The following is a 72,089-nucleotide window of genomic DNA, read 5'->3' as shown; positions in this document are numbered from 1 at the left end:
TTTAAAGACAACTATTAATGTCTGGTTGCTAATTCAAATATGACACCTTTGTTGGGGGGGCATCAAATACTAACAGTTTTTTGTTATTTGTAGAGAATAAGGACCTGAGAAACTCTGTTTAGCTCATTAATTTGTACCTTCGGATGTGACTAATTTCAGTGTCTTGCCAGCCATGAACTTCAGTGCACATCACTGGTGTGAAAAAAAATAAATAAATCCAAACCAGCGAGATGACATTCTTTCTAAAGCCATCAACTGATATGCCCCTGAGAAAGCGGAAGGTGTGAAAGCACCCAACCACTCACTTAATAAACTCCTGCAGCACCGAGTTTCTCAGGTTCATTCGCAGATGTCATTCCTCCTCCTTTGCGCTTGTGACATACGTTAATATTTCTGAAGCTTCCAGCGCTCGGCCCACCCACCCTCCTGCTCTCGCCTTCTGTTCCGACGCTTCCATCTTGCGAGGGGGAACAACTCCACATGAACGCTCTGCTCCTTTATCTGTCAGCTCTTTTTCTTTCTTGTTCTCCCTTCTCATCGTGCATTCTGTGCTTTGCTCCCGCTTGTCACGTCAGTACACTGGAGGTGAATGGCAGCTGGAGTGAGCTCGAAAGTATGCCGCTCATTTGATGATACCGAGAGAGGCCAGTGGGAGTTTTCGCACCATGGCGACTGTCTACTTTTTTTATTATCACGACTTAGGGAGTAAAGTGAATGATGCGATAATATTTCTCGCAATGGGTACCCATGTTTTGGGATATCTGAATTGGCCATTTACTGTGACATGATCCTTTTTGCTACTTATTTTAGGCTTTCAGTAAAATTGAATTATTATTAATAATTATTAATATAATATAATATTTAATAATATAATATATTAATAATCAGTTCACCGTATTTTCCAGGCTATAAGGCGCACCTCAATATAACCCGCAGCAACTCTTTTCTGAAAAAAAAAAAATATATATTTATATACAAGCCACACCAGGCTATAAGTTTTCTATGTTGAAAAAAAAATGTACAGAACGATTTTGGACTGTGAATGCTCATGAAGGTACATAAACAGATTAAAACAGTGCCTTTTAACCCGGCAACAACTTTGCTAATTAAAACAGAACAGACCCAAGAGAAAAAAAAAATCAAGATTTATTTATCATATTTTCTAAGCTATAGAGCGCCCCTACTGGTGAAAGAAAAATCCACAGAAAAACCGTACCGTTGTATTAGCCGCATGGTTCAAAATCTAGGAAAAAGGTAGCGGCTTTTGTCCGGAAAATACGGTATATGACTCCATCGCTGTAATTTATACAATGGAACCTATTTTTCCCCTCTTCACCATCTCATTTCACTTAATCATCTTTTTGTTTATGTTCGATTTTATTTATTATTCTACAACTGAACTCCCCATCACATCTTTCCCCCAAAGATGTCGAATCAATAAACGGCCGCATGCTTCTACTGTCCACCTTGTGCGTGCAAAATGTGGCTGTGAGGATCAGCCAGTCGCTTACAAACATCTGTTAACATGCTGATAATTTCCAGCGAACCTCGGAATAATATCGCTTGGCCAACATGTCTTCTCGTCTCACCACTCGACCGCACGTGCTCACGCCTGATTACTGTAAACTGTATGGGAGAATATCGGAAACAGCAATCTTACTAATCTGCAACCGGCAGAGGCTCGATGGATCGTGAGCTCCCGCTGAAAAAGGCTGAGCCTACACTAAGCAACTCCCCAACGCAAAACTCACAGAATCTTGTTATTATTTCAATGAGAAATGTTGAGAGAATTCATGCATTAGCTTTTTTTTTTCTTTTTTTTTTTTTTAGACGGAGGCCACAGCAACAAGAATAATATAAACCTTAAAACATAGTTTCGAAAAAAGATGTCTTTGCAGCCACAGTACAATATCGCTATCCCAGCGTGAGAGCGCCCTAACCGTAATCTTCTGATGCTACACAACAGCAAAAGGGCTTCCAGCTGAGCTCAAAGTGGCAGGTCACAGAATCACTTTGCTATTCTTTGCAAACGGAACAATGGCTGAAAAATTGTGAGCTGAGCCAAACGGTATTGCTTGGTGGAATTTGACCTGCAGCGACAAAAAAGATTTTCTTTTCTTTTGCAAAATCGAGGCATTTGGAGATGAAATTATATAAAGTTTTTTTCTTTTTTAATAACTCAGTTAAGTCAGTTGACGCGTCGGTTCAATTTTGGAAGTAGAGGGCAACGCATGCAACAGTAGCATGGTTGACAAGCCACTATTCCAGTGTAGGGGGAAAAAAAAGAAATATTTGACACATTCACATAATTAATTAGGATATTTTAGAGAGGAGAATGAGCCGGACAAACAAGACCCACCTGAGTCATGCTTCACAGACAAGAGCTATTAAATATACTCATGAGAATTTAGTTTGGATAAAATACAACTCTGCCGGACATTTCCTTCCCAAACCTCGTGGTCACTTTTGGTCTTGCTAAATCTGCGGAGGCAGACACATTTTCACACTTGAGCAACTTAAAAGGGGATATCTTGATTGACAATTCAAACAAAAACATTTGTCTTTCTTGCCAAGTCAGCAATGTCCAGCAATGGGATGACATCCAAGTTTGTCAAACAGCACTGCTGATCATGAAACAGAAACTCGGCGGTGAAGTTCGTCATCTGAGAGCCCAAGGCAAACCCACTCACGGAGTCCTCCTGATCTGTGTATTTCACTGACAAGGTCTTATGAAATATGTTGGAATTATCTGACAGTTGAAAGGGGAAGTCAACCCAAAGAAATTTTTAGCAATAACATGTTCTATGCGCCTTCACTAGTCTAGCGTTTGTGGAAGATGAGTTCAAAGGAAAATAAATCGTTCTTAGCCATCTCAGGGGGCGGCCATTTTTTCCACTTTCGTCCACTAAAAATGACATCACAGTTTCACAGGGCTCAGCTAACGATCACCTGTTTCCTGAAGCCGAGCCATGATCGGTTGTTACATGTGCCAGGAGCAACTGTGATGTAATTTTCAGTCGACAGAAGTAACAAAATGGCTGCCCCCTAAAAAAAAAAAAAAAAAAAAAAAAAAAAATGGCTGCCCCCTGACATTGCTAAAAACTTTTCTTTTTTTTTTTTTTGCTATTTATCCACAAACGCGATATTCACCAGAATGCTGTGTTTCGACTACTGAAGGCACATATTAGAAGAATTATATTGTGTTGAGTTCCGCTTTAAAGGAAGTAATAAGTCTCAAATCTCTTCTGGCAGGCTGTTCCAGCGGCGCGGGCCATAATGGCTGATTGCAGCCTCCGTAAGTTTTTGTTCTGGCTCCGGGAATTAAAAGACCTTTGGCCACGTGGGCCAATATTATAAGAGCATTCCAGTTAGATATGATGACCCAAGCCCGTTAAGATATTTAAAAATGATTAAAAGAACTTTAAAATTGATCCTGAAACACACAGGAGCCAATGCAGTGATATTAAAATAGGTGTGATGAGCTTCCGAGTTCTGGAATAAGAAGCAGTCAACGCTGGCGCTGTGGCAATGAGAAGGAATCCCCGTCTTTGTCCATTTTTAAAACCCGTTTGAAGACGCGTTTTTATTCTTTAGCTTCCGTCTCAACACGAGACTGGCGCTATTCTGCTGTTCTTCTGATATCTATTGTTTATGTGTTTTAATTTGTGTTCTCATTTCCCGCTGATTTCTATTACACCAGATGGAAAGCGCTCCAGCTGTTTGTGAAATGCGCGATATAAATTAAGTTGTATTGTATTGCATAAAATAGAAATTATTCAACAACAACGGCAGTGAAAGGAGTAAATTAAAACAGACATGATGACCGGTGACAGTCTCATGTTCGGTCAAAAAAAAAAAAGAATAAAAATGCATTCTTAACATATTTAAAAGTTCTTTCGATAAGACAACAGGTGAGCCGGGTCAACAGGCTGAAATTTAGAAAGGCCACTGTGACCGAACACCATCGTTTCTTTCATGGCGTTGAAATGTAAGAAATTCAGTGACATCCCGGCTTTGATTTCCTCTCTTTGTTCCATCGCTTGTATTAAAGCAAACTAATAACAGCTCGCGGGACATATTTGTCTGAGAAGCCACGGCAGCGAACGTACGCAGACATACTTGCCTCCTCTTAGCCTGCAGGAAGCAGAGCTGTGACGTCGCGTCGTTGAAAAGCAAGTCGGGATCGATATTGGCTGCCCATGGCAGAATCTTCTCGCAAAGGATTCTTGTCTCTGAAAAAAATCGATCGTGGCCAAATGCAACGCGTATGGATCTCTCAATAAAAAAACTTTCATGTGCCTAAACCAGTTTAGCCATCATGAAAAACGAACGGAAAGATGGCGGCATAACTCGTATGGCTCAATAGCAACCATAGGATGAGCCCGTCAACGACCTGGTACCACATGCGTTCCTACATCCTATTGAGGGACATGCGAGCATACGGCAAATACAAAACTCGACGGAAATGTGACAACCATATATTGATCCAACTTTACGATATTGCTCCGTTTCCTCGCAAAAAGCTCGAAATGGGCTGTCGGCGGTACCCTTCAAGCGGGGAACGCTGCTGTCCCTGTCAGTCATTCGCGACACACACTGAGAGACAGAGTATTAGGGCACATTAAAGAAGATTAGCGTAAGCAATCAAGTAATGGTTGCCATGGCAACGCCAATCCGTAACTGTTAGTAAGTGGAGCCCAGTGGCTAGCCCACGGTAAGATTTCACAAAAGGAATAAGCGAAATATTTTCTGCCTTTTCTTTGCTTGAATCTAAAAATTGCTTAGCAACTAAAAATCTACCACAAAATTGGCCTTAATAGTGGAGCGTTCCAAATGTTTAACATAGTCTAGTCCTTTTCTTCTACTTCAGCAGACAGAGTCTTGCCCAATTCCAGGAACCAGACCGAAAAGGCGAGCTAGCACAGAGTGCCTTCACACTCGAGGTTTAAGAACAAATCCAACAAAGCTACATCCGTCGCTGTCCAAAAGATTTGTAGCACTGCTTAGCGCCTTCAGCATTCGCTTTATTAGAATCACGTGTCAACGTTGTAATGCTTACATGTCGGCAGTTAGAGAACGTGTAAAGATGCTCTAAAAGTCCATTTCATTGTACCGTCAGGAACGGGATTTTTGCAGAGATAAAAAAAATCCTTCAGTTTCCCGGGTGACTGATGTTGGACGAGATGGAAGCCAAGGCACTTAAGTTCCTTCATAGCACTCATCACACTTTGATCTACACTTGCATGGATCTAATAGGTTTCGCAAAGTGTTGCCGATCCACCGCGTGCACCCTCCAGTCATAAAGGGTTGCTCTAATGGCGGAAAAAGATGGATAGAATGTTTGACTTAATGCAAATGTAAAGCTTCACCGGCAGACAGAGCACCTTCGGCTTGTTGAACTTCTTAAGTGATGATCCTCCCTCTCAAAAAAAAATAATAAATAATTCATAAAATAAACACGAAGCAATGGATTTAGTGACTTGGAAAATGACAGGGCTAAATTTGCCAAGTTCTTCATCCGTATAGACCGCAGGTCTCAAACTCAACTTATGTGGCCCAAAAAGGGCAAATCATGTGCGGCAACTTTCATTTTCTAGCACATTTGTTTCACTTTTAACATCATTGAGATATGAGCTTTGTGTATTTATTTGTTACTAATCCTTCAAAATAAAGCTTAACAAATAAAACATTGAGTCATTGATGAAATGCCTTATTAGACCTCATGGTGACGTAACAGCGACCTTGATTTTCGTTTGCAACCTTTCGACTTGCTTTTTCGCAGTTTTAATTGACATTAGCTAGTTGACATCAAGATTAACACGTCATCCCGAATCATATTCAATCGCTAATTTAGGACGCGAACAAAGCGCTAGTTAATTACACAGTCATTGAATGATAAAAATGCCGATCATATAACATCGTGTCAACATATGCCTCTGTATTAGGGCACTGACAAAACCCCACCCCTCCCATCTTCACGCCACCCCAAGTTTCCCGCAAAACTTTCCCAAACACAAGACTGCATATTGCATGCCATGTGAGGCCGATGTTTGTCTCATGTCATTACACGTGTACTACATGCAAATCCTGCCCTTTCATGAGCATGGGAGTTGAGGAGCAAATGCAACAAGACCCGAACTGGCAAGTCGTGACAGAGGTCACCTGCATGCATCTGGGGATGCTTCTGACATTAATTATCCTCCCTGTTATATTAGCCAATTAGCTAAATCCCAAGCGATACCTTATCTTTACTGCCATCTGCTTGCGTGGCATAACAATTGATTAATCAACAAACAAGTCTTCGAAAGAGCAGGCGCTCATTAAAACTCATTTTATAGGACAGGCACGGGACGGCGTGCCAAAAATCTTTTGGGTTAGTCAAACTGACTTGCCTTCACACGCCTTCTGCCCCCATATTTCAGTTCCTCGGGGAGCAGAACTGCACACTGGTGAATCTTTCTGAATTAAGGCCCACAATTATGGAGAGGAGTTTGAAGGGAGTCGGGTGATGGTGAGGATGTGTGTGTGTGTGTGAGTGTGCGTGACGGAGGAGAGTAAAGACTTGAGGGAAATATGAGAGACTTGTGATGCACCTGCATTACAGCAGATTGTGGCCTCCAATAATACAGGATGAAACAGAAGCACAACACCATTAAGAACAAGTTATTACTCTCAGGGGAGTTATTGGCTTTGGGATTTTTTTTTTTATGGGCACTGTGATGGCTGGAAATTGGCAGGAGATCTTGTAGCATTAATGGAATGCTGTTGAGAACAAGTTCCCGTTGGATAGTTTTCACATGCCTATGTAGTAAGCAGGAATATTCATTTGCCAGTATGTTGCTGTGCTTGAACTTGAACATTGTAAAGGTACGGTTCCAAAGAAATTTAGACTTTTCAATTTTTATTTGCCGCAAAATGGCAGCAAATGCACAAACATGTTGGGATGCCACATTGATTTCATTTCTTATCTTATGAGAACAACAGTGAAAGTTTAACGAGTCCAACTACATTCCAGCAACATCTACAAGAACAGTAGCCAAATTCTACTGTGCATCGTCAGAATTATATGTCATAACCTGGTACTCTCGGAAACTCTTGAGAATGCTCAGCGTAGGACTTGGTACTACTACAAGTCTCATGCCAAATTTACGCTCACTCAACAATCAAAAGGAAATGCATACGGCCGCAGAGAGCTCTGTTTGTTTGTATTTTTTAGAAACAAACGTAGCTCATACACATACCGGAATCTGTACAAAAAATGGCGCTAGCAGAATACTAAACACGACTGTGAAGGTAACAAGTACGTTTCAAGGCGGTGGATTGTATGTTTAGTATTTCTTGTTGCGGAGGATGTTCTGGTGGTGTGCAAACATTGTCCCATTCATGTGGAGTTTATGATGATCAAGTGCCTCCGACGCATTTCTATCTTTCCCCTCCTACCATCGGCAACTCTACGAACTCTACCAAGCGATTAGCAAAGAACAGAAATCCCAACCGGACTGATTTGGATTATGACCTGTAAATTTGTCAATGCAGATCTCAATTCTTGTTAAACATTCGTACTTGGACGCTAACTGCATGTCTTCGAACTGGACCGGCTGGAGATGAACACCTCCTTGTGAGTTTCTCAGTGAGAGACTGCGATCATCTTGGGTCGACAACAACACCTCAAACACCATCGCACCGACGGATGCGTTGCGAGACCACCGCCCCCCTCTCTTTACAACTGCTGACCCTTGACGTTTAGCAGCAATCACGTTCTCCAACATGTCCAATAACAGATAAGTCAGCCAGCGCACCGTGTTGGGTAAAGATAAGCATCCTCCTCCTGAGCGTGAGCAAGACCAACAAGATTATTTACTTCAGGAAAGCATACCGCCAACTAGGAAGAGCGATTATCAATAGATTTGATGAAAGATTTTAGTTGCTAACATCTCGCTGCTAGCCAGTACTAGCCACTTGGGATTAATGGCATTTCCATTAATGACGCTTCTGGATGTTCATTCTCGTCCGGCGCTTGGGCGAACGTGAATTCCGTTCTTTCAGCACCGGCCCTGGCGGTCTGAAATGACGCCTTAGAAGTGTGTCTATCGTTGACATACGGTCCATCACATCTTGTCAAAGTATTGTAAACGCACATCCGATGACAAACCCAAGTGAGCAGAGAGCTTTCAAACCTGGCCTAACATTTGACGCCTCCCCTGCAAGAAGTGAGAATTTATTCTCCACTCTGACAAACACGTTTTCAGACCACCAGTGCGCCGTGTTCCATAAATAAAAGACACAACCCCGAAAATGATCACGTGGAAAGACATCGCCGTATCTGCCCACATCCGCTGCCTCAGCGCTTCTAAATTGAAGCTATGTGTTTATTTTACCAAAGACCTGCTGTGGCAAAGCAATTTAAAATACTTAATGATGTGTGTGTGTGTGTGTGTGTTTACAACCCCAACACCCACATGGGTGTGGAAGCTAATTAATTAATTAAATTCAGGCCACAATTACTCAAAACACAAACACACATTGGAATGTTTCCACACTAATATTTTATAATTCTCCAACCGCCTCGTTTATCATTTCGTCATGTTTTAAGATGCCACGGCACACGGACTGAGGACTTCCCCCATGTTTACACATCCTTTGTAAGTTGTTCTCTTGAAATAATGTCACGAAAGCCCATAAGCTCCTCTGGCATCTCTGTATCACTCGCAGACAGCCATCGCTAAAGCTATTCTCACTGAATAAACAAAGTGTCCGCCTCTCCCAACACTCATCCCCTAATTATTCATAAAGAGCTGAATGGGACATTGTTCGTCAAGACTGTGGCTCCCGTGGCCCTTGAGCAATGAGCTGTACACCTAACGGTTGCATGGTAAGACGGTGAAGAATGAAGAAAAAAAAAAAAAACGCTCGAAGGAGCTCACGCTCAGCGAGCCAACTTTCTAACTGGCAATTAAAATACCTATGACCACACAAGTTCAGCTGTCTCCTCACAATTGTGATGCTAATGACGGTTCAAGAAGTAAACTGCGTTCCCACCACCAAGTAGGTGAAGAGGACGTGTTTCGCTTCGTGATGTTTCTATTGTATAGTGTATTGCGTATGGGTCGTAACATTGAGATTTGTATAGATATCATTTTACAAGTATTATTATTATAAATAAAAATATGACGCAATGAGAGTGACTTGAGAGAGTATTAAGACAAGAGAATTACATTAATAAACTCTGTAAATTTTTCCTTTTCACTCTGTGGAACAGTTTTGCTAATCAATTACCGTATTTTCTGGTCTATAAACAGCTATTTTTATCTTCGATTTTGAACATGCGGCTAATACACAGGTGCGACTTTTCTTTGGATTTTTCTTTCACCACTAGGGGCGCTCTATAGTTCAGAAAATACGCTTAATAAATATCGATTTTTTTTTTTTTTCTTGGGTCTGTTCTGTTTAAATTAGCAAAGTTGTTGCCGTGCTGTTCATTTGCAATTGGATAATTTTGTGGAGCATTTTTTTTAAGGTTATTCCATGCGTTTTAATTAAACAGGAAAAATAAGACAATATAACAAATGAACAGTTAGTTTTCCTTATTTTTATGTTAATAATAATCCATTTTAATTTTTCAGATTAACATTATCTATAGCAGCAAACTGTATTTTCGAGATGCAAAACTATATATATTTTGGAACTTAAATAATTTTGCGCTTCATAAAAGCAACGCTTGCTGTTAATGTGTAATAATGAGATATCACGACAACTGCCACTCAAGTCCATTTTCTTCCTCGGTGCTTGAAATTGTCATTGATGAAATAAAATAAACGTAAAAGCGGCAAGAAATGTTTTCATATCTCATTACATTCCTTTCTATATTTCATCATCATTCACCATATTTAGGCGTATCTGCTTCCACGCAATCACTCCTAACCATTGAATTAAGCACAAACGCAAATTGTCCTTTTCCTGATTTTCACAAGATTCCATTGACATTTGCAATGAAGTTGGATTGGAACGTAATGAGGGATGCAGAGCGGCAGACGTGGCTGTGGCTCTCTGCACATCCATTCACAAACCTCGCCGGATAAGCAGCCACTTTCCAGATAAAGCCCCTTGTATCATTCAAATGGTAATAGGCTTTATATGAGCTTAAACCTGCATTTATTATCGTGCAAATTAACCAATTTCCTCATATCTATATGCTGCTCTAAGAGCTGCCATGTTTAGTTGTCTGAACTTAATTAGAATTATTAGAATAGAAGGATAATAGAAGGCAAGTATGGAGGACAAGGGGAGAAAAGAAAAGGGAAAGGTGAAGCTTTTGCGGAAAGTTTCCTCATACTTTCTTTTGAGCACGCAGATTCATGGATGATTTCATTTTTCTCACTGTGTTTCCTTTTCTCAGCCAAATTGGCTGAGATATATATATATTATTTTTGCCCAAGCAGATGTGGAGAGAAAATGTGATCATAGCAAATAACGAACAATTGACATACAGGTGGTGCGCAAAACAATCAATGCAAAACAAATCTGTTGGAGACCCGTGGGGTCTAATACGTTGACGGCAGTGCAGGGCTGATGTATCCTCTCCATGATGAAAGCTGTCAGTGCGTGACTGTGTGTTTGTTTTTTAAATGCGAGCATTTATCGGCATATAGACGCTTGGAGTGTCACCGGAGGATATTGTCCTCCCCCAAGATAAATCTGTAGAACATATCAATACTAATTGACGTTTTCAGAATTCATGTTTGCCTAAATCGCATATTTTTAAGGGAAATTTATGATTTTTTAATTTTTTTTTAATGGATTTTACCATATACATAAGTCAGAGAGTTACATCTTAGTACCATGTTGTGCTGCCCGGGCGCACTGAGCTCGATGCAATGTAATGAACAGCAAGAAGAAGAGCCAGAGAAAGTTGCCAACTTTCACCGTGTTTTCCGGAATATAAGGGGCACCTGTACGTAAGCCACAGCAACTATTTTTTTTTAAAACGCTTCAAGATAGCGACGGGTTACAGGTAGTCTTCAGAGGCGGGCATTCTGTCAGTAATGATGTAAGTTCCGTCGGTGCGTAACTGACAGACGCGAATTTTCCGAAGGAATGACGAGAAACTTTGAAATGTATAAGTGTCGACAGAAGCGGGTCACTGCAATCGAAGTCCGTCACTGACGGACTCCCGCTTCGCTGACGACTGACGGAAACGCGTTGCTTCTCGCGTGTGTTTGCGAGGGGTGACCATACTGGGCTCGCTTCGTTCCCCGACAGAAAACATCGCTAGCTAATCTGATGACGCGTGGTCGTGTAGGCTGAGAAATGTCGTTTCCCTTTCGCCAAGCCTGCTCCTTTTTTACATTCCAATGTATTGATAAAATGCTAAGAGCATATTTCTTTCCCCATGATGCCACGAGGACTTGAGTATGGTTTTATAATTTATCAATAAATTCGTACGTCATACAGACGGCAATGACATTCTCCCATATTACGGAAGCGTAAGATAACGATGACCGAGTGACGGACGAATGATGGCGGAGTGGTGGTTTGATAATGAATGCATGAATCATTTCTACTTCCTCTATATGTCCAATCGAGATCTAAACTTATTTCTCTTCTAATAATCCCCAAAATACAATCTCCTTTTTTTTTTTTTTTTTTAACCACACAGTTCTTTTTTCTTGTCACTGCCTCAAGTACAACCCTTACTCTGCTCTCCCCAGGAGAGATTCTGTCCATCTGTTCCATCGCTGTGACAGAACAGTGACAGTGACCACCGACACCAGCCCAATCAGTCAGACTCTGGCAATTGGGAGCGACAGATTTCTTTCGGACTGGCTTTTTGAGCGGTCCAATTGCTCACTTGCTGAGACCTGGCAAAGATTTTTCAAAAGATCGTTCGTTTAGGCGAAGGCCGTACGAGCCGATACCGAAGAGCACGGGTTTGCACGGTCAGGCCGGGAGTGTTCTTAAAATAACACTAATAAAAATAATGTGAATGCATCAAGCTTGTGCATTACTTTTCACAATAGGTGGCATGAGTCTAACCAATCTGGAGTGTGAAATAGCACAAGTCAATATGAGAATGTTGAAGGCATGGTGGGATTGTGATTATTCTTTTTTTTTTTTTTAATATTCAATGTAATTGCAGACCATAATGCTCGAAGATGCTGGAAAACAGCATGAGAGAGTCAAGGCGACACAAGCCTGCAAGGCCAGACTAAATTTTCGCTGAGCCCTCCGACCCCACCCCATAATTTATTTGATTCGTAATAAGAGTGCAGACGGCAAAAACACCAGCGTTTTGTTTTTAAATGGCGCAATGTCGAGATGAAATCTTTTTTAGTGAAGAGAATTTGCTTGCTGTCCGAACTGAAGTGTGTGTGTGTTTGGGAACCTTGCAGGTTGGTGTGTTCAGGTGGTCGGCAGCTGGATCCAATTTGCTCAATCAGTGCGGTTACTATTTAAGAAGCCCAGACATGCCAAGACATTGCCAGATTGTCTACTCGCGACTTGAAGTCAGCTCGCCTTTTTTTTTTTTTTTTTTTTTTGATCTTCAAGCAACCTATTGGGTATTCAAGTAGATTTTACCTAACCTTTTCTCCAACCTCAGATCACATTCCGACTTCATTGATTCCTTGGACCGTGCACAGCCAGCCGACCGATCCGCTTGAGCTCCACACCAGAGAATGCGCTTACCTCCGAACTTCCAATCTAACAAAATTTCCCTGGACATTTAAATCAACCTTGAGACCACAATCCTTCGTTCTCTTGTCTCTGCATTTGAGTCCTACTCTCGCCCCTCCACGCTCCCTGACACATAATCCATTTTTGTCTCCGAATATTTACTGTAGGTTGGAAATGATGAATGTGCATTTGATATTTGATATCTTTATGAAATGTTTTTTTAGAAAAATGCATGACAGACAAAACTATTTAGAATCATTGGCGTAAAATCATACATAAAAAAGTAAATTGATGGCTCGACTTATTTTTCAAGATTCTGACCGTTTCACCACATTTAACAAAGACATGGTAATTATTTATGAATAAAACACCAATATGCAAAAGAGAGCCATGTCCCCTTGTGTGGGAGGACTCAACGCATTAAAACCACCGGAATACAAGTCCAACCAGTAAGTTCGAAGAAATCCATGGAGAATTTTTAACAATGACTTTCAATTTTTCAAAATCTCATCAATTCAATAATCTTGTCAAATATGTTTTACAGGTGAAATGCTACAGAAAATTCATGGTTTGATTCGATACGTTAGTGCCACGTTCAATATAAATTCTTGATACAAATATAAACGGGTGTCTGAATATGTATATATGTATGTGGGGGTGTGTGTGTGTGTGTATATGTACTCTCACACACACAATAGATTGGCAAATACGTTTATGTGAAATACATGTGAGCGTTGTGTAAAGGTCTCTGGTGCATACAAAACGCCCCGCTGGCAGTTGTAGCACATGCACCTTTTAGTTTCTCACCGAGCCTTTCATTTGCCACGACAATGCAATGTGTGTTCAAAACAACAACAATGCACCCAAGTGACACATAAGTGTGGCGGAAACGGAATGAATCATTATTTCCGGGATTCGTATTACTCGGTATGTAAAGGGATTAAGGGTCTAATTATTCATTGATTATGTCGGTAGCTTGAAAACGTAGTGGGTTTAATCTGCTGAAAAATTTAATTGGATCCTACTTCCTTGGGATAGACTGACACACACTCTCTACCTCCAAGCATGTGCGTGTCCTCAACTAAATCTAAAAGCCATTACATAAGCCACTGGTGACTTGTTAGCATTGAAATGATTCACAAATTTACTGCTGTGCCACCGCTGCGCTGAAATGCTCCGAACTGACGTGACAGTGGAATTCACACTATGAAAGAATACGATCAGGACTGCATATTTTTATGCTCAGTATGCTCGTGATTTTAATTACAGTACAAATCCAAGATGGCGAGTTCTTTTGAAATGCTCAGCGTGGGACAAATTATAAGGTTCCAGATGTGGGGAACTTCATTGTGCCATGCTCAGATCACGAAGGCAAATTGTATTTAGATGTCACATCCGTAATGGTTTATCTTGCTCTCGGAAATTCCCACGGGGCAATAAAATGGTGGTCAGTGCGGCACTTGAGAGTACCGTATTTTTTTTTGGACTATAAGCTGCTACTTTTTTCCTAGATTTTGAACCATGCGTTTTTTTTCTGTCATCTGTACGACCTGGTCCAAAGAGGGCTGCGCAAGGGTGGTTGGGGACCACTGATTTTGAGGATGCAAAAGAGACATCGATAACACTGAATTACAAATAGCATATGTTTATAACGCAGAGGTCGTGGGTTCGATTCCGGCTCCGGCCTTCCTGTGTGGAGTTTGCATGTTCTCCCCGTGTCTGCGTGGGTTTTCTCCGGGTATTCCGGTTTTCTCCCACATTCCAAAAAACATGCATGGCAGGTTAATTGGACACTCTAATTGCCCCTGAGTGTGAGCATGGATGGTTTTTCGTCTATGTGTGCCCTGCTATTGGCCGGCAACCCGTTCAGGGTGTCCCCCGGCTCCAGCACCCCCACCACCTTTGTGAGGACAAGCTGTACAAATAATGGATGGATGGAGGGATATGTTTATAACTACAAAGAGTCACATGCTTTAAACTATTATGCTTTAAACTAAATTCAATCTCATCAAACCAGTGTTTTGGTCACCTCACCTCACCGGAGAAAAAAATACATTTAATTTTAAATGAAAATGGGCAAAAGCATTACAACAAAATGTCTGTCTTTGACACACCACAGTATTTAGAAAATAAAACATTAACAAGGTTTATTCATTTAATTTTTTTCAGGTTTGGCGGGCCAGATCAAAACGTTCAACGGGCCGCATGTGGCCCCCGGGCCGTAGCTTTGCCCACGCCTGACTTTAACAATATCCTTTCTATTTTGAAATTTGTTATAACAGAGGTAAATGACAATAATTAACCATAGTTTATATTTTAGTTCTCATTTTACATTGTTATAGTTGTGTTGTTTTCAACGGACCTCTTCACACCGGCTGAGTCACAAAACCATGAACACCAAAAAGATAGTCCCAATTAGATTCACTTTACTGTGTTTGTTTTGCTCGGACGTGATAGTTTCACCATTGGGAATAATTTGCTCGAGTTTAACGTGCACGTGGCTATTTGCTCGTATATCATGTCTTCATGATTATTTAAGAAAGCGGACATTATTCGTAAAAGCCCCGCAACTGCTTCCAATTGAACTATACGGTTCTCAACACCGTGACGGTGCACCTTACTTAAGAGCCTGTTTCCTTCATCTGCTTCTGTTCTGTCTTTCTTTTGTTTCTTTTATTTATGACCAATACGTTTTCCAGGCCGCTCTGTTGTTTTTCTTTCTCACCTTCCGGCTAATTTGAAATTGTAGCTCCAAACACATAATTGGTTTTCTTCCTACCCCTTTACGAGATTGGCTCTTTCTGCAACCACCTGCCTCCAACAACATACCAAACACGATTTATATTCTTTTATTCTGAATAAACGGCACTGACACACTGAATGAAAATAGGCTCTGCAGATTAGGAAGGAGCGAATATCAGGAAGTACAGTCATTGTGTTTCGGTCGAATTAATTATAGGCGATTTGATTTGACCGTAATGTGCATAGCATGAGTGTACTGTACATTTTAAAATGTACCGTTAAACACGAGTCTGAAATGAGAGATATATATATTCACTTTCCTTCATAGATTTTTTTTCCTTTTGCTAAGGCCCTCCAACGGTCAAGTACGGAGTCTCGACTGCGTGTGACTTCCAGGCGGGTTCCATTTGTGTCTTTCCCATCTTGCATATGGAGCTCTTGAGTGGCATGCCTTTGATTGCAAGATGTCTCTGCCCTCCTGGTAGACGGACGTGCTTCAAAGTCATGATACAGCACAATGGCTCCTTGTTGTCAAGTGATTAGGCAGTCTGTTGTGTTTTCTGAAAGCAATTTCAAATAACAATGCGTGTCAGAGTTGACGAATGAGCAGCATGACTGGCAGGTTTTTTTTATCTTGTAGACCTTTTCAGTGCGATGACAATGTCAGTTTGGTCATTTGGGAAAGATTTAAAAAAAAAAAAAATGTTTTGGAGATTTTTAGAAAATGAATGTCATTGCTTTCCTCATCTTCGGCTGAATATAGGATGGCCATATGCTTAGGAGTTGTGAGTGATACATTCCGCCCGGTACAGTTAATGATGTGTAAATGTCAGCATTAAAAATAAACACGTGGGTTGGCGTCTGTCTCACATGCATAAAGCTTTGCTACCTCCTGCCAAACTCTCTATTCAAACACCCTAGCTGTGACTGAGCCCGTTTTTTTTTTAACATCTCACATCTTGTTCTTGTCATTGGGACAATTGCATTGTTCATAAACTGCATTTGAAAAAAATGTCCCCAAAAAAATTGCCAGAAATCTTCCTTTAAAAAAATAAATAAATATATATATATATATATATATATGTATATATATATAAATAGAAAAAAATATATACATATATATATAGAAATAGAAATATATATATATATAGAAACATATATGCATATATATATATATATATATATATTCTCTAAAGTTGAAAGGTTAATACATTTAGAGTCCATATATCTTGAGGGCAGGAATTGTGAAATCAAAGAAGATGTTCGCGTTGTGAAAGAGAACAAGGTCATTGCTGGGGTGGGGGTTTGGCTATCAAACTGTTTTCTAGGTCAAAAGAAATTAAAGCCTAGGGGCAAAGTCTATTGTCTCACAGAGTGTGGTGGTGGGGGCACACAGACAAGTTTTAGGCCTCTGACCTTGCTTGTCTTCGGATTTTTGGAAGAGGTCAGAAAAGCACATCTAACGGCCTGTTTAATATGTGGAATGGAAATGCGTGTACAAGCCGATGTTGATTTTTTTTTTTCCCTGAAGTCTTGTCTGTTGTATGATCAGCAAATGTGCAAATATATAATCTCAGTTTAGATTGTTTAACGTTAGCATTGAGTGATGTTGAATATTCAAGAATCATGAAGATTCGTCAACTGGTCCAGCTCTTGAATAAATAATTTGGTTTCTGCCTTTCGCCCTAAGTCAGCTGGCGGCGCCAACTCACCTGCGACACTTTTGATACCGTATTTGGTATAGAAAATAAATGGATGGAATTTCTCCATTGCCATTAATTTGATAGTAGCCACATATTTCTACTGGAGGACTGCAGAAATCTTTACTAATAAATAGTCTGTTACACGTAAAAAAAAATAATAAAATAATTGACAAAAAAAATACAGATGGAGTATGAGACGAAAGATCCGAATCGAATTTCAACCTCGAGGTCCTGTCTGCCTCTCCTCCACAATCATGTCTGCCTCCTCTAAAGCGTTCCCTCTGTACATTTGCCTTCTTCATCTCCTTGTTTCACCCGCTCATCGTCACCTCTGCCTCATTTAAAAATTGCTCCTTTCTTCAGGGTAGTGTTAACCTCGACCGTTCAGTCACACAGCCCTAAGGCCATGATTAGACAGCCGGAGAAGGGAAGGGAAAAGAAAGAGGGTGAAAAAAAAAAAAAAAGTCATGGTTGCTGAAAATGTGAATGCAGGCCTCTGCGGTACACAATGGTATGACGCAGCCATCAACTATCCACATTTTCTTTGCCTGTTTACCGAGAAAAAACGCTACTTTCATCTCATTTTCTATGATTATTGTTTTGACTTTGACAATTTATTTACTGAGATATTTTTGCCGAAATTATTAATGCACATAAATCATTTTTAGCCTTCCAGCTTCCATGTACCTGTCGGCTGATTTATTTTATATATATGTATATATATATATATATATATATATATATAAATATATATATTAACATTAAGTTAAAGGCAGAGCCATGATGGAGAATTCAACCTTGCAAACTCACCATAGTAACAGTTCTGTCTTCAAATGTAGAAAATTATTGCAATTTTAGTTTCCCATCACTGTCAAAGTCATTCAAAAAAAAATATAAGTGCTTTGGTCTTTTAAACTATTGCAATCTTTTTACAAAAATGTTCAGTTAAAAGAAAGTCCTTAAGTGCATCACTGACCAAAATACAAGAAAAAAAAAATAGTCATCTGCTCTTTCGGCTCAGCACAGCCCCGCTGACGGTGATCTGAAGCGAATGAGCAATCGAGCCCAGGTGAGCGGGTCCACATTCATTCATAGCCTCGAATGTTTCCCAACCTTTGCACAGATTTCACACCGGAAAAAAAAATAAATCACCACTTAGTAAAATGATTTACAAAAAGTGGATACGCATTTTAGTTCTGCACTTGTGAAGTTGTGCTCGTCAGTCTAGCAATCCACGTTTAAGAGCAATTTTTCCAGTTTGTGTTCACGCAAAAATTTCTTCATGGTGAATTTCTTTGTAATAATTTCTATACTCCTCAACTCCACTAAATTTCAAACAAATTTCTGGCTACTCACAACAGCGAGTTTACAACAAGTGAAGAGTTTTCCTTTGGACGGTATCCTCCGTCTTTGGATTGTCATCTGGAGATCCCGACTTTTCTAATTGAATTTGCATGACTTCAGCTGTCCATTTGCGGACTTTGGCAGCGTATTTTGTATATCGATCAATACTGCATTTGCTTTCACCTTCACGGGATTGTGCTGTAAGAGCGCCAACGTGATCCAATCCAGCTGCTGGAGAATGCCGTGTGAATCAAGGACTGTTTTTAATGACCTTTCTTTGAGGGAAATGTTGACTGAGGCCTTCTGTATTTATTGTGCTCTTTAGTGTCTGAACTATCAACAACACTCACCGAGGTTGGGATGGTGACTGAATCATTGTGATGGCAAAAAAGTAACCTTTAACAGTGTATGAATAAACCGTTGATGCTGTGTTTGGTTGACATTTATATTATTGCCTCGTTGTTTGGGGTCCCACAGAGTCCACTGCTGTGTGCTGAATTAATTCTAATAACTATAAATGTTGTTTGTATTTTTTTTTCTGACCTTATCAAAGGCCTCATGTTTTTGAATTTTTTTTTTTTTTTTTGTCCACTTGCTGAAATGAACAGAGCGGTTAAGGGCACCGTCATAAGGCAGATTTCATCATCAAGTCTTTCGCTTGCTGTAAGAGTCAAAATGCATGAAATGTACCGAATATGCTGAATGAGGTCAAATTTGTCCTCTCAGAGCCTAACAACGCATTTTAGGAATAAATTACAAAATTAACAACACACAATTACCAAACGGATTTAAAGAGTCATCAAAAAAGCAGGTACAGCATTGCCTTGAGAGACTAATTGAAATTATTTCGTGACCATGCTCACAACTCAAAACACTCATATCACAAATCATCGCTCCCCATCACCTTCCAGCTTCCCCCACAAATCAGCAAAAATTACTCCAGAAAAAAAAAATGCATTGGCCTACAATTAATGTCCATCAAAATGAATAATCTGCCACTAGAGATTAGTTGGGTTGTAATATGTTTATGTTTCAATTCCATGACTCTTTTGCTGTGGATCAAAATTTAAATAACCGTTATCAGATTTTATGCTTTAGTCGCAGACTTTGTGTTATGCGCTCTTATATGAATGTGGGAATTAAATTGAACTTCCGTCGATGTGCCCTATTTGATCACTTTTTTTTTTTCACAAAGCAGGAAGTAATGTTCAACTATAGCACATGAGTGTGAACTTAATCTTTCATCAAAACAACAAACCTTGTTAAGTATATCGTTGAGGAAGTCGTCACATTAGGATTAGTAATAATAGACCACCAATCGTAATTCCACAAAGAATCTCTGGTGATGAATGTGGTTTTCCTTTAATCACTGCAAATGGCGATTTTTACCCTTTCAGTCCATTGTCCTGACCTGTGCCCCCTCCTTGCTTAATCCGCTCGATCTGTCCCTTTTGATTCGCATAATCACACCATCTATCATCCCTACTTGTATATCCCCACCTCTGTGATTCGGAGCCTCGCTATTTCGACTACATCTATATTTCCATATATGCCTTCCATTCTCTTTTTTCTGCCATTAGACCTCAATTTCTTCATTCTCTTTCATTTTGCCGGCAAACTCTGCCCCCTTGATCATCTCTTTTCTTCCCCAAATACCAACCCTCATTTGAAACCTTGCATCTCCTTTCCTGACATCAAGCCACTCTGATCATTCCTTGCAGCTTTCGTTCTGCCCCCCCCCCCCGCCTTGCTGGTTCCTGACCTCCTTCCTCCCTACGATCCTCCCTCCAGAGTTAAGACCATCTGTTCCTTCAGGAGAACCAAGTGCTTCCCTGCCCCTTCTTGCTAGCTCGACTTCACGCAGGCATGTGCGCAGACATTCTTTGGTGGCAGGTACTGAAGACAAAATTAACGACAAAAACAGTTGTAGATAATTAACGTCCACGATATATTTATTTACGTGAACACAGTCAACGCAGTTAATTATGTAACAATTAGCAAAGGAGGTGTGGCCATATAAAAAAGTCTACACTCTCGTTCAAGTGGCAGGATTAATGAACCTCGAAACCAGGTGCGGGCAAACTACGGCCCGGGGGCCACACGCGGCCCGATAAACGTTTTAATACAGCCCGCCGAACTTGAAAAAAATTAAATAAACCTTGTTCATGTTATGTTTTCTAAATATTGTGGTTTATTAAAGACATTTATTTTGTTGTAATGCTTGCCTTCACTTTCATTTAAAATGAAATGTAATTTTTTTTCTCCGATGAGGTAAGGTGACCAAAACACTTCATCCGTCTGCTCCTGGTCCGGCCACTCTGTCAAATTTTAGAACCCATTGTGGCCCGCCAATCAAAAAGTCCGCCCACCCCTGCTCTAAACTGTACTTGAAAAACTATTATTTTGGGAGAATTATTCTCAAAGGTACGCTACAGTTCTGAATTGCAGTTAGCCTTTGCGCAAAAGCGTCAGTCTTCTGCTAGAAAGTAAACAAGATTGTTAAGAAAAGCCTACAAGAAAAGATGACATTTATTTGAGCGTAATCATCCGGCAGATACGATGGCAGGCGTGTGCTTATTCCCGTTGAAACGTGACTTTGAGTGTGATTACTTCCTGTTATCTTATGTTATGTTATCTGAGTTGTTTAGTCTTACTTCCCCTCTTGAAAAGATTGCTTTCTAATTTTGATGAAGTTCTCCAAATTAAAGGTCACAATAATTGTGAAAATGAGTTTGGGAATAACTGATGTTGGCCAGATTATTTTTTATCATAAAATCTGGCATTTAAATATGGGAGTAAACTTTTTAGTTCCACTTGTAGTGTTACGGTAATTTCTCAGCAAAATAATTTGTCATTTGTAAAAATGATTATTTGTGCGTGAGTCTATGCATGCGTGTGTGTGTGTTGTGGAAACCAATCCACAGACTCATCCGTCAAAAGAAAACTGGCAGTGTGACAAAATTTTGACATTATGTGTTGGATAATTAATTGTAGCACTCATGGAATTACTGTAGCGTTTCAGATAAGTTCAATCAGTTATGATGGCGACATAAACAAAAATGACATTGCTGATTATGTGATGCACATCACTTTATAGGAGATTATAGTTTGTCTTTTTTATTGTGTTATTTTGTCACTAAGACATTAAAACATCTGGAAGCACCAAGAGAACAAAGCATCCTCATATTGCAGAGCAATGACTGTTTTTTTTTTTTTTAACCAATCAGATTTCAGACTCACAACACTTGGCTTTTGCAAAGGCTTTGAGGGACATTTAAATTTTTCTGTCCCCTGATTGGTTGATTAGAGCTTAAATCATTTACTGCCATTGACGGCTAAAGACGTCAAAGATCTCTTTTTATTTACTCGGCTGGTAGAGAATGAGTTTATGGTCTTGCGAGGGTTGGGTGACAAGGAATGTCGGCCATTATTATGAAAAAAAATATTTTTAAGACAGACTTCAAGAAAAATTGGACACTGTGCGGGAAGGTGGTACAACACCATAGCTGTCTGGTTTGTTTCAACCTGAAATAGGATTTATTCTGTGTGTGTGTAAAGTAGTAATAACAGGTCAAGTCTTGGCCACCTCTCTTTCGGCTGTGCAACATTCATGCAAGAACATCTATCAGTGTAAAATCCATTTGCAAAGGCACACATATCATTTTTGCTTTGTCAGAATAAAATGTTGTGTATTAAAACCAAGAGAAATTACAAGCTTTTGTGCTCATTGTGTACTGCTTTCCCGAATTGACCGGAAGGTTTCATGCTGTTCTGCTGCGATGATGTCACCTTATCAACAATACTCATCGGGCTGCGATGCTTCTCCCTCACTATTCCACCCGCCGCACATTCTTCAGTCCAAAGGCAAACCAAATCAGGATGAAGCAACCTGGACCAATCTGTCTTGTGGAAAACGTGGCTAGAATAATGTTAATTACAACTAGCACCTGTTGTATATTTTTTTTTTCCCCCGCGGGGATATTTGTTCCTCCGCATCTGGCGACTAACACAACATCCTTTGGAGTCGAGCAGACTATTTGAAGAACAACCGTGAACTCAAAACTCAATTCAATTTGATTTCAACGGTCAACACAGAACACACAAGAGGCCAGCGTGTTAATCGTGAAGTCAGTAAAATGAGCCAGGTTGTTATTTGTCAGATTCGATTTTAACGCTCGCACAAAGAGAAGCAATTGTTCACAACAATGATACATTTTAACGTGTATTCTTCACTCAATTTGTGAATTTCAATAAACAGTCCAAATCAATGTCCACGATACAACCAACCACCTTTCTCGGCGCGCCTAAGCCTTCCCTCTCCTTTGAGCAGCAGCTGCGCATATTCGTCCTTAGGGTGAATCCTCTTCTAGCAAGAAGGCCTGCTTTACAAGAATGACCCAATTTATCAGACAGGCTGTTGATGGATCTAAATTAAAATCTGTGTGCCAATCCTATAAAGGCCAGTGGTAATCACATTCATGGAATGGTTTGCGTTCCACTAAGGCAGTGATCCCCAACCTTTTCGACACTACCGACCAGTTTCACGTAAAGACTCAGCATAAATATCACAAATAAAAGCCAATGATTAAATACGTTACGCATCGTGAGGAGAATTCCCTGAATGTAGTTGTCCGAATGAGCGTCTGTTTCACGTTAATGAGTCCGTCTCATTCTCATCTTGGGGGTAATATTTTTTTTACTTTCCGAATACTCCAAAGAGCCGTCTTTTAACGCTGGGGTCCGTCTGTCAAAGCAGGTTAAAAATCGCTTCCGTTCCTCATTTGCAAACCTGTCGTGACATATTACATAAAGCAGGTTCGGTGCCGTGCGAGTAAACGAGCAGTAAACCCATTCCTTAAGTACTACTGCTGATCGCCTCTTAAATGTAATTTGTTTGGTTTTTTTCTTGAAGATCGGAGGCTCTTCTTCTGTCTCATTTCTTTTTTTTAATTGTTGTTTTTTTTTTTTGAGGAAGCTCTCCAAACACGTTTGATTTGAAACAAAATAGGCATTAGCATTTTGACAGAGCCACCTGATTATCTAAAATAAAGTTCCTTCTGACTGATGAATGATTTATTTATTTTTTTTGTACACTCCTAGTGTGCGTCCCAGTCCTAATTGGCATGCGGTCCTATCCCGGCCTGTGATCCGATGCTCAGAAACCCGTCCATCCATCCATCCATTATCTGAGCCGCTTCTTCTCACAGGGGCCACGGAGGTGCTGGAGCCCATCCCAGCTGTCTACGGGCACTAGGTGGTTATCCTCACACTCCTCCCAACGCAGAACAATCAATTTGTTGAAAGGAATGGAAATCGCGCTCAAAATCGGCCTGAGCTTTGTCACATAACTAGCGAACATCTTGGTATATACTCTATACACTTTTTGATAATGCTACTGGAGTTTTTTGTTTTTGATGGGGTTCTTCGGATAGAGACAACAGATGGATTGAAGTATGTTCCCTCCAAATTTTCGGTGACAATCCATAGCTTGAGGACAACATTGAATCAAATTGTGTTTTCAACGTCAGAAGCTTCAATCCCAAAGTGCGTTTCCTCTCGCACTGATGAAGATCCTAACCCATACTGAGTTGAAGTGAAAATTCGGAAGATTTGTTTCAGTACTCAACCAATTCTTTATAATTATTATTCTTTTTGATCCTGTCTCTCATCTACTTTCTTTAGTCTATTCCGCTGCCATCCCTCCGCAAATATAAGCTGCGAGCCCGGCGTTAGAGCCTTAATTATCTGGGTTGTTTGCACAAAGGATACAAGTCCTTATAACGTTATGATTTCCAGCAGAATACAATTAATGCTACTCACACTTTGTGGGATAGTATAGCTTGTAGTGAAATTTCAACAGCAGTCGAAAAAAAAAAAGTCATTGTAGCTGCGCAGACTTAACTGGAGAGCGCTTTCTTAAAAATAAAAAGATTTTACCGTCCATTATATGTGTGTCAAGGCACAATGCATCACTTTTTCAATCAAATATTTTTCTTTCGCTGGGCACAAGTAGTATTTTTAAGAGATCTCCAGATGACCGTTATTTAATAAAGTGAGCTTTCAATGTGAGAAATTGAGAACATTTGTCATATACAGTAGGTGGTGGCTTGATTTCGGCGTCGAGGTGCAAGTTGATATGAGTTCAATCCGTTCAGTATTTTTCTCCAAATACTGTGCCTTAGTCTCGACGTTGAGCTTCTCATATTGTTTAAGTAGCGAACTCACGTTCATCGCAGGGGATACGTTCACGACCCGCCCACAATGAAGACAACTATTGAACTAGAATTATTAAAAAAAACATATATATATATATTTTGTACCACTCTCTTAACTTTAAACACATTTTTACTCGTTAAATGACACTTTTAAAACAGACTTTAAATATATTTGAGCACAATCAGATGAATTTGAAGCATACGATAGCTAAGCTTAGTGCTCGCTGCGCACAATGGACAAGGAGAGCGCCACTGCCAACTACTGGAGTGGAGGTGCAATTACACTATATTGTAAAAAAAAAAAAAAAAAAAGTATGTTCCCCTGGGTCACACCCGCCCCACTATTTGTCTTAATGAGATGGGGTCTGATTGGATGTGACGTTGATGATCTGGAAAGAAATTGGCAGGTTGACGCAAACTATAACGAGTCTGTGTGCACGCGAGTGTCTATACACACGTGTGTACTGCATATATACTCACCGGGGACGTACTGTGAGCAAAATTCGGCCCAGGGATATTTGTGGATAAGCAAAAAAAGGATCAGTCAAAGGTGTGGGGGATTAGAGCTGAGCGTGCTCGACGGTGGCTGGTTATCATCATCGGTCATTTTAGGTCAACATTGGATTATCTTCAGGGAACTTCAGGTGTGCGTTTCCCGCACTGACAGCAAAACGGCCGAATTATATTGTATAATTCACGCTCCACTTTTCAGTTTTTTTCATTTCTAATATTGTAGGAATTTCATTCCACTTCATGATTGTGTGCTACTTGGTGTTGATTCTTCACAAAAAAAAAAAAAATCTGATCTTTACATTTGAAGCTTGAAATGTGGTAAAAATACAAAGGGTCCGAATACTTTACCATGGCATATGACACACTGTAGAAAGACTGGAAGGTTTTGACATTCCACGTAATGTCGTTCCTCAGGTTTCTTAAATATTCTCAATAAATATATTTGCTAGTATAAAAATAAATGGAAAGTGCTGCCTTGGTAAAGCCAACTGCTGAGAATAGAAGTAACGCTCTAGTTCAGATCATACAAGCACTAAACGTTCAGAGTTGGACCCTGCTGTTCTGCAGATGGATTGGGGGCAGAAACCTGCTCTGAGCATGGAGGAGATTGCCTTTGATTCCTCCTGTAGGTTGGTGCTAAGTGCATTTTTTTGGCACAAAACAAACACTTGACTCTGCGATGGCAGATTAATTTAGCAAAATAACCCAGCCAAGTTTTTTTTCACATTTTCTTCACAAATATAAATTGCTATTTAAGTAAATAAGTAGGCAAGCAAATATGCTTAAGTAAGAAAGAAAGTATAATTCAATGTGAATTCCATCTTGTAACACCCTTGGCATAACCCATGGCAAATATGTTGAAGTGTTAAATACAAATTTGCCTTGACTTGTTAGTTTTGTTCATTGTGTGACCACGCTTGAAACTTAATTTACTTGAAAATCAAATAAATATTCCACATGAAATGAATGTAGATGCTAATAATCCAATGCATTTCATAAAGAAAAAAAATCACACTTTGTAGTATAAAAACAACATAAAAGAAAATGTAAAAATCTAAACTAGTATTTTTGGGGAATAAAAGGCACCATGAATAAGAAAAAAACGTTTAAGTTACTCCGGAGAATGAGTGTTTTTTCGAAAAATGTATTTTACAGGCTGGTCGTGTTTGTTTTGCCGCTTCCTGTTTTATTTTGAAAGACTGCCTCTCCTCTCGTTTCAGGTCACTTGCTTTTCCTCCTGCGCCTGTCTGATTGTCAACCCCGCCCTGATTGTTCCCACCTGTTTCCCCTTAGCTAGCGTTTAAATGCTCCTCTTCTTCTTTTGCTCCTTGCCAGTGTGCTTCGTCTCTTTTACGTAAACGCCAGCCCTTTGCTTCTGAAAACCACTTGGCCTATTTTGTGTTTGATAGTTTAGCCTAGATTTTGGTTGTTACAGTTTCTAGTGTTTTTTCCATTTCCTGGTTGGAGTGATTTTGTGTTCCTTATCTTTTCAGTTTTCAGGAGTGATTTATTATTATTTTTTTAAATGTTTTTTAAGTTTTTTTTTCACGCCACAAACATGAGCATAATTTTAAAGGGCAATCTTATGAGTCATAAAATATTTGGGACTTTCACATCGTTTATGGGGGAAGTTACAAAATCTGCCCAATTGTCCTTATGTGTGAAACTGGACCGTTTTAACTGGTCAATAAAAAGTGACTCATTTTTTTTTTCATGTCACGGCAGTCTATCTGGAGCTCACTCCTGAATCAAATTTTGCCTCTCAGTACAAATCAGTTGACAGCTCAAAACTAAAAAAACTCCTACGTTGGGTCACACTACTGTATACGAACATCAATGACAGTTGGGAACATTATTTTGTATAACACCTGGTTGCTAGGTTGCCAGAATCAGCCCATGATATGTTTGCTGTTTTGATGGCCTAACCTGAGTGACTGAGTGTGAAATCACAGCCGCAGAATGAATAAACCTCACTTTAAAAAAGGAAACCACCAGCCCATCTGTCATCACATGAATGTGGCAATGTGAACAATTCCCCTGCTGAGAAAATCCCTTGTTAAGATCTGCCTTCGCTGGTCTAGTTGATTGCCAAAAGTCAGCTACGCCGATGTATGCAAATGTGCTGTTCATACCAGGGTGTTGGCAATTAATTTTACAAAGGGGGCACATGAGAAACTGAGACTGCTGGGTTCGGTTTACGGCAGGGAGTCCCAACGCTAGTCCTTGAGAGCCCCTTTTAGTTATCTCACACCTGATTCAAATGATCGGGATCGTTATCAGGCTTGTCGGACCTTGCTGATGAGCTGAACATTTGACACTCGTAATGAAACAGAGAACGGATGGATGTTTCCTCCCCTCTTAAAAAGTGCTTACAGGACACATTAATGATGGACAAAGTTTTTAAATGATTCATCGTGATTTCATTTTTTTTATGTCTCAAAAATGGGCCATTTGATGAGAGGTGTATAGACTTTTTATATCCACGTTATGTAAAGGCGCTATCTCTAAAAACGATAGCTTGCAAATATTCTGCCAAGTATGAGATGTCCTGGAGAAGGAGAGTGACTGGGAAAAAAAGCAAATTTTTATCTACATCTCCTGTTTTAGCAAATGCATAAACATCTGGGAAAACGGCACAAATAAATGATATTATATTGGTATAATGCAGTGCTTCTCAATTATTTTCTCCTACGGCCCCCCTAGCAACAAAAAAAAGTTGTTCCCCCCCCAAAAAAAATAGTTGCTGCGGTTTATATGCTGGTGCGCCTTATGGTCCGGAAAATACTGCCGCATTTATTTTGCATTCATCGTGCTCATACGACTCTTGAAATATGTTCACCTTCAACTAGGTATTAAAAACAGTGAAGTGGCAGCTGATGAACAGTATACAAACAAATATGGGGAATTTCAAAGGATAACATTATCTGCCCAATAGCAGACTTCTCAGCTGGTATTTCCCTGCAGGCAAAATACACCCGAGGGGTTTTTTCAGCCCTGATAATAAGTATTAACCATAACTTTGAGGGTTCGAGAATCCTCTGTAAAATTAGCTCAAAGATGGGTTGTTAAGCGCAGTACAGTAGATTCAAAAATCAAAATCCAGTAATCTAATCAATGCGTTGCAGTCGATGGCTGAGACGTATTGACATTTAGGAATCCACATTTGGCTTTGTATCAATTCCATTCCCTGAAACAATGAATGTCAAAGCAACCCACATGGCGAGTTTGCATGTCTTAATAACCATGACCTTTCCCATTCGTCAAGTGACGTCAACCCACTTGTTCTTGTGCAGATTCTGGTCATCGAGATTTGCCGAGACGGTCAGAAAACAACGCTTTTTAAATATTAGGGTTACAAATACTGAGCTGAATCGGAGAGGCAACCAAGTGAACGCACAATCTTGCCTTGTAAGGCTCCAAACGCAAGATACAGTAAATAGGCCAATATGGTTGCCGTCGCTATTGTTCATTATCGAGTGGTCCGCTTCCTCGGAAAAGCTGACACAAACATCATCAATCAGTTGCTTCTTTTATTTGACATTATTTAACTCTAATGATCCCCTTCAATGAACTTAACTTTTTTCATTTCATTAAAATGTTTGTGTTGTTTTTTTTTGTTTCCGGAAATGCAAGAATTGGACTAGTCAACCAATTTTGAACCACTTTGGAGATTAGACTCTCCTTGAAAAACAACCATGAAAATGAAGGACGACAGCAATACTTTTTTTTGTTTGGAATCAAACATAAAATTCAAATTGATGACACTGAGTTGTTATTTTCAAAACTGTTAAACTGGGATCATTCTTTTAATTCTCTGCCCAAAAATATCATAAATAATACAAACGTTTTTTATACAAGACAGCAGTCCCTAAAATGCTTTTTTTTTTTCAATTTAGTAGGCTGTATTTATTGTGGTTAGCTTGTTTTATTCCAGAATTTTAAGTGATTGTTTGTATAAATATATTACCGGGTTTAGTGGAATCGACTTTTCAGCGGCCCAGGTGAGTAGACAGTAATTAATTACATATTATAAGGGAAAACATGCACATTTGTTCAGATTTCCAAGATACCTAAAACGTGCAAGTGTAAATTAGAGACTTGTACTCACTTAATCAATGAAATGTTTCAGAGTGAGATTGCAATCAAACATAGTGCCCAAGTATTCATATTCAATTACAGTTTGGATTTTCTGCCCAGAACTGAAACGTCAGGTTCACTGTGTAAATTTGTTTGAACAAAGAGCAGCAAAGTTTTTCAAAGAGTTAAATTGTAAATGGCAGATACTCAGCCAGTTTGTAACTTTTACCCTGACCTTTGCAAGATGTTCAGCAACGTCTTTACCATTCACAAAAATCACTATCATCTGCTTACATAATGACTTCGCAACCTTGGCACACGGATGGTAGATCATTTATACAACGACAGAACTGAATTGGACATGACATTGAACCCTGCGGGATCCCAGGAGATGAGTTATTTGAATGTAGAGTTCCTATGATGTATTTTAACACACTTTAGATCACCTCGTAAGATGTGATTCAAACCAATTAGAAATAGATTTCGGAGAGTTGAATTGATCAGATTTATACTGGAGAATATTCAGATTAACTGTGTCAAGCGCTTTTCAAATCTCTAAAAACTTGTACCAGCACACCCCCTCCAGCTAGTAAAGACTTAAATATTTCAACATAATAAACAGTTGTAGACCCTAAACCCATCCTGCATGGGACGTATAAGCTGGTTGGTTCTGTCTTAATGATCTTCAAGGAGCAAATGTACAAGGTGGATTCACTTCACTTTCAATACGTGTGTTGCGTTCAAGGTGGGGGTCTATGTATATGTACTTTAAATGTTGTCTATGATAATAGTTGTCTGTGGTTGGCGCAAAGAGCGCCATTCGAGACAACTGATTCAGAACAGCAGTGCTGCGCTAATTTATGGAGGAAAGTAAGTGCTGTCAGTAGTGTAATAATAATAACTGCCCCCGCCCATACATTTAATGTGCCCTCCTTAAGTCTGAAGTCTGGGGACGAGTCTTTTGGTAGTTCTTTAAATGCTCAGTGGCTGAGTGGCCAAGGTATCGTAATCTGTTCCGATAAGTGTTGGTAATGCATTCTCTTATGCATCATTTAAAATGCATTTAAATACAGCACTTGAACCACACACTCTGCGCTTGATTGCGACATGATTATTTTTGTCCTTGAGTCCTTATATATATAAAAAAAAAAGCTAAACGTGTAAGAATTCTTTTTAGACAGGAAAAGGCGAGAGTAATCGTTTGACTTAGTTATTACTGATGGTTGTGGGTGTCATGTCTTGAAGAGACATTGATATTTCACCAGTTTGTGTTGGTCAAAGATTTTGAATAAGTTCATATTTCTCCATAAATAAGTGTATTATTGTCGGTTGCTTGGTGCAAGCTGTTAAAACTTCAGATAAAAGTGTGAGAGTAAGAACTCTTCTTTTTGTGTATCGTTTTCGAATTCGTTGACAATTGCGCATCTGTTTCAATAGTGGATCTTTGACGTAGTTCACCTCCGAAGAAAAAGAGAGAAGATACTGTCGTATTTGCAAAAGAGTAGTTTATGACGTGGTAAATGTACTCCAAAACACTTGAGCCCCGGAAGACTTTCGTCTTTGTGAGTGTTTCTAATTTCATAAACATTTATTTTAGGCCAAGTGTGTATGGACTTTATTTTGAACGCAGGTGTATGGAAATGTGTTGTTTCATCAAGCTAACTGCTCGTGTACACACCTGCCGTATATTCATCTACTCTGTTTGTTTCTTCTTGTAGCAGTTACTATATTTCCAAATATAACTTACAAATGTTGTCTGTAAGGACAAGAGAACTTCATAAAAGCAAGAATAGTGCGCTTTGTCTACCGCATTTTCTTCATTAGCTCGCTGGCTGTCTAGCCGCACAAAAGCACGTGTCGTGAGGGGCTATAATATCTGCGTTCATTTGACATAAATGTTAATATTAACTGCACGGGATGGAATGGTAAATCAAAATGCAGCATCCTTATTTGAAAAATCAGGGTCGGGAGTTCAAATTGAATTACAACTAAATGCAAAAATAACAAAAAGAGAAGAAAAAATATTTTTTAAGTTCATTCTTGCATTAAGTGAAAGATGCAAAACACCGCGACACTGCCGGTGTCAAACTAAAAATTAAAAGCAGACATTTTTGTTTTCATCTTTCTTGCTTTTGTTTGTTGCAGAAGTTGTTGTGATGTTCCTTTAACCTTGCCTTACCTTAATCAAATGATTGTCTCTGCTATTTTAAGCAGTATGACCTAAAGGTCACCCCAAAGTGGCTGTTTTTAGAACTCGGGTGGAAATGATTTTTCTGACTTTCAGATTATTTTTGCATTAAATACAACAAATTAAAAACAAAACTAATCTAAAAAAAAAGCATATCTTGTATGCTTATATTCTCAGGAGAACATTGTTACGCTGAAATCAGTACTTTGATTTGTGGATCAATCTGGTCAGCCATCCGTGACTGAGAAAAAAGATTTAATCTCAGAACAATTCAGTGTTTATGGCCAACTACAGAAAAAACAAGGCAGACAATTTTTCCAAAAACCATTTACAGAAGCATTTTGTCAGACTAGCAGAAATTATCATACTGTTTACACGTGTTTAGACGCATACAGTGCATGTGTACAAAGTTAGCGACACATAGACTGACTCCCCAACAAATAAAAAGACAGCTCGTGACAGATGGGGTCATGCGCACGCACCATCCAAACACACTCACGCACACACAAACAGCAGCTCTTCAGCTGATCAGAGACTGTTCCAGTGTCACCGCTCTCCTCTCTGAGGAGCTCACGATGTGTCAGTGACGCCAATTTGTCGACGATGTGCCTGCCACCTCTGTGAGTGCATATTTGTTTGCCATGAGGGAGGGAGTTAAATATTTCATTCCCGTGGGATAATGGAGTGTGGATGCTAATGCTAGCTTCACAAATGTCTGGCAAATGATAGATTGGTCTTCAACTGCATGTGAACTTTATGTTTGAAATTTTGTTGCGATGTGCTGTCGCTTGAAAGCCACTAATTGATGCTGTTGAAGACATTGAAATCTGCAGATGTCATCGAAATGTGTGTGTGCGTGTTTGCGTATGTGCATTATAAAACACACTGGCATGGCTTCAGATCCAGCTGACAGGATGTCATCCAACCAAGGATAGGATGTACATTTTGAAACCTTTTTTTTTTCCACTGTAAGAATCATCTGAGAAAAGTATCATTTTATTATTTTTTTCTTTTACTAAAGTTAATCACTTTAGCATTACCAATAATTAATTTTCATAAAATGTATCATCATAAAATACAGTTAGCATTAGGGCGGGGCAAATATGGGCTAAAAATATATTTTTTATTTTTGTAAAAACTGATTTGTGACTTCCCTGTGAAATTATAGAGCTGTTGAGCTTTTGTTTGTATTTTAAATTGCTTCATACAACCGCAAAACATTGTGCAATTATATTCTACGGTAATATTTATTTGTTTGGATTTATAATCAGGCTTTATCGGGTGTTTTCATTCATGTTTGTCATATTCCTCCAAAATAATAGATCTGACCTACCACTGCCGACAACTAAAGCAATCGGAATGAGAAGAGCAGTTAAAATACATTTCTGGTGAAGATGTCTGACGATTTCATAGAGCGAATATCGAGCATCCGGCAAACTTTTAGCCGCTCGCTTAAAATGTTAACGTTCCCTCGGCTGCTTCCACGGTCGTGTGACTGAATCCCGCTGACTGACTTATCGTGTCCTCTTGCTTTGATCTGTGTGCACGCTGAATTGTTGATTGGGGATTGTACGAAGACTTCTTTGGACTTTCCAGCCAATCACTGGACACGTTTGTCAGGTCTGCATTTGAGGCGGTATTAATACTCGATAAAGTAAAATGTCACATCATGAAAGGAACGTTGACGATAATACCGAGGACCATATATATCGCCCAACCCTAGTTCGCATTAAGAAAAAAAAAAAAAACGATGACAAAGTGAACTTGAAACAAAGACAAATTGACATCTCCCGCAGCAGCAGTTGAAAGATTCTAATTGTAATTGTTCTGCAGTTTGGCCCATGTACACAAAAAAAAAAAATGATGTGATTGATGTTACACTGTTTCCAAACAAAGAAGGCGTATTGCGTTTTATCTCCAAAGCCGTGAGAAATGTGAATTGTACGCAAAGCAACAAAAGAAAAAGAACAGACATGTCGAGCCAATGTTTTGACATCTCCAGGCAGAATGCCACAGCTGAGCTAATGGTAAGTGATAAAATGTAGGTTTATGAGGGATTAGTCGGCCGTGTGTGTGAATTAGACACACGCACACGCAAATGCACATGAAGGCACATGAGATTCCCCAAGTTTAGCGATGCATTAGTGGTGTTTACCACAGCTTTGAATGAAGCTTACCCTCTGCTCCTGTAATGCTCGCCCTCCCCATCACTGTCACCATCTACAAGCATTCAAGCAATGGAAACCGCTTTTGGCGGGGGTTTAGTTAAAGACGGAAATTGGTCAGTCACAGATGTTCAGGGCACAGAGAGTGGGAGTTGATGGAAACGGTCGTGTTGGTTGTTCTAGCGGGGTTACAAGGAGAAGGGGAGGAGGAGGTCACGATAAAGACGCCCTGAAAGGAGGAAACGGATATTTCGGGGGGGGGGTTCAAGAAACTACACTTTGCTCCTTGCCATCATGGCTGTTGTAGTTGGAATAGGAGGGTTTTCAATTAGTGAAAAACAGACAACAGGAAAAAGTCAGGAAATCAAAAATTTCTAGCTGACTCATGAGCATGCGAAAGAAATGTTCAGTGAATTTTACTCCGTCCGATATTGACTTGTGATACAAATACCAAATGATCCGCAACAACCTTGTACGCAGCCACATGATTTGGTCTGGCTTTGCAGATCGCATCTCCAAATGATGATAGAGAGCTCTCTCTCTCTCTCCCTCTCTGTCGTTCTCTCTCTCTTTTTATATATATATATATATATATACATATATATATATATATATATACTGTATTTATGTAAATGTTTTGTCTTAAAAAGATGGCTTTTGGTTGATATAGGACAGAAACACTCTTAGCGCAGAGCTTAGCAAACACTGGAATCTTCTTAAATCTATACTAATCCATTATCCTCTGGGTGCGCTGTTTTCATTGGGAGGGGTGAGCATTTGTGTTTGTGTGTGTGTGTGCGTGTGTGTAGGTAGGGGACAAGTCATAGTGTGTGTCATTGTATCTGAAGTCACATAAATATATACTCCAAGTCGAGAACTTTGAAGGAGAAAACTTGTTAGTTTGCATTTGAAATATATTTTTGTGATGTCATCAGTACGATTTTTCTCCTGTTATTATTCTGCTCTTTTTTTAATGCGATGTGGGGATTAATCCTTACACCATTGAATGTGCCCACACAAATAAGGTGTCAAAAGATACATCTCTGCCGTGCCAAGTGTGATTGCATTTTTTTATTCAAATTCCGTGTTACTATGGCGATGCAATTACCCTCAAATTAAGAATAAATGATCATTGGAAATGAGTGGCCTTCCTTTTTACCAGGCATCATATTTGAGCATGCAGGAGCCGACCGACTTCTGATCTATATCTGGACATTGATTGATTTTTTTTCTCCATGAAACTTTAACTTTCCCTCTTGTCTTGATTGAAGCAGATTTCAATAAGTCTGTCTTGCGATCCTTGGAGTGGATAATGGAACTTCAGCGGAACGTTACCGAAAAAATGAAAAACAGATTGGCGGACTTCCTGTGTGTGGAGTGATAAGTGACAAGAAGTATGATCTGAAGCCATAATAATTTGAACCCAAACCTGCTTAGAATATTGTTAATAATAATGGTTGCTGGTTCACGTAACGCATGAACCGCCCCTTGCCACGAAAAAGGTTTGGGACCACTCCCTTACTTTATTATGCAGTCTCATTCGGATTCTGAATTTAGTAGTTAAGTACGAAGTAGATTCCTTATGAGCTTACTCTAACCGCTCACTCCGGTCAGGACGACATTTTTCCATGTTTCCATACCACTATAACACATCATATGATACATACGACATAATATTAGCACGATTTAAATACAGATAGTGTTGAGTTTCTCAGTTAATTACACTGCCACCAAAAGGATTGTGCTCCTCCTTCGATGTATTTTCGTCAACGAGGTCATGTACCAAACATTCAATCAGTAAATTATTGGAGTACAGTGTTTGGAGTCAATTACTTTCTGTGGGAGCTTGCATGTCGTCCACATTTGCTTACTGGCAAAACCATGTGTGCACAAATGACACTAAAGTGTTTCCAATAACGCCATTGAATATATTCAACTCCTGCAGTGGCGGAATCAGAACTATCGGCTGGGTGGCTTTGTCAACATCATAATTGTCTTTGATTAGTCTATCATTGCTGTAGAGAGTGGAACAGATGCTGCATCATCACTCGTACAATCTTCAGTACACACGCATGCACACATGCAGGAAGGGGATGTAATGGATCATTTGGTTCTTCAGTTGCTCTTTGGATGAAAGAAATATATACATGTATGCGTTTCATTGACTTTTGTTGCGTGTCCATGCATTATGAGCTGCTTTTGGGGTAGCCAGTGCTTCTAAAAAGTTATCACTGAAATACATTTTCTGTTCATTTTTGTTTATGCTATATCCCCCAAATCAGAAGCCACTGGCAACTGTGGTAGGGAGTGCTGAACGCCCCTGGCATTATTGGCTTTGAGCAGTTCTTCTCAAAGAGTGGGGTTGGCCCCCCATGCGCATGTGACAGCAGAGAACAGGCTGGGTTTTTTTCACGTATTTGAAAATCGTGTAATTGCACATTCACTGCAGTAGGTGGCAGAGGTGAGATCCTTGTCAGATGGAATGCAGAGAGCTCACACAGCACCGAGCCGGAAACAATTTTAATCGTTATTTGTTGTTGTAAGTTGATCTATATTTTTTTTCTTTTTCTGTTTATGCTAATAAGAATACAATTACAATCAGAACCACAACACATGATACTATTTATAGTCATGATGGAGGATTGGGGTGGAGGGTAATGACATTTTCTTCTTCCTGGACAGGGCGTCAGAGAAAATAATTGAGAAGCACTGGCTTGTGTGGCGAGAGAAAGTGAGAGAGAGAGAGAGAGAGACGTGAAGGTCATTTTCCCAGTGACACTTAAGGAGTGGGATGACCCACCATAAAACCACATCAATTACAGAACAGCAGTGGACAGAGAAAGTGACGTTGCTCAGCAGTGCCTCGATCCAACATGGCCTCACTTGCAAGTGCAAACAGTGACACAGAGAGGGGAACGGGTTATGCAAATGATCATGGCCTCTAAAAGAGGAGAGTCAATGGCGTTTCCGCTTACTGTCAGGAGCAGAACGTTAACTACACAAACAAGTCACTAGTGCTCTGAACCCAATCTCTTATTCTTCTGTGTTAGTATGTGATTGTAGAACTTTGACCTAGATTAAAACTCTTCAGTGAATTTCATAATTGGAGCTGCGATTTTTAATCCCAACTCCAAATTGGTCTGAATGTTTTTTTTTTTTTCTCCAGATACAATATGTCATTTTAAAGCACATCTTGTCTCCTCTGACCCAAAGAGTTCCTCGTATTCGATTCAGTTCAATGAGTCCGTTTGCTCGTTTTTCCTCTGACTTGAGAGGGAGAGCGACAGGACGGCTGGCTTTAGTGGGTATATTTTCATAGCATTCTGGTGGGAGAAACTTGGCCTTGTTTTCAAAGCCTGCTGCCAGATGGTATGAGCAACTTGTGAGGCAAAGGAGGAGATAAAAGAAAACAAGGTTGACTCCAAAATGCCAAGACCAGATGAGGAGACAACCCAATTCGCATGCACCCTGACACACACAGACGTCCAATTTTGCATCTCCATCACCACTTCAAAAGACCACTTTAGGATTTTTTTTTTTTCCGCAGAAGCCTTGCATGCTATTGTTAGAACGTGAACAAAACCATCTGTCCGTCCCACATGGGTGATCCTACATTTACATGAACAATAAGTAGGTGAAACCCAGACATATTTCTTCTTCCCTTCTTAGTTCGAAAACATACTGTAAGAAATGTATTTTGCACGTCTTTCAACATAATTTCTTTTTTTTTTTTTTATATATCGATTTTTGCCCATGGTGGGACTCGGACCTGTGTCATCCAATGCCAAGGTCCAAGCCCAACCTACTCCAGTCACAATTCGAACCCACAACCTCTTGATTTTATTTTGAACAAATCACTGGTGGATAAAACATCGCTTCGTTTGCAAGCATTGACTTTTTCTGACATTCCGCTGGCACTAAATGTAATTCAATGGAGAGATTTGCACCACAATATGAATGAAAATTACTCTTGAATTAAAAAAATAAATAAATAAATAGGTTGAAGTGATCCAACATACTCACAAAAAGAAAAAAAATAGCTGTTTGGTGACAGGTTTTAGCATATGGCGTAGCCAGACAGCTTAGGCCCTCTTCAGACCAACAAGGGGGTACAAGTCAGGTCAACCAGTCAAGAGTAAAGATTGTACTTAAGTGACCTTCTGAAGAGATGATCCTGACTTCTGTTTACTGCTCAAATCTCAGTAATCACGCTAAGATTTCTGTTTGGTACGAACCCTTACCGTAGATAAAATAAGGACAAGACCTGACATGAACTATTGTTTCCACAAGTGACTTGGATCAGACAAATCGGTTTTAGGGGGAAAATAATCCTACTTTTGGGGACAAGCGTTAATAATTGCACCTCTTTGTGTGTTTTAGTTAATTACATTCTCCCGTAATGTTCCTGAAGGTTAGATCTCACAATATAATTGTTTGCAACTGACATCGCCGTAAATGGCACGGATGGTTCAAAGTCCGAAGATGCTTTCACTCTAGCTTCTCGTTAAATTGTAGAGGAGGGATTTTTTTTTTTTGCACCTGTCCCTGTCAGATAGAATGTGTGTGTTGGACATGATGAGATAATTTTATGTGTCATAATGTCAGCACAACAGATACAATTGCATTGGACAAAAAAGTACATCAGCATCGTACACACGGGACAGCGAGCTGAAATGATCATGTGATCTTATTCCTGTTGAACAGGGGCAAATTCTCAAACAAGTGATGTTATTCAGTAATGGAAGGGAATTAAGTCAAAACATAATTCGAGCTCAGGTTATTCCCAGTAAGGAGGTCTCCCTTGATCAGTCATATTCAAATGATTATTTGAATTTATTTAATGGGAGAAAGATTTATTCGCAGAAAGCATTGTAACCGGTTCGATAAACAGCACCCGGAGAAACGTTCTTACCTCCAGTGCAGTCGAGATATAACCGTTGTTGATCACTATTCATCACCACTACACACTATAAAATGCTCAAGGACTCTCTGCATCATTAATGACTCTGTGTATCTGTGTTGTGTCCTTAATGTTCTTTTTGCTATATTTGATTGTTGCTGTAATATTTCAGTTGCTCAAACTATTACTACGAATGACTTGTATGGTTTTATATACTTTGGCCAATAAAACCGATTCGGATCAATTATTATGGCTAAAAAAAAAAATAGGAAGCAGCGAGAAGGGGTGGAGCCTCTTTCATCATTTATCCTGACCGGTTCAGTCCATTGTCTAAACTGAAGATGGGAATAGGTTTCAGAAACAATTTGGGTCACTTTTATCCAATATTTACGGTCTCTAAAATGGACTAATGAGCCACTACCTCTAAATTGTGGGCTGATCTCTTGGAAAAAAAGAAATGGCACGACAATTGACTCCAAAGTACTGCTGACCCACCAGGCATTTGACCGGCGAACCCGTTTGCCAGTCCAGCCCTTGACCACCAATACGTCTATTGTTTCTCCGGCATAAATTTATATACTATGAATCGAATATCTCTCCATCGTCATGTGCCAAAGAATCTCTTTTTCACCTGCCTCTTATCCTAAATAATTCAGCACAGAAGTGAAACTGTTCATACATGAGAAACAACATCATCGCATGATCTACTACATGTTTTGGACATCGAAATCGCAATCATTTTTGGAATAAAACTTCTGTAAAGTTCTCCAGCTAGGAAACCTGGGAAGAAACACTTTCCTCGAGTCAATACAGCAAAGGGAGATAAGCTACATTTTCAGATTGATTTGGTATTCCTCCTCTGTCTCTCTCCGTGTCTTCCATTCTCACACTCTCTGTACTTGCTAATAAAACCATAGAGTATTTAAATGGATTATACTAATTTCTCTCTCAGGCAACGCTGCACTGAGAGCGTGCGCCTCTGTTTAACATTGCTCTAATTCCACTCACTATTTTTTCAATATAACATTCATCGTAATAATTAAACATTTTGACATCTTATTTCAAGTAATTAATTTGAGCGAAATAAAGCTTACGCTACTGAGCTCTTTGAGAGGCAACAAAACTTCAAATTCATTTGTGTTTCAAATTGTATAGACACAAAAACAGTGGTTAATTGGTTCATGTGTTGGAGAATATTTGAATTTTACATTAATTCTGTGGGTGAAGTGTTCATTCCCTCTGGACAGCTCACTATGCAGAAAGGTTACCAGTCATACTTTCACAACATAAAATCCAGGGATACACGTTGAAAATATTAAAAGCCCACCTGATTCGAGTGTGTCGCCACTCATTTGCATATCAAGTATTTTGGTGGGGGGGGGGCCTAGAAGCAGCGGAATGGCGCGGCAGACGGGGTTCAATTAGTGTTGTGTTGTTCGCAGAGAACTCACTCAAACAAAATTAATCTTTTGAGTGAATGTGCTGAATGTAAGTAATCACTGTGAGCTGAACTGTTGCTTTCTCAATTCGGTCGAGCTCAGCCACGAACATGCGAAACTGGAGGAACTGTTTGGGTGCGGGCAAACCAGTCCCTGGAGGAGAAAAAATGATTGAGGGAGCGCTGCTTAGAGAAGTGCCAAATAAAGGCTCTGCTAAATCGAGTAGAGCCTAAAACTCATTCACTGCCAGCATAGGTAAAATGAATGGATTTTTCGACGTATAAATCCGTCAATGGGAGTGAATGAAATTGAAACCTTTTGCACCTTAGTAGTTCATGTCTTAGGTTCCCCTTGTTAAAGTCAACAAGTACAATTTGGGAAAGTCACTTCCACATCGAAACGTGTTCCGAGAAAGTTTATGAAAAAATATTCGAGAGAAGGAGAGGCAACAGTTTCACATTGGTGCACCAGTCATTGTTGTTGTCGAAACAGTCATGGCCGCCTTTGCTTTTGCAGGAGAGCTGTGGGTTACGATCCCCCACGGAACATCTGAAATCCCTCCAGATGTAATGCGCTGCTGACAAAGCTATGTCTCTGTGAAGCACAAAAGACAAAAGGGAGGAGAAGTCTTGTCCATCTTGTTGGTGAGTGGGTGTGCGTTGGAGTGGAAAATCCCAAGTGTGTTTGTGTCCTTCCCCCATATACAGAATCGCACTAGCATGCCATACTTTGACGGTGCTTCACTTTTTTTTGTACCTGATTGACGCCAGATGCAGAAAAAAAGTGATCAGATTTCAGAGTAGTCTTTTTTTCAACATGTCATCTGTTGTGATTGGTCATGTGTTTGGTGACTGTTCATGATGTGTTCAAGGCAGCTGAAAAAAATGCGTTGCCAGATGCTCAAAAGGAACTGATTTATTTATTTTTATGATTATTATATATTTTTTTAATATTTAAAATTCTGAGTTGTCACCTTGCAATAAAAGTTGCAGGTTGTAAAGTGTTAAGTGTATTTTTTTTTTCTACCGCAAGAATTATATGTGATTGCAATCTAAGCAAATGTTGTGCAGCATGCTGATCTTATGACTGGCCATGTTCCATTTTCAATTGAACTCATTTTCAGGCTGAATTGTTCCAGTTGTTAAAAACCGAATGTCAGTGTTGCATTAACACCAATCAGTTATAAAATAGCCTGAGTATTCTAGCAGAGAAACAAAGTTCGAAATAACTTTTTCTTTAAGGAGCAATTTTGCTAATCAATCACTTCATTTGAGCAGCAAATTATTACATTTAAGTAGCATTTTTTCCCAGTTAATCCCAGGGACTTGAAGCAAGGCTTTTATTAAACAATAAAAATGTGACAAAATAACACGGTGTTTGAATTTTGGGACGCAGATTCCACCCCGCCACCCCCCTTTATTAAATTATGGAACTTTTACTAGCAAGTGAATGAATTATAAAGTGTAATAATTGTTGGAATGGATTTAAGTTTGCTCTGGCATTGGAGGATGACAACTACACAGTTCCTTAAAGGGGAAGTCCACCTCCAAAAATTCTTTGCAATATGTTCTAAGTGCCTTCACTCGTCTAAACGTGGCATTCTGATCAATATTGAATTTGTGGAATATGAGTTAAGCAGAAAAATTCAGCCGTTTTTAGCCATCTCAGGGGGCGGCCATTTTGTCACTTCTGTCAACCTAAAAATGACATCACATTTGCTCCGAGCTCAGCTAACGAGCATTCATGGCTCATCTGTTTTGTGAAGTTGAGCCATGATTGGCCGTTAGCCGAGCCTTGAGCAACCGCGATGTCATTTTCAGTCGACAGCATGTGGCAAAATGGCCGCCCCGTGAGATGGACCAAAACGAGTGGATTTGACTCCTTAAATCATATTCCACGAACGCCATATTAATCAGGAGGTCGTGTTTCAACTAGTTGGGCTGCATAGAACATACTCTTGTAGATTTTGGGGGTGGGTTTGACTTCCCCCTTAAAAATGAAAAATCTGGAAACAGTTGAGTAAATCCGAGTGAAGGGGCACAGACAGCTTAATTTGTGCCATCTGTGGAATGGCAATATCTTTGAAAACCCTTCTCCTAAATTATGCGCAATTTTCCACTCATTTCACATGTCGCCCAAGTTCTTAGCGGATAGCGTTCCAAAGCTGACACATACACGTGAACAGGAATGTATGAAGTACTTTCCTCTTTTTAAGTGTGGCTCTTCATTTATCTCAATGGTTGTTTTTTTGTTTTTTTTTTTGCTTTAATTGAATACGGTTAAAACAGCTTCTAGTTCTCTTATGTCCTTCTTATGTGCCGTCTCACTTGTTCATATTGACTTGTGTGTACGTGTTTGTGTGCATGCTCATGTATGAGAAACGAGTCTTTGCTCTGACTCGCCGTTGCAGGGGGGAGCTTTGTACTGGGGAATCATGACATGGCTGCAGATGTCACAGGGGTTTACGGGTAACTGCGGCTCCCGGGAAGGACAAGCACAAATGCACACATATAAATATACACGTTGCAGACAAGCCAAGACATCAACATTTTTTTTTTTTTAACGGCATAAGGTCTCTGGGGGAGTCAAGGGATTAAATACAACATGCAACCTTGGAGACTTGCCTTTGTATGGATGAGGCATTTTCGCTCTCAGCACTCCTGGCGGGGTTGCTCCCATGTTTTGTCGATAAAACCTAGAATGCTTGATTATGTTTAAAAGGCTTGAAGAATGCGGCTCTAATTCTGAGGTCGAGGTAAAGAATATCATTCTGTCACAATTGTGGCAGCGAGACATGAGAGGAACGAGGAGAAGGGTTGTTAGTTTCATTCCAAGGTTTTTTTTTATTTTTATTTTTTTTTGCATTCATGTATTCATGACAAAGAGGACAAGGCCACACGAAAACACACACACCGTTAATATGAAGAAAATACTCCCTTACTTATGACTAATACATAGAATTGCTTCACAGAACTTCTTTGGCCTTGTCACCTGCTTATGATATACATTATTTATATTAATGTTGTGTAGATATATTTTACTCTAACGTGGGGAAACAAAATAGGGGAAGGACGCTTACTTTGATGAGGATTCTTTAGATATGACTTGAGGCGCTTGTTTTAGCATTATTGCTTCCATTGAGTTCCTTCTCTACTTATGCAATATTTGAATTTGTGGCATGCTACTGACATGCAACAAATGAAGAAGCATCAAGTTAATTTAAGGTGAAAGAAGAAAATGCAATCACTGCGTTCTCTTCAGACCATTTAAAGGAATTGTTTGCTAAAAACTCATTCACTACCAGCCCAGGTGAAATGAATGTATCTTTTGGCGTCTATATCCGTCAATGGCAGTGGATGAATTCATATGAGTTTTTTTTTTTTAATTTGCCTCTAATACATAGTTTCAACGTCAAACTGCCAACTTCTTCAGGAGCTTTTTAACTCTTTGTCAGGTGGTGATACTTCCACATAAGAACAGTTGAACTCATGAACCAAGTATGCGGAAGCATCTTATAAACTTTGAGCGGCTTAAGAAGGCAGGTTCAAATGAACAAAGTAAGATTTTCAATGAAGATAGGCGAGGAAAAACGTCAGTCACATAAGCGTCACTCAGCTCTGTTTACAACACGTAGCGCAAAAGTTACGTGTTGAGTTTGGAGTTCTCCGTCTACTTTAGCCTACCGTGTATTCTTGTCCATCATTGGCCCACAAAAACGAATGTAAAACTTTCCTGAAGTCAGTCGCAGTGGCGGCAGTTACGTCTCATGTTACACAGTGTAGCATGCATCCCGTATATTAGCAGCAAAAAAAAAGCAAAAAATGTCCTTTTCTTAATTAACTTTGACAGTTTGAAACAATTGAAAATGTGTGATGACTAAAGCAACGGGACATTAATTGGAACAGGGAAGGTGCTAACGTGCAGAGTGAGCAGTCAAGTTCTGTTGCGAGTACTTCACTCATTTTGCACATCTGCGAGAAAGATGACAACAGATCACCACAGGAAAACTGCCAAAATCAAACAATTAACAGTGGGGTTTTTTTCAGTGTATCTTTGGATTTTGAGATATTTTCTCTTGCACAAATACAGGTGCGATTTAGGTTTTCAAGGAATAGTTGGACTTAAAAAGTCGGGAATAGGTGAGTTTGCAAATAGTGAATCGCCAATAGGCCGGGCATATAAAAAACTTAAAATATTAAATATTTATCCATGCATCCATTATCTGAACCGTGTATGCCCACGATATATATATATATATATATATATATATATATATATATATATATATATATATATATATAGTTCAGTCTGTTGTAAACTACTGGCCATGAGATCGTGGCCACTCGTGAATTACTGGCCATGAGGAGGATGTCACTATAAATATGCTCACATTTTTCAAAGCCGTATTTTTTTTCCTTCTCCGTTGCAGTGTTACCTGACTTAACGACACTTTAAATTATGTCAAGGATGCAGAGTCGCTTTGATCAGCTGTGGGGCATCTATTATAATTATTATTACATCAGTTTGGCCAGTGCTTTTATTATCAATAATGCAAATGGATGGTCCGGTTACTTGCTTACAAAGCACAGGGACTGAATTTAAAACCCCGGAGCCTGAAAAAAAAGTTGTGTAACAAAGTTCATATTCAGTGTGTCTTTGATCCTGTCAGCAAATCAGTGTCGAAGAGAAGCTGCAAGCTGAGTGCTGGGTTAACGTACAAGCTTGATGTGATACATTATTATTCTTATTATTATGTACATATATACAGTATGTTCCTACAGAATGATATAGAATATTCTCACAAAAAAAAAACCACATTAATTTGAGCGGGTCAAATAGCTCCCATAATTCTGCAATGTCAAACTCAACCTCAGGGTTTTGATTGCAATCACTAGTTTCACCTTTTAGGGTATCACTGTTGAGAATCTGTTAATGGGTAAATGTCTTAAGATTCAAGACGAATCCGACCTCCCTTCACCACCTCGTCTCAGTGTGACAACTGAGTGCACACACAAGACGAGCAGGAAAGAAACAACTCGACGGAGTCTGAGTTGAAGGGAGGTGGAAATAGATTTGGAGAAATACAGACAACACCCATCACTGGATCAACATCTACCCTGCGTAACTTGTGAACAAATCCTCAGTTTTCGGACCAGAAGCTTTCCTTCTGAGAGGGATTATGGCTCCTGTGTCTCACTTTGTATCGTTTTCGGATTGAGAGGTTGAAGGGCATCAGTTAAGATTCCTCTTTCAAGAGGAATGCGTTTGTTAGTGCAACCCTCTACCCATGAAGGATGCTATCAGTGTCTCAGAGGTCGGGGATTACATTATACGGTCTATCTACCGAGTGCGTGAAATATATAGACATAGAGAGAGAGAGACCGTCGATATACAATTCAATATAAATTGTCGACCAAAACATGAATCCGTACGTACTTTTCATACATTTGTTTGTCATGGAAATATTTGCTCGTATAAATCATTCATTGTGGCTGCGCACTTAGTTTGTTTTGTCTTTGTCAATCAAGTTGTTAACACACCGCTGGAGGCAGAGGTCTGTCCTCTCCTTGGTTGTTCCTCCCTTCGGGGGGTCAGGGCATGATTCAGAGACCTGATTCCGTCACCCCAGGTTACCAACTCACAACTTCCGAACCCGAATGTTCCAATGAGAGGGGATGGTGGCTGAGGGCAAAATGTTTTAGGCTTAATGAGTGAGTGCATAAGCCCATGTGTGTGTGTGTGGGGGGGGGGTGTGTGGGGGTGTATCTGAGCGTGTGTATGAGCTATATTTTTTTGCAAAAGTGGAGTACTTGTAAAGTGGGACAAAAATGACTGAGCCCCGATGAGGGACGGCTCCCGTTCTATATTCCGTTGCCGTTTTGCGGACAATATGTCGTCATTTTCGCTTACTTAAGAATTGTATTATCAGGGGTGTATCTGATTCTTTGACTGCTGTCTTGATGATAAAAATAAATATTTCCCATATTTAGTCAAAACATACGCACACCATATAGTGCTAATGTGCAGTTCAACGAGAACGAAGAAAGAAACGGTCGCCTACATTCACACAAGTATGGACGAATATGACCAACGCTACGCTGTCTGGAGCAAAAGAGTCAACAAACATATGAGACAGTATCTCGGTATGCTACGGAGCTGTTGTGCCGTACTGCAAACCGCAAGCGCATATCAACCATAAACAGCTGTTGACATCTATCGAATGTTGCGCTGGTGCATTGTGTGGACTGCATACACCGTCTGCGCTGTCAAATCGTTTTATTTCCGGTGTCCTTGAAGTCGTTCATTTGGATGTGAGTTCTGGGGTCTGTGATGAATACGGAATTATCGTTCTTGATTTCCACTTGTGAGAGAGATATTGAGCTTTTTTTGCTGCTCGGTGCTCCTTCCTGGTGTTAATCTCTTTTTCCAAAATTGGTTTGTGTTCTATTGAGCATGCATATGGACAGGATGTGAGCCGTGGATGAATGGAGCTCTATCTTTGGAAGAGCAGACTCCCAAAATGTTGCCCTCCATCAACTATATTTAGATCTATATTGTATGTAGTAAGCTCTCTATTTTATGATATTTAGCTGTGGTGGTGACAGCGTCTGGCAAGGATAAAACATTTAAAAAAAAGCAAAATTTGGAAAAATAAGGGGTTTGCCAAGAGCAATCTTTTTTTTAATAAAAAAAAAAAGTGAGTGTCCGGCGTGATTTTAAATTGGATCGGCACATCAGTCCTGCCGTTCAATCCGTCTTCTTTCAACCTCGGCTACTCGCTAAGTTGAAGCCCTTTCTTTCTCAGCAGCATTTAGAAACAGTATTCCATGCTTTGTTACATCTAGGATAGATTACTTACTTTACTTTAGAGTCAGCCAATCCTCCATCAAGTGTTTCTAGTTGGTCCAAAATGCTGCTGCTCGTTTTTGTTTTAACTGGAGCTCAGAAGAGGGAGCACAGAACCCCAATCTTGGCTTCTCTTCACTGACTCCCAGTGTTCGTTAGAGTTCTTTTTAAGATACTTTCTGGTATCTACTGTATATGTGTCTATGTTTTGTAATTTGTGTTCTAATTTACTGCTAATTTAAATGACACCAAATGTGTTATGCTTTGAACAGCTCCAGCTGTTGTGAAATGCGCTTTTTAAATAAAATGGTATTGCATTGTATTGTGTCAAACGAAAGTCGATGTTGCTAACATTCATTTAGGGATCTTATTTACAAATTCCAATCTACCTGACGTTTTTTTTTTCTTTTTTCGTGAGACCAGATAAGGAAAAAGCCGATACAGCACATTTTGGCCTTGTCCACATTGTAGTGCATCTATCGCAGAAAAAGATGCTGTTCGCAGCATCTTTTGTGGGACCCGGGAATGAATGCAGACCATCATAAAAGCAGCTTCTGCTTTGAGTACTGTTAACTTTGTTTCCACTCCCAGGCCTGATTAATTAACCACATTTTATTCCTGCAAACGAGTAATGAAAATGTTCTTCAACACTATTCACATTGAGTCCGGGCAGTTATTTTGAGAACTGATTTAATTAAAAATTTATCTTTGGATTTAATATTCCTTGTCGTATCGCTACACGTCTTTTTTTCTAAAGGTTAAGAAGTGAGTAGGAAGTTTTTTTTTTTCTTTTCTATTTTTTTCTTTTATCTTGGCAGTTTCGTGTGAATTGAGGATCTGAGGCCAATTCGCATTGACTAATTATCTTTGACGTGAAAATTGTGACATCTTCCTGACAACCATAAATGTGGCCATGTCTTAAAGTGGAGCAAAAATTACACAAGTCAATTGGTTGTTGTTGCAAACGGACAAGAGTCGGTCGGGGGGAAGGATGTGAGGCCGAATGTGCATTCGAGCACGCACTGTAATAGCTGTCTGCTGGTGTCCGATGAGGTGGCGAGCTCATGTCGACCAGCGGCGTGTCTGGGAAAGGCTGTGCATGCGTGTTGACTGATGGGCCTGTAAAAAGATAAGGCAGCAGAAGATGGGGGCGGGGAGTGGAACATGTATGCCGGCGTGGGCGTGTCATGTTGCGCTGGTGTGTCTGGCAGAGTGCGTATGTCTGATGAGGTGTCTGTGTTGAAAGGTGATAGGGCGGATGGGGTCTCTTGAAAGTCTATTTAGGCCGAGTAATGAAGTGCGCCTGCCGGGGATGAATATGAGGGAAAGGCTCGGAGGCTCAGACTGACAGCGAGGTCGCCTCACTCAACCTTGTATAGTGAAAAGAAGTGAGATAGACACGATGATTCAGCTGCAATGACTTAGTCGGTTATGGAGGCGCCTTAAGATCAGGTCAACCCAGGGTCATTGATTAGAATGTCTGCTACCTCTTTAAGGTCATCTGTATTTGCGTATACAGAATGCTTAGCACCTTTTTAGAGTTGTGACTGGCGTGATTGGTCTGAAGTATGTTCAACTTTTATTCTTCAAAAACTAAAAAAAAAAAAAAAATAGGTGGAAATATGTATTGGCAATGAAAGGCAAGTGGAGTCTTCTGCATTGAAGGTCAGACCTTTCGAGGTTACAAGCTTCACCATACAATTAGTCCATCCATAAAACCACAAAAAACTCTTTACAAAAAATTAAATACATTTTCAACCTTTCTTACTTCTGGAAAATATTCTGAATATCATCAAATGCATACCGCAATGTCACATTCAATATGACCCTCATTAGTCATCTGGTCCACTGAAGTGTCGGAAGCTAATTAAGAATTAATACCGACTTGTGGAGAGTAAACCACTTTTCGGCTTGACCGTTTCATTCGTGAAACCAGGAGGAAAGACTCAGGTTTTGTTCGTTCTTTCATGATTTTGTCACGTTGAGTTGTCTTACTTTGGTTATCGAGTATCACTTCACGTTTCTCTCGTGTCCTTCCTCTCCTGTTAATTACCTATCCGAGCCCATTAGGTTTGCGTTCTCCTTTTCTAATATCCTTGGCCTCTCATCTGTTCTTTGCCGTTTTGTGATCTTGCGTTGTCTTATTAGTTAAATTTTTTTGTTGTGTTGTCACCATTCTGTATTCATCTTGACCAATGTTTTTGGCCTCGCCTTTGTCGAATGTGTTTGCTACTTTGGACTGTTTTCTGGTTTTGAACTATTTTTGGGGGGAATGAAAGGACTTGTTCATTCTTGACTCAGTACTATGCCTTTGGTCCTAGCTTGTCTTTTAAAGTCGTAACCAAAGGTAGTCAATGTTGCTATTGTTCGCGACAAACTCAACTGACCATGTTTCCATGAAATTTTGTGAAGCTCATTTGACCCGCTCACGCCAAGTGCTTCTTGGTAAAAGTTGCATGGATACGCTTTTGTTTTTCATACTCTGAGAATGAAAAAAAAAAACATTTTGCCATAAAATTACCAAAATGTTTCAAATGCAGTACATGCTGAATCTAAAATTGCAGTCAGATATTTTCTTTTCCAAGGACATCAAGTTTTTTTTTTTTTCTCCGCAGCTTCCCAGTTAAGCAAAATTCGACTGATTAGCTGTAGATAGATTTGCTGGCTGACTGCGACTGGACTCATCAACAACATCGTGTACAGTCTCAATTGAAATGTGCTGTGAGAGGTGTGTGCAGCTCCCAGTAGGTTAGTGCTATCAATATGTGTTTAGTTTAAATAAATAAATAAAATAAAATGAAAAAAACTTGACGAGTAAAAAAAAAAAAAAAAGTGAGACACATTTTGGATTTCACACCCAAAATTTAGTGAAAAACATCTGACGGGCCTAATGCTACAAAAATTGTGTTCCACAGTGTTGTATTATTTTATATTTCATATATATCCTTCAAATTAATTTTTATTAATGTTTAGAAATGTAACGTTTAAAAATATGGTAATTATTTAAATCCTAACTATTTATCCATAGTATATTAAATTGAGGGGTGATTCTGCCTCTTTGCTCCTGACAAATGTGGTCAGAGGCGGATGACAGACACGAGTCAAATGTCTGTACTCGTTAATCTCAAAGGTGTTTCATGGGATTTGAAGTCTGGGCTCCGTCCCATTCTTCTTCAGTTCACCCAACCATGCATTTCTAAAAAAAAAAAAAAAAAAATGGAATATAAGAGAGCCTTCCTCACTATTCCCCTCACGTTGAAAGCATAAAATATTCACAAGTGTCTTTGTAAATTGAAATTTACATATTGGACCCGTCAAAAAGATGAAGTGTTGTTTTCTTCTTAAATGTTAAACCAAACTTCTTATACGAAAAGCATTATTCATGCGGAGCATTCAAACGTGTTAACACGGTTTCCCGGTAACGGAATGTAGGCATTTATCTCAAATCAAAAATGGCAACATCGCAATTAACACATCACACGGACTTGAAATATGCTCAATAAAAATCTATACATTATGAATTATTACCATACGTATATTCATTTTTGCGTTTATAGTTACCATAAGCCGTTCACTTTCGGTCTTCAGTCTCATGCATTAGCGTCTGATAGAATGTTTCTGGGTGAGAAGCTAATCCCAAACCCAAAGGCCATTCACTCATGCAGGAAAGCACCGGATCAGTCACATGCGGCCGTCACATGAATCTGCGCCTTCTAAAAGAAGGCAATCTTGTGATGGACACAAACAGATCATCTCTGTTTGCAGTCAGCCAATGGACAGAACCCTCCACCTCTTGCGATGACCTCAAATTCAAGAGCTCTTTCTCCTCTTGTAAACCTCTCACCATGTGAGAATCACATTGGAATGAAGAGATGATGGAATTGGAATGTGAGGGTGGAGGGAGTTGTCGCCAGTGATTTTTTTTGGGAAGACGGGCGAGAGCGGACAGTGATGGGCACCGTAATTTATTTATTTTTTTTTTAAGTCATAGGAAGGTGACATCCTTAAAGTCCATAAAATACATCTGCGATAACTCTGTTTCTCATGAAAATGCAAGCACTAAAAATAACAGCGACAGCAGAGACGGTTTTCTGTGATAAAACCAAGAAAAGAGCAGCTTTCCCAGTGGACTTCTGGCAAATTATTCCCGACAAAACACACATTAGAAAACTTCAATACACGGTTTATTTATTACTTGACCTGTGTGTGTGTGTGTGTGCGTGTGCGTGTGCGTGTGTATGTCTTTGTCAGCATATGATTGTAAAATCTCAGTAGTAATAGCCCCTCCCCCTTCCTGTACATGAGCATATACCGAGTTAAAAATACACAGGCGACCAAGATTTCAGTGACATGGTGAAAATAACAATCAAATAAAAAAGTCAACCAATCCTCGGTTGACGTGAACGTTTTTTTTTTTGTTTTGTTTTTAGCATTCCTCCTTTCCAGTCAGAACAACTCTCCATTTTTTAGCACTTGGAATTCTTGATTGAATTGAATGAGGTGTACAAAACCAATGGTTACACAGTTTTCGGGAAAACAAAACGTTTTGTTTGTATATAGTTTTATATATATATTGTTATATATGTATAGATTTTATATGAATTTAAACGCTTTTTAAAATAGCACAGTAAACACGTTTCACACATGATAAGAACCACTGAATGTGTCTGATTGTTTATGTATAGGCCGAGGGCATTAAAAGAATCACATCCTGGTAATTCATCACTTCACGAGTTCAAAAAGTTTCTCGTAATACATCACGTCACCTTCCGGCTGCCTTTCGCTGTTGTCAAAAGTCATCCTTTTTACGTTGCTCTTTGCATCTAAACGTCGGAATATGTATGCATCTATAGTTCTCCACACGTGAACCACACAGAAAGAACTGAAAGCAAAATCGATAGAAGGACAGTCAGTCCAAAAAACAGAAACAGAGAATTTGAAGTCCGTTCTCCGCGTTTTCCTTTTTTTTTTTTTTTTTTTTCTGTGCCATCAAATACCTGAATAGCACCATCCGGCCCGCTCTCACACTGCACGTCACTCATTATATATCGCCAGATAGTCTTTTGTACAGTTGGCTCACTAGTGACCGAAGAAATAGCTAAAGGGCTCTACATCATGTCGGTCCAAGTTAATGACGCTTCATGTATGTAAACAGGCACACACAACTCTTCAGAGTCCAAATCACATCTGGGAGTCAGCGGGTCCTTCGCGGTCTCTTGCATTCCTGTCTCACGACTTCCCTTTGTCGATAACGTTACACAATGTCAAAAGAGTGTTTCAAGCCCCGATCTCAGTCCTGCTGAGAGGAAATAAGGCCTTGGAATGCTCCTCGGATACGGAAAGGTTGACAGCTACTCAGAATTGAATACTCCTTGCCTCTTTTAGGCAAGCGAAGCCGCGGCTTTGTTCGTTTGCCACCCGAGAAAATGGCGGCATTTATCCAGAGTTGTTGCGGTCCAGCTTTGTGTTTATTTAGTCTTAGCTTGAGGTCTCTATCATCAGTGTGGTGGTCTGGAGCTGAACTTCACGCCGTCTCTGACAGGTCCACGTGGAACGAGCTAGCAAATCCTCTTGCGGGCTGTAAGACAGAGAAGAGTCATTAAGACAAATGACACCGTTTCCCATGTGGCTTTTTAGTAACCGCTCCAAATACAGCTCATTGAAGGATAGATGCCACAAAGGAATTTCTGTCAAGTTATTTATACGCCATAGAAGCTCCTCCACACTGTGTGATACGAAACCGAAAGACGCAAGTAGCCAATGTTGGTTTTGTTTTTTTCAAGGTTGAATGTCAAACGGTCGCAAAGACGTTCGACAACAGTTTTATGTTGCCGTCGAGAAATTTAGAACATGATTCAGGGTTCGTTCAAGGTCGCAAAGATGTTCACCAAAAATGCTATCGATCCCAAACAGTTTTTTGTCGTCGCCAAGAAATTTGGAACAAATTTCGATGGCGACAACAAAAAACTGTTTACAACCATTAAGACTGTTGGATGTCTATTGAACGTCTTTGGAACTGCGACATTGAACGAACGCTCACAAAAAAAAAAAAAAACATAATTTGCTACGTGCACACACACTTGCAAACCTTCACCGCACAGTGACATACGGGCTTTTGGGATGAGATTAAAAACAACGGTGAGGATTACGATTTCAAATTCAATGCCTGCATTATGCAAAATAAATAAATAAATACACATTGTCTCCGTTAGTATCCATAAATAATTACATATTATTTATTCTCCATTCGTCAAATATTACAAACGACAACCAAAAGAGATTCAACTTTAGCATAACGTCACCCTCTGAAATCACAGATCCAAAGTGGCTCCATATTGCACATTTATCATTACCCTGCGAGGCAGAAGAGATGAGCAACCTGCTATATTTAGAGCAGGCTACCTAAAGGCTAAATAGCAGTGATTACTATTATTATTTTTTTTTTACCCACGCAAGGCCATTGTTGTACAGGAGAGAAATTGCTTGGCACAGTTTGCTAGGTCAAAAACAATCCTTCTTTACCTGAGAGACAGTCCCCAGTCGGCATGCAGTTTCATGGCGGATGGTGGTGTGCATGCTAGTGACTTGATTGGAAATGACCTCTCGACTGAGTGTGTGTATATCGAATCCATTCTCCACTCTTAGAGCTAATAGATTATTCATGCTATGTGCAAGCCCGGAAATGATTTGTGATCGTCTCCTAATGAATGTTGCAGAACTCTTTGGAGCTGGAAATTCCCTTTCATGTTCCGACTGGTATCAATACGATGCAGCTCAACTTTCCCAACTGAAGATTTTGGAGTGTTGTTTGTTAGTATTGCTTGCTACACGCATTCTTTTTCCAGAATAGAGGAGAGCATAGGTGTCAAACTCTGGCCCGTGGGCTAAATTTGGCCCGCAGTGTAATTATATTTGGCTCGCGAGGTTATACCAAATGACTACTATACCATTTTACATTCTATATAATAATATAGGATAATAGTAATTTTAAAAACTAAAAATGCTATTGCATTAATAATAATTTTTAATTTTTAGCATTTATTTTGTTTTTAAAAAAAATGGTACTTTTCGGCCCACTTTGTATTTGAGTTTGACACCCCCTGGAGTAGAGTGACGATTTGTTTCCGTGGATATAAATTCACTTGTCAAGTTCCAAACAATAAGCAGCATTCAGATGAACGTGTGAGGCGATGAAACAAATAAAAACATGAAGTGAGCTTGATGTAGATGAACTTTTCTTATATGAGCAACACATAAAAGAAAAAGAGATAGCTTGGCGAGGGATTTGACAGTGGGTGAGAGGGAGACAAATGGGCCACAGCAGATTCATAAGAGTCCAATTCTTCCTTCTTTTTATTCGTATTTTTGTAATGTCACATTAATTACAGACAGTATCTAAAATTAGTGGGGAAGTCTATTTCGGTGATTTTTGGAAGAAAAGGAGGGGTAAGCAATAATGGGATTGTTTTTTTTTTTTACATAGAACAAAAAAATGATAAATTACAAGAGAACAATCCAACAAACTAAAGTTGCACTTTTAAACTCCTTCAAAACAGGAGAAGTAAATATCTATAGTCCAGATTGGAAAAAGAGGCACATTCACCACCCACTTTCTTTAGTATCTGTACTGGATCAGACCAAAGTCAAAGGGTCCTAGGGATTTCTCATACTGATACTCACAGAAAAAAGTGGATTTGTACGGAAGGGTCCCCCTATCATATTCTTTCCTCTCTAGCGTGCCGGAGTTGTACTGCTGCTGTTGCGGATGGAGGTGATGGTGAAGACTGTTGTGTGACTGTGACCTTTGACCATCCTTGCCAAAGGTGAAGAATGACCTATTGCTGGACGGAGCGGTGGACGATGTCAAGGCGACTTGGTCGGAGAGGTTGACAGAGGAGGGTACCTCAGTGTCCGGCAGTGTCGCATCCATTCCGGGGACATGGAGGTTGCTGCGATAGTCCGGCCCCTGGCGTCCATCGGACGGGACGAAAGATGGCATCCAGCAGCGGTCGGAGTGGCCCAGGGCCTTGCACTCTTCTGTGCAGTTGGAGAACAGATCAGCACCTGCAGTCAGGTCAGTGGAAACACAAAAGAGAAGATTGTAAGCACAATGGGGATGAAGTGGGAAAAGGCAGTAATAGAGGAGGCCGAATAAATGTGACAGGGGAAAAAAAGGGGTTGGGTGGGGGCACGAATTATGAATCATTCATGTTCCAAAAACAAAAAAATGCTCATGAAGACTATTCATCAAAGAGAGAAATCCATCACTGATGAAACAAATTGTTTTCCTCTAAACCTTGCTCATTCTTTATGAAAAGTGCAATCAAAGTCGAGACGGCATTTCTTAAAAACATGCCCCCCAAGGCATCATCTTACAAAAAAAAACATGATCATAAAACTACAATTACCCCAAGAAAAGTGACAAGAAAAACAACAGTAGTCACTTGACCACCAAATTGGACTTCAGCGTCAATCACGCGCCATACAATCAGACATTCTGTAATTGACCGAGGGTTACTGCCAAAAAACAAAACATTCACATTAAAAAGATTATATTAACACGGGAAATGATATCATAGAAGTAGAGGCATGAAAGGGATCCAAGTTATGTTAATTACGCTCTCTTAGAGAGAATAAAGAGAGGAGGCTGGTGGGATAAGTGTATGAGCGAGATTATAAAAGGGGGGGGAAATGAGGGGAAAAAAAAGGAAACATGAACAGAGTCATCATAATAATTACACCCTGCAGACAATTTTCTCCTGTGCAGATTGGATTTGTGTTTCTTCGTGTTTCCCCCCGTAGCTGGTGAAATGTGGGAAAGCAATGGAATGGTTTGATCAAAGAAGGAGGCAGGAGGTTGAGGGCTTACATCGGGGAGGAGGAAGGCAACGGGGAAAAGAAAAGGGGACAATCTACGACCCTTCTTCTCTGCATCCTCCTGAGGCCAAAATGGCTTACCATCAAAGTTGCACAAACGCACCCTTGTGAGTCGTCACGTACGAAATGGTGTTATTATCGACAATGCAGGTGTCCCTAATGTTTTGACCAGACAAAAAACATATTTACTGTGTTTTCGTGACCATAAGGCGCATCGTATTAAAACGCGCCGTCTCAAAACGTACGCTCGCATGCGTGCTGGTGTTTGTTTTTTAAAAAGGCAGCGGGAGCAAAACGGATATTTTGGTAGTGCTGTTCAAGTATTTCACACGCCAGGTTCCCTCTTGTCATTGTCAGGGTCAGAAATTGAACTCAAACCGACACGCAAGCCCGAGCCTCCGCAATCCATCCACAAATTGTGGCTGAACTCACCCGGCGCTGCCTCCCGGTCTTCGAAATGCCGCGTTTGCCATCTGTCGTTCATTGCACATCGTTCGCAACGCCCTGTTTACACGAATGTCGCAACAGTTGGAGATCCTTCGTCAAGCCTCCCAGAATGATGGTAGCTCCGAGTTCATTTGGCGTACCAAACGGTATTCCGGTACCTGCTTTTAGCGTCCTCTTTCACGTCCGTATGCTGTCCTCAGTCACGTTCGCATTTCCTCTATATCAGGGCTCTTCAATCCTGTTCCTCGAGGACCGCTGTCCTACCCGTTTTCCATCTCTCCCTGGTGCAACACACGTCACCGATCGTTATCTAGCTTTTGTAGACCTTGCTGATTATCGGATCATTTGAATCAGACGTGTTGCAGCGGGGACAGTTGGAAAACCGGCAGGACACCGGCCCTCCAGGAACAGGATTGAGGAGCACTGCTCGATATAAACGCCGTGTCGGCAAGTGATGCTCACAGTGAGTCAAGTGCTGCGTTCGTCAAAGAATTTTTTAGTCAACAATACATTATATCGTTCTTTCCATCTTGAAAATTTTCTTTCCGTCATTGTATGTCATCTAGCAGTTGCATGGTTCACCTTCAGAAAATTTCTTTTGAACGACAACAAAGGCCCAATTGTTGGATTTCTGTAAAAGACTATCTTGCCTAATTTTTCCCGTGGCGTTAAGAATGATCTTTTAGCCACGGCGGAAAGACTTCGGAAACAGAGAAGCAATTGTTTCCGTTGATTCTTGATTTTCCCCAAGTCAAAATACCAAGGAAAGAGTTTCCAACTGTAATAAACGAGGTGTGTCAGAAAATGACCAGAACGGGTGTCACAAAAGACGTATTTCAAATCCAAACTGCAAATTATTCTATTCATTATCCGATCTCTTCCGGGAAGTAGGCGGAGTACACCCTGAACTGGCCAGCCAATCGCAGCGCACACAGAGACTGACTGGTCACCAGTGTTGCAATTTGACATGCTTTTTAATTTGTCACCAAATGTACCCGTCTTGCGATTGTCTAATTCCAACTATAAATGTCATCCGTGCTCATGTAAGTAAAACCGTTCATGAGGCAGAGGCAGGCTCTTGTGTTTGTGTGCACGACGTATGCAATAATGCTGCCACTGTAATTCAGGACACGAGGGGGGGCAAGGCGGGCCATGCGACCGCAGTGACCATGAAGTCAGATGAGACACAAGGCTCCCAGACAATCAACAGCGCGGGCCAAACAGAAGCCGGAGTCACAGATTTCCGGGGCAGCAAAGCTGCAGGAGCCATAAGGAAGAGAGAGAAGGAGCTCAGAAAACACAGATGGAGAGAGCAATGGCCAAATAACAGACAGGGGGACATCGCAGATGGAACGGAAAGAGTGGTTAAATGCATACAGAAGTGGACGCTTTATGTTATACAAGTAAATACGCTTTTCTTGCTTTTCTATTGTGGAATGGGAAGTGCCCCCCCCAAAAAAAAACAAAAATATTTGCAATAAAATGCTCCATGCGCCTTCACTCATTCGGATTAATATTGCGTTTGTGGAATAGGAGTTAAGCAGCAAAATCCACAAATTTTTAGCCATCTCAGGGGGCGGCCATTTTGTCACGTGACAACTGAAAATGACATCACAGTTGCTCAGGGCTCAGGTAACGATCAATCACAGATGACCTGTTTTCGGAAGCTGAGCTATGATTGGTCGTTAGCTGAGCCGTGAGCAATTGTGATGTCATATTCAGGCGACAGCAAGTGGCAAAATGGCCGCCTCGTGATATGGATAAAAATTGGAGGATTTTAATGCTTAAATTATTATTATTAATCAGAATACCATTTAAATAATTTGCTTAAAATATGAAAATTCTACTTTAAAAAAAAATTAAATTGATTTTTTTTATTAAAAAAATAATTAAATAAAAATATATATATTTTTTTAATATTTCTAAGTATATTTGAGCATTTTATCCCCACTACAAAAATGACTTGGGGGAGGAAAACTCACATTTGCAAGGTACATTATTTCCATCATTTTAATATTAGGCAATTAATTATTACTATTCGTATTATTACAAACCCTTTAATGCAACTGCAAACCATCTATGCTCCGCCACGAAATCAACGAGTGGCCTTTCGCTTTTTAACGATTTGTTGACCATTGCCGGAGCTGCCCTCAGGCATTCTAATCGTCTCAAGGCCATTGTGCAGATAGGTGGATGGCAGTCACAGTGCTCATTCATCTTCAAATATAACCGTTTTAATCAAATCAAAGACAACAATGGGGTATTGTTCTCCGCAGAAGGAAAAGTAAATATCGTGTGCAAAGCCTCGGCAACCTGAGAGAGGGGTCTTTGCCTGTCAACTTGCTCTTAACCAACAGCGACATCAACACATATGTTTGCAAACACGCAGGCTTAAAAGTACTCTTATGCCAAGTTATGTAAATGCTTGGAAGCAAACCGACAGACAGGCCATGTGCGCATGACACCCAGTGGCTGTTGATCCTCATGAAGCACCTTCACTTCCTCGGGCAGGAAGCAAACAACAACCAAAACAGTGAGTGGCAATGACAGTCCCTGCCAACAGCGCTCTCCCTCATCATGACCTCATCCGGCAGGCAAACACACACACACACACACACACGCATGCAAACTTGAGCACATGCAACGGGGGTAAACAATGCGACACAATGCAAAGACAATATACTTTCTAATAAGCCATCAGCACATTTGCCACTGACTATTTTGTTTTTCATTACATCGCCGCGCGTTCCACAAATCCCATGTTGGAGTGATTTGACTAATTGTGCTGCCTGACATACAATCAGCAAGTGGAAGCTGAAGGAAATGAGGGAAAACAAATCCTGGGGGGAGGGGGGGGGGGGATGAGTCAAATGTTTGAATGCGCTGTGTGGGTACCCAGATTAGAGTCAACCCCCCCGCCACCAACTACCGCCGATGCCCTGCATTCACCCCTCTGTACTTGACTTTCTTCTGTCACTTTTTCCATCTAAAAAAAACAAAAAACAACCAAACAAAAAATAACCCCCCCCCCGGTTGATGGTGTCTTCCAGCTATACTCTATATATAATCTCTTTTTTTTTTCTTCTTTTGTTCCAGAGAGGATACACGCATGCCAATATTTGGACGGCAGCTCAAGACGGCAGGGGAGTAGCGAAAGCTTTCTTGCACGAGCTGCCCAGTGATGAGTAAACCACAGACCTCCCAGGGCAAAAAACAGAGCAAGATGGCTGCCACTCTCGCCGGCGATGACAGGCAGAGAAATTGTCGGGAGCCTCGCAGAGGCAGCCACTAAATGTTTTGATGGAGAGCCGAGATGGCTGCTTGCCCATGCGCTGCCCGCTTGATTAATATCCCACCTTACTGTACCGGCTCGGGGGTGACCACCGGTTATTGATCTCTGGTTTGGATGCAACGAGGTGTGCTGGATACTTTTTAATGAAATGGATGCAACTTTCACGCAGTTGTCACACCTTCATTTGTTGCAAAAGACAAATTATGCTTCTAATTATTTAGGTTTTTTTTAATTGATAATCCATCCCTCCGTTTTCTATATGTGGTGGGCGGTCAAGGCCTTCTCTGCTGGCCTAACATAATCAAGAAAAAAAAAAGATCATATTCGAGCCTACGTGTGAAATGCACGGCCCGCCACTGATCGTTTCTCCTCATTTCGGCTCGAGGTGAGCTCGGGCCTATCCCAGCTGACTTTGATTAACCTATGAGTGAAAGCATTAAATATCCTAAAAAAAAATATCATGATGCAATAGTTTTCCCGATGTGAGTTAGCGTCTTCGGTGTGAGCAAAGGTGGTTCCTAAACCCGGCTTGCTAAACGCCTTTGACAGATCAATGACAAGGAAACATGATGCCAGCTACTAATTCATAATCATCAATCTCCTACACCCTTGCCACGGTGATTTAATTGCCTCATTTGTCATGGCGTTGGTTCTCACGAAAATGTCATCATGATGATCATTTTTGTTCTCCCTACCGTCTCACAGATCTCAGCATCCGTGTCTGAGATGCTTTTTTTTTTCTTTTTCTGCTTGTTCACTCAATTTCCTATTAGGGAGACGAGGGAAATAATGCTGAGAGAAGACAGCACCGTATTTGAATAAAACAACCTGAATGAGGGTGTGGGCTAGATAAGGGTGTGGCAGTCAATCACACGTGCTTCCGATGGTGACACGGCCGTGTTTCACCGCAGACGCAGTGCTTTCAGGAAAGCTATTTGCACACTTTTTAAAAGCATCTGGAGATAACCTCACAGGCACAATCCCTTTGATTTAAAACAACATCAGGAGCCTTATTTCCGAATGTGTCAAAAGGGTGGCTGTGCGCTTGGCAAACGCAGGTGTGCTTGATGATATGCCAACTGCAGATGCTTTTCACTTGATTTTAAACATTCAGAGACATACCAAAAGGGACATTGTGATGCGCGGTCCTGTGAGGACAACCTGCCTCTAAACCACAACACCCCCCCCCCTTTGATAATTGCTATGCAAAGGCTTCCGAAATGAATTACTGCTCAGCCAAGTGTTGCGGAGACCCAACGTGCGAGGGAAACAGAATGAAGGATGAGACTCTGCCGCACATGTGCGTCACATAGCTCTTTGGATGTGTACACACTGGCAAAATTTGCTTAAGCAGACAAATTCCGGAAAAATACACAAAACCGATGTGAGGTCTATGCTGGTTTTAGCTCATTCAGGGCATCGTCTTCGAGGAAATATGCACTCAGCACAAATGCACGTTAGGCAACACACACTGCCCATGGTAGACGGGGAGGCGGAATTGTATACAGTCCCGATGCTCACTAAGTAAAAAAAAAAAATAAATGAGAATGCCTTCCTTTACGAAAATAAAATTGGTGCTGCGTGAAATCCTTTATTGAATCGAAAAAAAATCGAATCGAATTGATATTGGAAATTGTGAATCGATACCCAGCCCTCATTGCAATAATAAAACACTGTTGGTTATAACCACACCAAAAACATCACCAAACTAGTTTGACCAAACTTCCGTTCAACCAAACTTCAAAGGCTGGAGGCTGTTGTGTGTGAAGATGAGTGTTTCGCCTTCACACGCTTGTGACACAAAATGTAACAGCTTTGTCAGATTTGTGATTGAGTCAGCAAGATTTGGAATATGTCTACTAGAACTAAACAAGACCACCAGAGGAATCTATAAGGTCAGCAGACCCTCGCTAAACATATATATGATTGCCATTTCAGTCAACACCAAATTGCTAACTGCCACATTGTCCCGGCTAGCTACAAAGCTGCGTACTTCTACGCTGCAAATCTATTGGCTGACTCAGAAGTGCTGGCACCATCCATGTGACTGCTGAGCTTGTGCTGCAGTCAAACAGTTATTATTATTATTTATTTTATTTGTTTTTTTAACTCGGGACTGCACGGCTATAAACATTTTTTGCTTTATCAGTATTGTTGATGAGTGTGTAATTTTTGAAGATGTTTATAAGCATCTGAAATGGCACTAAAGTGTTTCGGCATTTCAGTTTGTGGCATATTCATGGTTTAAATGATCAATCCAGGCAATTATAATCACTTTTAAAGGGGAGCGTTAATCATTTGCGGTGGGTTCGATCGTTATCCACCCGTTGCGGTGGTCCGTTGTGTACACCTGGCAGAGTGCCAAGTCATAACTCTGACTGCAAAATGAATATCTTTTTGAGATTTCTGCGGCCGAATACTGCCGCTAATTCCGATTTATGAGACCATAAAAACTCATATAGAAGTATCAAATTGTAATAACAGTGGTATAACACATACATATCCTATTTAGGTTTTTGGTTCCATTTGTTTCAACTTTAAGCAAGTAATACATGGCAGATGTTTATAATAAATGCATTATCAAATATAAAAATCTTATATTGCATTGGCGTACTTTTTGGCAAAGACAGACTTTTGAAGTTTGTGAAACTTCCTCCACATTCCAAAATATCACGAATGTGCTATTACCCCCCATGGAGTGGTCATCTGTTCACTTAAAAATCAAACACAAGGATAAAGTATTGATACAGATTCAAAGATACAAACTGCGTGCGGCATGTTCTTAGACTCGTGCCAAACGGGAGCTGAGGATATTTATTCCTTCTTCAACGTTTGGCTCTTTCTTAGTCACCATGTCACATTCCACGCAAAATAGATGCGATATAACCATCTTCGTAATCAGCAGCGAATTATCATAACAAGCCAGAGATGAAAACATTGTCATCACGAGCTCATCCCTTTCTTCAGCTTTGTTGAGTCGAACTGCTGACAGTCGTATAAAGAGTCAAATATTTCAATCTCGAGTGCCGCCTTTCTGATTTACACACAGTGTGACCTTCCTTAAGAGAGTTACACTATCGGTTGCGCGTCGATTGCGCTCTGTTTCGCCTCAGGTGATAAATAATGTCAAATGCCACAGAGCCTGCCGAGTACCGTTCGCTGTCCTACAACACAGATCCAAAGAAGTCTCGTTTATATTCCCGGCACTGATCCGATATTTGGCAGACTCCGGTCTAGACGGAGGTCGTATATGAGCCGCGTGGAAAGAAGCCTCGGAGGAAAAGGGCAATTCGATATGAAATGTGATTTTCTATTGCTCCTCTTTTTGTCTGACTCCGCTCGGATCAATAAACGGGTACAAGCGTAATCGGATGTTTGCATAAACACGATGACTGCTGTGGTGAACTGTGTCGACAAAAAGGACGCTTCAACACTGCAAATCAAAAAAAAAAAAAAAAAAAGAAAACGACACGGCAGTAAATAAACTTAACAATATGTTCATCTGTTTTATGAACACAAATATTTCTCATGTTCCTTGGTGTCATATTAAAAACGACGTATGTACCTTTAAGGATATCATGACTTTGAGTGTCAAGTGTTGAATCTTCTCCCACATTTTTGGGGGAAAATCCAAGTACATTGAAAAAAAAAAAGTTGCAACAGTGGCAGCTTAAGCTCATCCGTAAGAACTTGTGCTGGAAGGTCACCGTTGAAGTCCCGCTGTAGACAAATGTGAAAAATAAAATGGCACCGCGTGTTGTTGGGGAGATGCTAGTCTGCTTCCTGGATTAGCCCCCTCTCCTCTCACTAAACCCCGCACCGCCCTTACATCATTTACCGCCATTGACGGCTAAAGACGTCAAAGATCCTTTTTTTTTTTTTGGGTAGCAAATGAGTTAACAAGAGTTGCAACACTGTTTGACTGCATCCTTACACAATGACCTCGCTCCTTGCTCACCTGCCTGTGTGTGATTTGCTGTGTGATGTGCAATACGGAGATGTATACAGCAGTGCCAGCTAAATCCATGAATAAATTATCCCCCATAACACACACAATTACCTTTACATCACACAACTATTTTTTTTTCTTCAGATGTGGACTGAGGGACAGATATAGACTGTAACCGTATTTCTTAAGTGTTAATTGGCTGACTGGCAGAAGATGCAACAATTCATGCAGCTGATTGAAATGCATCTCATTATGTCACTTCAGCTTCGGTGCCTTTGCCTTACACGTCAGTGAATTTATTGATTAATGCCGCAAAAGAACTGCAGGCCGAACACTTCCTCATCCGTGTGAGTTGCTGGGAGAAAGCAAAAAAAAAAAAAAAAAGTTCTGCCACGAGATCTGTCTTTTCATCCGCTGTTCAAAATGGAATCAATACCTTTTGGTTCTGATCATGGAAGCCAGCTGACATCAGACAGCCACAGCAGTCTGAGTTCCACAAATTAAAAAGACCCCCCCCCCCCCCCCCCCCTCGTCTGCTCAATTCACCACATCCCGTGGACAAACGCTTTCTTCCAAAAGATATATGTGATTATGTTTCGACAAACTCACCGGCAGAGTGGCCCCGGTTCGTGGCATCGTGGTCACTGTCGCCTTGCTCGCTATCGCCGTGACCGCTGTCTTTCGAGCTTACGATGTCTGCTTCTTGGAACGCCGAACTGGAGGAGAGAAGTACAATGCAGCCAGTCACAGACGCACAGGAGAATGAAACAAATTCAGGGGTAGAGAGCGAGGTCAACCAACAATACTTGGGGGGGGGGGGATTAAATGAAAGGCCGGAAGAGTGCGAGAGAGAGAGAGCGAAAACGACAAGGGAATCAGAACCCGCCAACGCATAACTGCATTAATACCGTCACGGCGGCCATCACGATTCTAAATTGGATGTTACACATGGCATGTAATGAAATCCAGTCTTAGCGCTTTAATAGGCACCGCTCTGCCAGTTATGGGACTGGTGCCAAATTGAAGAGCTACATTACGGACACATTGGGAACCATGTCGTCTCTCAGAGCCACAATTAATGATGCAGAATCCGCAAGACGAATACTGATGGGTGTAATATTCCGTTTTATAGATCTGCGAATAGACTCGGGTTCCCTTTGGCCAGCAGGATGGTAGCGGCCCTCCAGGTAGTGAATGCTTGTGCGGTCCGCCTTGCTCAGCACATTGTTACTCGTAGTGTGTGTGTGTGTGTGCACAACAGAGAGCTTTTCACTACCTGTTAACACGCCTTGGTCTGTCCACCAGGTAGCTGAGTTCCGCACGTTGGTGTTTATTCTAGAAAATACGGAAAAACAATTCAGGTCAGGTCATCTAAAATTAGAAACCCCATTGGAGAAAGACAAGTGACCACAAATGCAGATATCGCCGCAGCTCGTTCTGCAGCAGCGAAAGCAGTCGGAATGTTGAACGCATCCACTTGCACGCACGCATCCACTTAATGACCGGGTGAGGAGAGAGCAGCGGAGAGTGGGTTAGGAGGCGATTGAATGTGTAAATGATTGAGCCAGCCTACGCTGGGACTGAACAACCTTTGTTCACGCCGCTGCCATGCTGGGTCGTGCGGAGAATACTTAAAGCAGAGCAAAGGCAAGACTGTGACTGGCTGTCTGGCAAAACTCCAGCCACACTGCAATCAACAAAAAAGCTTCAAGTCCTCCAAGCTCTCCGGTGCAAAACGCAGAGGCTGAGCACCAAAAATGAGGCCATCACTTATCTCCTTTTGTCGAATGTTTGCCGCCTCAATATATTTTGCTCCTCTAAGTATATGCAGTGTATGAATCATTCTTTGGAGAAACGGGGACATAATTAGAACGATCTATGAGGCCTTTGTGGTTGTGGGCTATTTTTTTTAAGCAGGAATTGTAATAAATGAAGTTTCCATGAATAAAATTGAGTGTGAAGATGATTTCTACAACAAATAAACTTCAAATGGATTTGCGTGCACAAAACACGCTGGGTCTGTCTGTCCAATTACCACAAAGCAAATAAAACCAATACTTTAATTGACGGCTATAAACGTCATTTTTATCCTGCGTAAAAAAGAAAACCAAAAAAAAAAAAAAAGATTGGAGGATTTCGAGTAAAATACTCACATGAGCTTTGTCTGCTTTATCTGACATGAGTGAATAAAAACTAAAGAGCCACCGGGGATTTAACAATTGACATGTCCAATCACCATTAGGCATGACGATGATTAAAGGCCACCGAGCTAAACAGTCGGTCAATATCATTTCCATCTTTTGAAGAGCTTTGCTTTGACACGACTTGAATAGAAGATATGAAACATATGGTGGGATGATTATTTCTGACGACGTGATTGTGTTAAATGTGATGGTTATAAAGCATCTGGTCAAGGAGGGGCGGGCGGGGGGGGCAGTGTAATCTGTATTCTTACCTCACTGGAAAGAATACTGCCATTGGATATGATGTCCGGTTGTTGGTCGCTGTAGCCAGTGACTAAGGCGCCACACGGGTTGGTGTGATCCGTATCGGTGCTTCGTGAGGGGCTGCATGGTTTGAGGAACATCAGATCAGTTTTGGCGGACTCTGGCGTCAAACACACTTGGTAGCAGTAGGAGTTCTGGTTCTGGTGGTGGTGGGAGCCGAATCCACCCCCGACACTGCCCACTCCCGACTCCTCCACGGGCACCTGCCCCACGGGCCCGACACCTGATGTCACGTTGGTACTCTGCACCAACATGATGTCGGACTTACTCAGCTTCTTCTGCTTGCGGCCTCGAGCGTGCCTGCTGCAACAGGAACCGCAACACATGCAACAGTCGCCGGCCAATAAGCAGGTGTACAGGTTGAGCTTCTTGTCCTTCTGGCAACGCACGGCCAAGACAATCATAGCCAAGAGGAAGATAAAGGAGACGGAGCCGAGGGCTATGATGAGAATGAGCGTCAGGTCGAGGGAGGTCTCCTTTGCCTTGGAGGCGGAGCCACGATCCCCACTGCGACCTTCGACCACGCTGTCGACTAATATCACGCTCACGCTGGCTGAGGATGAGAGGGGGGGCTGCCCGTGGTCCCTCACTTCTATGAGCAGGTCATAATGGCCCTGAGAGTCCCGCTTGTGAGAAATCCGCCGGGCGGATCTCAGCTCTCCCGTCCTCCAATCCATGCGAAACATGCCCATCTCGTTACCTCGCAAGATGCTGTAGGACAGCCGTGCGTTCTCGCCATCATCCGCATCCATGGCCACGATGCGCGTCACAAGGTAGCCGGGCTCGGCAGAGCGTGGCAGCGGCTCTTTCGCCGTGCCATTTTTCCCAATGGGTGCGATGACGGTCGGGGCGTTATCGTTTTGGTCCACGATGATAACGTTCACGGTGGCGTTTGACGAGAGCTCAGGTGTTCCTGCGTCCTTCGCCTGGACCATGAAGCTGAACTCTTTGAGCTGCTCATAATCAAAAGAGCGCAGGGCGTAAAGGTAACCGGTGTCCTGATTTATGGAAACATAAGTGTCCACAGACATGCTCTGTATGTCACACTCCAATATGGAGTAAGTAAGAAGAGCGTTCTGTCCAATATCCGGGTCCAAAGCGCTCACAGCGTGAATGAAAGCCCCAGGCACGTTATTCTCAGTCACATACACGTCATAAACCACCTGCGTGAAACGGGGCGCGTTGTCATTCTCATCCGAGACGTGCACTTTGATGGACTTGCTGGTGGCAAGAGCTGGCTGGCCCTTATCTTTTGCCACCACCGTGATCGTGTACGACTCGGTCGTCTCTCGGTCCAACGGACCGTCCGTCACGATAGTGTAGTAGTTTTTAAATGACGACTTGAGCTTGAAAGGCACATCTCCCAGGATCTCGCAGCTCATCAACCCGTTCTCGCCCGAGTCCCGATCCGAAACGCTGAAAAGTGCAATCACGGTGCCCGGGGCGCCCTGCTCGCTCACGGACTCGGTCACGGTGCTGAAGCCAATCTCTGGTGTGTTATCGTTCACGTCCACCAGTTTCACGAGCACTTTGCAATGAGCGGGGACCGCGTTCGCCCCCAAATCTTTCGCCTGCACGTAAATCTGGTGCGTGCTGCTCTCCTCATAGTCCACCTCACCCGCCACCTCTATCCTGCCTGTCCTGGCATCAATGCTGAATAAGTCTTTAATCCGAGGGGTATTGTGGTTGCTGAATGAATAAATAATTTCCCCGTTTTGCCCCTCGTCAACGTCACTGGCGTTGAGCTGAATCACTTGGGTGCCCACGGGGGAATTTTCCCGCAAGTTAACAGTGTAGACGGACTGGTCAAAAGTGGGCGCGTTGTCGTTCGAGTCGAGAACTTTAACGACCAGGAGCGCGGTTCCGGTGCGCTGCGGGTTGCCTCCGTCCACGGCGGTGAGCACGTAGCGGTGCACGGCTTGCTGCTCCCTGTCCAGAGGCTTCTCCAGCACGAGCTCGGCGAACTTGTTCCCGTCACTTTGAGTCTGCACGTCCAGGTAGAAATTGTTATTATTGGTAATGGCGTATGTGCTGAGAGCGTTTGCGCCCACGTCCGGGTCGAAGGCGTTCTCCACTGGGAAGCGCGTCCCGGGGATGGCGCTCTCGGATATCTCCACCGAAATATCCGACTCGGGAAAACTGGGTGGATTGTCGTTGATATCCATCACTTCGATCTCGACGCGAAAGAGTTCCAATGGGTTCTCCAAAAACACCTCCAGGTGCAGTAGGCACGGGATGGTCTGCTTGCAGATTTCTTCCCGGTCAATTTTCTCCCGCACTACAAGCGCGCCGTTTTCTAAATTCATTTCCAGATAAGGAGTCCGTGAACTGGGCACCGTCTGGAAGCGGCGAGCGGAAAGTTTGGTAATGTCCAGTCCTAAATCCTCCGCGATATTCCCAACCACTGTCCCGGGCTCCTGCTCCTCTGCCACCGAGTAGCGGAGCTGAGAGAGCGCTCCATCCAGGATGGAGAGCAGAAAAAGCAAACGAATCATGCCTGCTCGCTCCCTCCAAGTGCACTTCAATTTAGAAAAAGTCGTTAAAAAAAATGTTACTCCTTACTTTTTACAAGCAGCGCGCATTTCCAAATGATCTGCCTGGGGAAAAAAAGGCGATGACATTAAAAAAAAGAAAGAAAAAGAGAAACAACGAAAAGGTCTCCGGTCGTGCAATTCCTCTCCTTTGGCTCGGATGGTATAACATTTAGTCGTTTGAGCGGTGTGAAGCGCAGCCATTTGATCCGAGCGCCTCCGTTTTAATCAATTCCGCACCGCCCGGCTGTGAGTTTTGGCGTCAGGCTGGTGCATAGCCAACACTTCCTGTGCGCAGAAACGCACTCACCGCTTCTTCATAAAAAGTCACCACAAAACAAGAAATTACTGTCTGGTAAAGGGGAGGGGGATTGGGGCGAAAAAATCTACAATTTCTACATAAGTGCTGACGAATTAACGCGTTTTCCCCCCCTCAACCTCGCTGCGTGAATGTAATCGGTGTGTCCGTGCGCTCAAAGCGGATGATGTTCTCAGCTCGGCTTCTGTCAGACGAGTGTGAGCAGCGGGTTGGTTTTGCGCACTGCTTCTTTCCCCACCAGCCAATGGTGAGCTCAAAGACCGCGCGTAATGCCACCTGATTGGGGCTCCGCGACGCCAGCCAGCGCACGAACTGGAGTCTCTTAACAAAACCAGTTAAGTGCAGTCGCGCTCCTCAGCTCTTCTTCCCCTCTTCTCCTCCAGGCCAAGCCTTGGTGGTAAACAGGCAAATTAAATGTTCTTACACATTCGGCGAATTAAGAAAGTCCAATAATGGAGACGGTTGGAACCAAGTTGACGAGGGAATGCTGGTTTGGTTCAAAACGGACCTGTTAGAATTAAACTGCCATCATACTTGTCTGTACCCAAAACAATGACATTTAGCAACAAGACGGTGCAATAATTTAAGCATGTTTTGCAGTGCTCTGAAATAGTGCGTGAGCTCACAGCGGTGGGCCACCAAGGAAACATCTCGTGAAGGCAAAGAAAGCTATCGAGTGAGCTCTACATGATGTCTCTTTGCCATTGGCATGTCTCATGTTCAACGCGGTAGGCTTCATGTTTTGGGACATAAGTTACATTTCCTATGTTGTTGGGGAGTTGTCACTAAAAGGGTTTCCCATCAGAGCCCGATCACACATGGGTTGCTTTAATTCAGTTTAATGAAGCATTTTGCTTTAGTCCCACAGTGATGCTAATAGCTTGGAGTCTATTAGTTCCCCCTATCTTCCACTTCTTATCATTAACTCTCCTCACATGCTGGCCTTGGTTGTACGTGCTGTTGCGTCATGTGCTAATTTAATAGACAATGAATATATTAAGTGTGCAAATAGGCAGTTTTCCAATGGGGGGGGGGCATAAATAGTTGAGGTTGTACTTGTGCGCATTTTTGAGACGGTGATAACAAAGAGGATGAAAAGGGGTGTAATTGAAATTAATTAGCATAAGTCTCTAAATCCAAGTGTAATAGACGGGGCGCAACAATATCCCCCATAATGCAAAGCGACGTGCCCATTGTGGAGTGGATTAAACCGCGATTCTGCATCTAGCCACGCAAGTCAGAAGAAACAAAGAGCAGACGTTGGATAAATTTGCACCCATGTCTGAGCCAGAGCTGTGTGACTGAATCGAGCTGACGCTGAAGTTGGATCTCACACACACTCTCTCTTTCTCTCTCTCTCTCTCTCTATCGCTCGCGCGCGCGCTCCTCCCGATTGTAACAGGCTATTTTAGAGACCAACGACGCCCCCTGGTGTTTACTCCTTTGCCCTCCCCCCCATCCATTTTGCCCACTAATTCAGTTGAGGGTCAGGAGGGTCAGCTGGTGATATGGAGCCTTAAATATACATTATCCAAATTTCTATTGATACGTATTTTCCCCATCATATATTTTAATCTTTTTATCACACAGTCCTGGTCAAGATGGCACTGAATTAAAAAAAAAAACTCGAGTGTATCAGATTGAGCCGAAATAACAATGTGTCACTCATTGCTTTTCTCCAGTGAGGAGATAAATGTCGAATAAATATTTTATGGCCGCATGCAGGAAACTTTGGAACATACATGTACCCTTTTAGGCCCCGGAAAATAGAAAATAGTTTGACTCATATATGCAGCAATTTGTCACAATATAGATAACGCATTCAATCCTAGACATAGAGAAGAGAGATGACGCTTAATGATGGTCCATGTCACGGTATATAATGACAAGTGACCCAAAGAATTTTTTTACTACCTCTAATTTACTGTGATGCGTACTTGCAGATGCGTGAGTAACAAACGGAGAATCAGTTGTGGAGACAATCAGACTTTGCAAAGTGTTAATAGTACCACCACTCCCTTTAAAGTTCAGTTATATTTACCGTAAATTTTTGTCCATTTACTTTAGATTAATTTTGAGAAATTACAAAGTGTAATAACCAGTCATTTTGGGAGGGGCAAACAAAACAAACTAAGCCCAGTTGGTTGACTAATGCTCAGAAGGGCATAGCAATTTCACAAAATGAACAAAAATGCAATTAAGACATCATTAAGGGGATTGGTACCCATAGGATATAGCTCATGCTTATGACAGAGTCCTCCAATAAGTGTGTACCTCATAGCAGTTAAAATCAAAACAAAACAAAAACAGTACTTTAGAGATTGCAATAGAAAAGTGTTTTGCGGAACTATGAAATGGTAGTAAAGGGGAATTAGGAGTCCCTCCGTCGACTGGAGTCTGTAATGTTTGAAATCAAAGAGAATGTCAGCTAAGTTAATCGGATGAAATTCACTTGTTGATCTATAACAAACTAAAAGCATCTTGTTAACTTTTATGAGCCAAAGACATTGATTCAAAAAGCTCCACGGCCATAAATGCAGGAGGGTTTGTAAAAAACGAGCAGAACAAGTCAATAAACAACCAGTGCCGATGAAAACACTTAAGAAAGTCTTACATACTGGGATGACCAAGGCAAATAAACAAACACACACACTCGTACGCACACACGCGCGAGCATGCTAAAACATCATGTTATAAGTTCAGTTTCCTAAATGTCCAAATTGTTGGATGAAAATTGAATAAAATTTTATAATGCAGTGCTTCTCAATTATATTCTGTTACGCCCCCCCCCAGCAAGAAGAAAACAATTCGCTCCCCCCACCACCACTCACTCTTTGCTGCAACTATGCATTATTGTTGCAAAACAAACCTACACCGAAGCGTTAATACTTGCTGCGCATAATGCGCAAGAGAGCGCCACTGCCAACTACTGGAGTGGAGGTGCAATTACAATTTATTGTAGTACGGTGGGGAAAAAAAAAGCTCCGCAGGTTCACGCCCGCCCCCTCAGCATCGCAATGCCCCCCCCTAGCCCCCCCCCCACTATTTGAGAAGCACTGGTATAATGAAAAAAAAATAAAACTCTTTTAACCACAGTCACCCTTGCCACTAAACGCTTCACTTTTTGAGGCTTCAGTGTGTTGTGGATTTTTCCCAAATATTCATTTAAAAAACAAAAAAAAGACAAAATAAAGCCATATTGTAGCAAGGAACCTTGTTTTGGAAATTAATTGAGGAAGGGGGATTTGAAGTGAAAATCCAATTAAAAAAACTTTAAAAAAAAAAAAAAAGAAAGAAAAAAAAAGTCAACCTCGACTTCTCGTGTGTTCCGGTCCCAATTAGCCCCCCCCCCCAAAAGAACAA

General features: G+C 41.0%; 1 protein-coding gene across 4 annotated transcripts; it reads right to left on the bottom strand.

Annotated features, from left to right (window-relative positions):
• Window positions 1-50,975: 50,975 nt before the first annotated feature.
• On the bottom strand, window positions 50,976-68,907 carry pcdh10a (protocadherin 10a). Of its 4 annotated transcripts, none has more exons than XM_088303379.1 (5): window positions 65,825-68,907; window positions 64,646-64,704; window positions 63,979-64,085; window positions 54,485-54,868; window positions 50,976-52,382 (listed from the first exon to the last, which is right to left on the bottom strand). In XM_088303379.1, the coding sequence occupies exons 1-5, from the start codon at window positions 68,369-68,371 to the stop codon at window positions 52,363-52,365; spliced, it is 3,117 nt and encodes a 1,038-aa protein (XP_088159505.1). In that variant the 5' UTR covers window positions 68,372-68,907; the 3' UTR covers window positions 50,976-52,362. The 4 variants fall into 4 exon arrangements, with proteins under 4 accessions (XP_088159505.1, XP_088159506.1, XP_088159504.1 ...); XM_088303380.1 differs by having other exon boundaries at window positions 54,708-54,868; XM_088303381.1 differs by lacking the exon at window positions 50,976-52,382 and having other exon boundaries at window positions 54,517-54,645; window positions 54,708-54,868.
• Between the last annotated feature and the right edge of the window lie 3,182 nt (window positions 68,908-72,089).

Source organism: Idiotropiscis lumnitzeri, chromosome 8, assembly GCF_059441095.1.
Source record: "Idiotropiscis lumnitzeri isolate Australia: NSW breed Sydney's pygmy pipehorse chromosome 8, RoL_Ilum_1.0, whole genome shotgun sequence".
NCBI classification, from domain to species: domain Eukaryota; kingdom Metazoa; phylum Chordata; class Actinopteri; order Syngnathiformes; family Syngnathidae; genus Idiotropiscis; species Idiotropiscis lumnitzeri.
This window is presented reverse-complemented; position numbering and strand designations above follow the sequence as displayed.

What these genes read in the sequence shown, in the direction of transcription:
- pcdh10a (XM_088303378.1), bottom strand. Translation starts at nt 68,371, where the DNA reads ATGATTCGTTTGCTTTTTCTGCTCTCCATCCTGGATGGAGCGCTCTCT. An exon ending in AGACCAAGGCGTGTTAACAG is followed by an intron (nt 64,086 to 64,645) that starts GTAGTGAAAAGC and finishes TCTCTCCTCCAG; the next exon opens with TTCGGCGTTCCAAGAAGCAG. An exon ending in GAACCGGGGCCACTCTGCCG is followed by an intron (nt 54,869 to 63,978) that starts GTGAGTTTGTCG and finishes ACCTGACTGCAG; the next exon opens with GTGCTGATCTGTTCTCCAAC.